The sequence below is a fragment of the Crocuta crocuta genome, unplaced genomic scaffold (genome assembly GCF_008692635.1).
Source record: "Crocuta crocuta isolate KB4526 unplaced genomic scaffold, BGI_CrCroc_1.0 scaffold296, whole genome shotgun sequence".
Lineage (NCBI taxonomy): Eukaryota > Metazoa > Chordata > Mammalia > Carnivora > Hyaenidae > Crocuta > Crocuta crocuta.
This window is the reverse complement of record NW_027530504.1, coordinates 1,222,773-1,285,121: the sequence shown is the minus strand read 5'-3', so window position 1 is coordinate 1,285,121 and position 62,349 is coordinate 1,222,773. Positions and strand designations below refer to the sequence as shown.

At 46.0% G+C, this 62,349-nt stretch overlaps 1 protein-coding gene across 1 annotated transcript; it reads left to right on the top strand.

The window, feature by feature from the left end:
* Window positions 1-7,317: 7,317 nt before the first annotated feature.
* KBTBD12 (kelch repeat and BTB domain containing 12) lies at window positions 7,318-60,337 on the top strand. The gene is made up of 5 exons (XM_077766861.1): window positions 7,318-8,387; window positions 11,481-11,751; window positions 13,774-13,924; window positions 37,150-37,347; window positions 57,784-60,337. The coding sequence occupies exons 1-5, from the start codon at window positions 7,318-7,320 to the stop codon at window positions 57,963-57,965; spliced, it is 1,872 nt and encodes a 623-aa protein (XP_077622987.1). The 3' UTR covers window positions 57,966-60,337.
* The last annotated feature ends 2,012 nt before the right edge of the window (window positions 60,338-62,349 follow it).

The following is a 62,349-nucleotide window of genomic DNA, read 5'->3' as shown; positions in this document are numbered from 1 at the left end:
GGCGCCATCGCTGCGGCCTCTGCGGAGCCAGTGGGGCCGTGCCTCGAGCCGTGGGGCAGCAGCTCGTAAGTAACTAACGGTGACAGAGGAAACCGGGGCCCCACCCCAGGGCCTTGTCTCAGCTCTAAGCGCCAGGCCGGAGGTGGGGGCGGCCTTCTGCGCTTCCCTTCGGAGGCCGTGGGGCCCGCATGTGCCTTCACAGCCCAGCCCAGCATTCGCTTCCGAGGCGACCGGCTCTGCCCAGCCAGGGGTCTCTCCCCGCTTCATGTCCCAGCGCCCCCTGTCTTAGCATTATCCGTCTCCGAATCGTGCGCGTTACCGTTTGCCTCCCTCCCTAGACTGCAGGCTCCGTAGAGGTAGGGACACTTCGGTCTGTCCCGTTTCTGGTGGTCTGCCTAGAGCCACGAACAGTGCCTGGCACTTTAAAAAGCTTCTGCGAGCATCAGAAGTATCCCCAGGCAACTCTCTGAACTTGAAAGCCAGGAATATAATTGCCCTGCATCCCCCCTCCCCCCACGTGATTCTTAAGAGGAACTAATGAGCTACTGTATAATGCATATTAAAGCACTTTGAAAAGTATAAAGTGCCCAGAGAATGCAAAGCAGTGTGAACTCCTCAAAGGAAAGCCAAAGGAAACTTGTCTTCTTTAGCTTTATCACTCTAGGCCTGGCCGTTATTAAACACCCAGTGTGTGGGATGGATTGTTGCTCTTAAGTGAAGCAGGTGCTTTTCCCCACTTGTGGGAGACCGAGTGCGTGTAAGTGGTGCAGGTATTCTGAGCCATTTCCGACCAGCATCTGCGCCTTGTGATGTACGGTGTGGGGATGGAAGGGTGAAAGCGGGGGGTCACAAGTAAGTGGCTGTACGGTGACTAAAAGGGCCGGAGGAGAAAGGCGACAGCGTGAGAAGGATTATAAATGAGGACACTCAGGTCCCAGTGAAAGGATCATGGGGGCTGGGGAAGGAGAGGAGAGGTTCCATCGGAGAGGCGCCAAGGGACTACTCAGGTCCTGCTCGCCATTGTCGCCATGGGAATGAAGGGCCCCTGGTTGCCATGTCTTCCATTGTTTTCCGTAGATGCTCCACTGTGTCAGTTTTGCCTGTTGACAATTAATTTGCAAAAAAAAAAAAAGTGAGCAGCCAATTTGTGATCTCTGGCTTCGGTTCTGTAAAAATTGGGGCCAAATTCCTGAGAGCACGTGGGCACGGAATTCATTCTGAAAGTAGAAACGAGAAGTGGGTGTCACAGTGCATCAAGCTCTAGGCAAGGACATGACGGTAACGATTCTGGGTCATTTGCTTGACTTGGACAATAGGTTAGCAACTTGAAGAATCAAGCACAACTTTTCAATGTAGGGGAAAAAAGCTTCAAGATAGTGGTTTATTAGCAACACCAGAAGGAAAAAAGGTTATCATGAACTTATAATTTAGGACTAAGCAAAACATTCACAAAATTGCAGAGACGTGAACTGAGCAACTCTCATGTACCAGGCATCATCACGGACAGATGTTAAGAATATGGAAATGATTAAAACATGAGCCCCCCCCCAACCTCAATGTGCTTGTCATTGAAAGGGGAGGCAGGCAATTGCATAAATAAATTGCAGTAACACGGTTCAGTTGCAGAATCATTAAGTTCAAGGTACAAGCAAGGAAGGGCAGAGAAGGCCTCACAAAAGAAGTGATATATGAGCTAAGGTTTTTTTTTTAATTTTTTTTTTTAATGTTTTATTTACTTCTGAGATAGAGTGAGCAGGGGAGGGGAAGAGAGAGAGGGAGACAGAGAATCGGAAGCAGGCTCCAGGCTCTGGGCTGTCAGCACAGAGCCCGACGCGGGGCTCGAACCCACAAACCGCGAGATCATGACCTGAACCGGAGTCGGACGCCCAACCGACTGAACCCCCCAGGTGGCCCTGAGCTAAGTTTTGAAGATCTACTTGTGTTTTTCAGGTAGAACAGGGGGAAAGGGGAGAAGGATATTCCAGACAGAACAACGTGTGTGAAGGCGTTTGTGTGCAGCAGAATTGTCAGGGGTTCAGTACTCCTAGAAGATGGCAAAGTATGAGGCAGGAAAGGTTGAGAGAGGCCAGATTGCGAAGGGCCTCATAATGTTTGAAGAGGGGTGGTGGTGGTGGTGGCGAAAATAAGCTCAGGATAAATTTTTTTCATCCTTGTTATGGCAGTATATTTGACATCCAATGTTAGAGTAGTTGCAGGTGTACAGCTGAGTGATCGGACAGTTTCATCCAGTAGGCAGTGCTCACCTCGATAAGTGCAGTTCCACAATTTGTATCCCCTCCCTCTCACTTCCTGAAGGCAGCCCCCTCCCGAATTTGGTGTTTTTTACAATTACCCTTCATGTCTTTATAGCCCACTACAGCGGTATGTATATAACGTTTTTAACGTTTTATTTTGCTGTAACTCCAAGCTCACAGAAAAGTTCTAAGAATGGAAAAAAGCCTCCCATATACCCTTTCCCAGATTTACCAATTGTTTATATTTCTCTTGCAGACTATATCGTCTGTATTTACTCTTTTAAACATGATTTCAGTGGGATGTATTCTATTCTTCTGCAGTCTTTTGTATACACTACAATATTTGGGAGAGTCACTCGTGTTGAAACATGTAGCTCTAATTCATTCTCTGTTTATACGGTGCAGTATTCTGTTGAGTGAATATGCTGCCGTTCTCATATTCCGGTTATTTCCAAATGTTTGCCATTTCAAGCAGTGCTGCTATGAAATTTAAACTAGTTTAGACTTCAGCACATGGAAGCAAGGTCATGTATCACTTGTGATTTAGGAACAGAAAATGTAAAGAGTATAAAATTAAACATTATAAAAGCAAAGCACTGGCAGCTTAAATTAACATTTTTATTTCGCGTTAAAATTTGTAGCAGTCTATCTCTCAAAACTCAAATATACTGGACATGGGTGTAACTGCATTTTGGATTTGCAGAGTAATTAGGCTTTATTCTTGTGATTTGTATTTATCTTTGCTACTCATTTTTTCTCTATTATTATGGGTACTATTAATATAAATGTACCAGTTCTGTCTTCTATAAATTGGAGCAGAGAATAACTTCCCATTGATATCATTGAGAACATTTATACAGTTTTATTTTGCTGATGAAAGGAGAATGCCCTCTCTCCTCATTAAAAGAAAAAGTTGCTGTCAGCTCCCTTTTATTTATGAGCTGTGTCTGTGCCCGCAAGCAGTTTGCGTATGGACCCAAACATCGTTATTATTAGAAATTATTTCTACAGGTGTATCCTGCTTCAGCTTTATCGTACCGATTTTACCAAGCAAATTACGTGTTATACATGCATGACCTTATTTAATTCTCCCAACCATTGTATAATTCTCAACACTAATCTCCAGTTAGAAGACTGAGCGAGGCTCAGAAACTTGCTCATGTTGCTAGATGGTAGAGCAGGCATTCAGACCCAGGCCTCAGTAACCCAGCCACAGCCCACGTTTCCAGCCACACTTGGCTACACTACCGTAAAATAATGGTGATTTCCATTTCTTGAGCCCTTGGATGCCAAGAACTAACCTAACTACCTTATTTGTAGACCTTATACCCATTATACAGATGAACAAACCAAGGTTTTCAAAGGTGAAATAATTTTAGGATTATAGCAAGGAAGTAACTAAACAGATGCAAAGCCAGGACTGGTCTCAGTTCAAAGCCATCTCAGTGCAATGCCAGTATCCTCTCTGCACCATGTACATGCAGGAAACAACACTGAGAACGTCTTTGAAGGCTGGTGGTGAGCTTAACTGCTTGGGTGTTTTTCAGGATTTCCATTAGCAAGTTCATTTGGTCTACAAATCCATAGAAATTTAGAGTATATTTCAGGAGGTGTATAAAAGGCAAGTGGAAGGAGGGGATACTGAAATATTTACATGTATCTAAAAAATCCATAAATGTTTCTTTGTAATGTTTGTAAGAGTTACTTTTGTTTTAAAAGTGTTTGTTGTTGTTGTTGTTGTTGTTGTTGAAGCCAATGTTTGGGGAAGACAGGCCGCACCCAAATAAAGTATTTATACAAGAAATTGATTTCTGTCTGGGAACCTTAGGGGACAAGCAGATGATCATTTTGAAATAGGGATCTGACCATTACGCTTCTTAGAACTGCTCAGCTGGGTTTAAGCAGAGAAGTGGAGATCAGCACCCAGTTGGGGCACTGTCCTACTCATGATCTAGAAAACGGATTTATTTATAACGGTAGAGTGGGGGCCGTTGACCTGTGGCCTGTTTTCTTATAGCCCATAAGCTAAGAATGGGTTTTATAATTTTAAGTAGCTTTTAATTATCAGAAGAACGTTGGGGCGCCTGGGTGGTTCAGTCGGTTGAGCGTCTGACTTCAGCCTAGGTCATGATCTCGTCATTCCCGAGTTGGAGCCCCGCGTCGGGCTCTGTGCTGACAGCTCAGAGCCTGGAGCCTGTTTCTGATTCTGTGTCTCCCTCTCTCTCTCTGTCCCTTCCCCACCCGTGCTCTGTCTCTATCTCTCAAAAATAAATAAGCATTAAAATTTTTTTTTAAAATCAGAAGAATGTTTCATGACACATGAAAATATATGAAATTCAAGTTTCAGTAGCCCTGAAACATTTCACTGGCACACAGCCACGCTCATTTGTTTCTGTATTGTTTGTGGCTGCTTTTGCATTACAATGGCAGAGTTGAGTTGTTAGGCCGGAAGCCCTAGAGCCTATGGGAGCCTGAAATACTTACTTTGCCTGCACTGGCACTTGCACGAGAGGGAAGGGGTAAGAGTGCAGACTTTGGAGTTAGATGGAACTGGGTTCAGGCTTCCATTCCTGCACCCGTAACATGTTGTGGCCATTAATGAGAAGAGGTAAACTCAGAAGAGTGACGTAGTGATAGTTGCCTTCTATCAAGAAGAAATCAAGACAGCTAGAAGTTTCCATGTTTCTTTTACTTGACAGTGTAATCGTAGAACACACTAAGAATCCAACAAAAGTGAAATTTTACAAAATACACAATTGCAAGTACCTTAGACAACCTTTTCTCGATATTTCTGCACCTGCCACTTACACCGTAAGGACCCCTGAGCGTCCGTTCCAGCAGTCCCGATTCCCACTGGCTTCAACGGTAGAGGAAATTGTCAGTGAAACCTGAAAAGTGCAGACGTAAAGCCTGTCGCCAGCCCGTCGCTCTGTATTCTGGGCCCTCTTCCCTGCACCAGTCACAGCGGCCCGGCCCCTTCGGCTCCAGGAGGAGGCGGGCTGGTTGCTGCGCGGAGCCCAGCACCGTCTGCTGTAAACTCGTTTATAAGCTACTACTATGTTTATAAAGAAAACAAACGTACTGTACTAGTTAGTCCGTTTTTTAACCCTCTCTGAAACTAAGGCTGCCTGTGTGTTTATTAAGGTAGCCGCACGCCTCCAAGCTCTACAGGGTGGTTTGGGATACACAACCCTAGGGTTGTCCTCCTAATGTTTGGGTTCCCAGCAGCATCAAGGTCAACACTTTAGGGACTCGCGTCTGAACCGCCCGCATTATACTGGATCTAGCGACCCTATCAGGAAACTGCTCTTGGCTTTGCAGCCCTGGTATCGATTATCCTGTGAGCGATTCTTATGTATCAGTACAAACGGAATAGGAGAAATTTTCTGATACTTATCTCCTCATGAGGAAACTTTTCTGGGTTTCAGCTCAGAGTAACAGCTGTCATCTATAAAGCTGACTGATATGTTTATGTACAAGGAAGCCCACGTAATATGATTTGGGCTCCCCATAATGTGTTGTAGGAGAGCTCAGAAATGGGAGGGCCTCTCGATTACCGAGAATTGGATTCTCTTTGTAAAATGGAAAACAAGTGAAGGTAAAAAGCAAAAGTTCACTTTTAACCTGCAAGCCCTCACGAAGAAAGTCTTAAGCTTTCATGGAAATAAAGCTGAACCATTAATGCTGGGAAATCTGGCAAAGAGGGTTTTATTCCTATTTCAGGTCTGTAAGTCTCTTAGATTGGCTGGTGGTTATAATTCCACACACCCCAGCACGGTGACTTTTCGGTCTTGGAGTTGCGATTATATACTTAAACATTCCTGTCATGCCTAACACTTGTTTCCTGAAATGAACTTTCATTCAACACTGGAAAAAAAGTGCCATTTCTCCTCGAGACACAGCGAGAATGGGGGTGGAGAAATCTCATCGAGATTGGATAGAATTACAGAAATGTAGAAAATTTACAGCCTTTGCAGCTGACAAATTATGCTTTCCCATGATTGAAATAATCACCTCCCTTCCTCTCTCCACTCCTAGCACTGACGTTTCTGCCTCTGTTCGTTCGTATTGCTTACAACGTATATAGAGCCAAGTAAGAGCTCCAGAGGGTGACGGGCCCAGGAGGTCTGCTCTTCACGTGAGGGATGCTGACTCTAGGATGCCCTTCCTTAAAACCAAACAGCTAGTTAACTCCCTCGAAATACCCTGTTCCCATTCCTCTGGGCAAGAAGACAGACGACCAGCTTAAAGACACTTCTAATTAGGCCAGTGCTTTTTAAGGGCAGAGGGGAGCCCATCTATGCCATGATGAAGTAGGTGAGCATGGAGTGGGAACAGAGAAGCAGGCTGGCTTTGGGGTCCTTTCTAAGTTTGGGATGAGTCCGTTGTCCATTTCAAGTGTTGTAAATTCTCAGGTCAGCAGACATTGGGTTGCGCTTTGCAAAGCACTGTTTTGAGCGATCTGCCCCATCGCCAAAGTTTGCACAGAATTTTAATGGTTTTTTTTTTTCTTGGCCATCCTGTATGGCTTTATGGCCAGTAAATGTTGGGGTGCATTTCTTTGGGAGGGTGCACATAACATTTTCGTGACGCATCTCCTTGGAGAGAAGATTACCTCAGGCCCCTGCCTCCTTTGTTGGCCGGCCAACTGTATTTGGTAACTGGAAATGTATTCGAAAACATGCGTCTTATCAGCTCTCTCCATTCACCTTGGAACGGAGGACTTTCCAGCCCTCCTAGAAAAATCTCTGCTGCTGATTACGTTTATGTTGTTAGTAGTTAATAATTCACTGTTTATACAATCCATGGCTTTATTTTTAGATACAAAGGTGGTTGTCTTAAACTACCCCATTTGGAATGGATAATACTGATTTATAAATAATTCTTAGTCCTCATTCTCCATATTTAAATTACAGAGAATTTTTTTCTTACCAGAAAACGGATTCTTCCCTCTCCCTCAGGACATCCCTGTTGCTTTTTGACTCATCAGACACGCAAATAGCCCCCCAAGAATCAAGCTACATTTAAAGAAGACTTACCTAGAAACATTGAAAAGTGCATCATGGAGTGCAAGGCTGAGGGAAGAGAAAAATACCAACATAGCTTGAATTTACTGAATAAAGTTAAGAACATGAAAGAATTAGCGGAAATGATTGACGTAGTACTCATAGCAGAAGGGGAGAAATTTCCTTGCCACAGGCTGGTCCTGGCTGCCTTCAGTCCGTATTTCAAAGCCATGTTCACCTGTGGACTACTCGAATGTTCTCAAAGGGAAGTCATACTTTATGACACCACAGCGGAAAGCGTGTCGGTGATCTTGAACTACATGTACAATGCAGCTTTGGAGATCAGTAATGCCAATGTTCAGACGGTAGCGATGGCTGCCTATTTTATGCAGATGGAAGACATCTTTAGTGTGTGTCAGAAATACATGATGGACCACATGGATGCCTCGAACTGTGTAGGCATCTATTATTTCGCAAAGCAGATTGGAGCTGAAGATTTATCTGATCAATCGAAGAAATATTTATATCAGCACTTTGCCGAGGTGAGCTTACACGAAGAAATATTAGAAGTTGAAGCACACCAATTTCTGACGCTCATTAAGTCAGACGACCTAAACATATCCAGGGAGGAGAGCATTCTGGACTTGGTCCTCAGATGGGTGAACCACGACCAAGAGTCACGCACAGAGCACCTTGTCGAGCTTCTGAAGCAAGTCAGGCTGGAGCTTATAAATCCTGCTTTTCTAAGACAAGCCCTGAAAAGGAACACGATGCTTCTGTGCGATGCAGCTTGCATTGACATAATTCAGAACGCGTTCAAAGCCATCAAGACCCCCCGGCAGCAGTCCCTAAATCTCCGCTACGGCATGGAGACCACCAGTCTCTTGCTCTGCATCGGCAACAATTCTTCAGGAATCAGGTCAAGACACAGGAACTACGGGGATGCCAGTTTTTGTTACGACCCCGCTTCACGGAAGACCTACTTCATCTCGTCTCCCAAGTATGGAGAGGGCTTGGGGACCGTGTGTGCTGGCGTCGTCACAGAGAACAACACTATAATCGTGGCCGGAGAGGCAAGCGCCTCCAAGCTTTCTAGACAAAAGAGCAAGAATGTGGAAATCTACAGGTTTGTGTCTAGCAAACAGTTGTGAATTGGTTTTAATTATCGTGCTTTAATTATCTCGGCTCTAGCAACAGTAGAAGGAAATACTCCCCAAAGAGGGATCCTGTCTTAAATTACGTGTTGTCAAAATTACCCCATAATTACATATTTTACATACATATATATAAAATTCATAACAAAGTCACCCAGTATAAAATTATTTTTCTCCTTTTATTTGTTAAGAGCATGTGGTTGGATTCCCGTAAGGTGAACATGTGTATATTATGATTCCACTGTCTATTTTCATGCTTTGCTTTCATTACTGACCCATAAGAAAGGGTGCAATTGAAGGGCTCCTGGGTGGCTCAGTTGGCTAAGTGTCTGCCTTCAGCTCAGTCATGATCTCGTGGTTTGTGGGTTCTAGCCCCACATCAGGCTCTGTGCTGACAGTTTGGAGTCTGCTTTGGATTCTTTCTTCCTCCCTCTCTGTCTCTCTCTCTCTCTCTCCCTCTCTCAAAAATAAATAACAAACCTAAAAAGAAGAAAGTGTGTGATTGATTAGGTTTTGAAGAGCTTGTTGATATAACTTAACAAGAAGAAAAGTTTATTAATACTGATTCCTTTCAGCTGATCTTTTAGTTCATAATTCAGAGTAATAAGTAATTTTTTTCTGAACCCAAAATTACTAATTCTCTGTCAGTTTTCATTCTGTATCCCTAATTTGTAGATCTTTCCTGTGTCTCCAGTAGTGCAAAATGTTTGTGGCCTAAGAATGCTTCAAATCCTAGAATCATAAGCGGAATGAGTCTCTGTAAGCAGTAGCATATTATCCAGGTCTTGTATGTGAGGAGGATACATCTCTTTACTATTTATTTAGCAAGTATTCAGTGAGCATTGAGGCCTTCAGTTAACTGGGTAAGTGAGAAATGTGCACCTAGAATAAATACTGGGTAGTAAAGCTCTCCTTCGGCGCCCTCCCCCCTCACCTCCCTCTTGCGAGGGTTTGTTCAGACTTTTCCATGAGAAAAGTTCCTCTTGATGGTGAGGTTGGGAGAAAGAATTAAGAGGCCTGTTATTTTTCTGTGATCTGTTAACACTCCACTGTTGCTTTTAAACTGTAGGTCTGTCCCTTTTTCACCATCATCCCCCCTAGCAGTGATAGGGAAGGGAGTGCAGAGCCCTGGGTGAGAGACCTGGCCCTCTGCCCGTGGGGGCCACACACGTCCCTGGGCAGCAAGAACAGTCTTCCTCAAAATCATCAGGTAGAGACTCCCAATCTGGGATGTCCGACCCCTCCGTGCCCCGCGTTTGGTCGGACAGCCGCTGGTACAGGAAGCTCGGGTTCTTCAGACTGCTGCTTTTCTTCCTCATCAGGACAGTCCGCAGTCCCGTTGTTATTTTTTTTTTAAGTATATTTACTTATTTTGAGAGAGACAGAGAACAAGCGGGGAAGGGCAGAGACAGAGAGGGAGAGAGAGAACCCCAAGCAGGCTCTGCACTGTCAGCACAGAGCCCGATTCAGGGCTTGATCTCATGAACCATAAGATCATGAGCTGAGCCAAAATTAAGCATCGGACGTTTAACCGACTGAACTGCCAAGACGCCTCTAGTGGGTCATTTCTTTAAAAAGAAAAGAAAAAGGTCTACCTTTCCATCTCCTTTAACTCTCCCTCATACTTCAGTATATTAGAGCTGAGGATCTAAGTGCCGTGTTCACACTGTCAGCCTCTGAGAATGCTGAACCTCTTCCATCACTATTTTCTTTTTATGTCCTATCCGTTTCTCTGAAGCGTATGTTTTATAGTTTTATCTGTTCCTTTTCTCCTCCCCATTTTCACTTTAAAGTGTTAAAACAAAAAATCAGATTAGCAGGCTTGCCCAGCAAATGTGTACTTCCCTACCCTCATGGGACGTATTTCATTCTTGGCCTATTTTCTTTCTTTCTTTTTTTTTTTTTTTTAAAGTTTTATTTATTTCTGAGAGAGAGAGAGAGAGACAGCATAAGCCGGAGAGGGTCAGAGAGAGAGGGAGACACAGAATCTGAAGCAGCTCCAGGCTCTGAGCTGTCAGCACAGAGCCCGACATGGGGCTCGAACCCACGAACCATGAGATCATGACCTGAGCCAAAGTCGGACGCTGAACCGACTGAGCCACCCAGGCGCCCCTTGGCCTATTTTCTTAAACCATGTCTCAGTACACCCAAACTCCATTTTTTAGTTCTGATATACTCGTAAAGAGGCAAGACAAAGGACACCCATGAGATCGTATATTTAGAGACTGCATAATATGTGTGTGTGTGCGCGCACACACACACACACAATCAAAGTGTTGGACTCTGGGAGGTATTGAGAAACCAATATACCAGTGTCCCTACCTCCCCAAACCCTTTTCAGACTGATACGCTTACTCGTGGAAGAAAAGACGGAAATTACCATACCCAGAGCATTAAAGTAGATGCTAAATGTTATTGGGCACCTGCTCTTGACTCTGTTCTCGGCCAGTCGGAACTAGAAGAACCCTTAAAACTCTCCACTGCACACGTTGTCCCGTTAAAAATCTCTGAATCGAGATATTTCGAGTTTGCCAGAAAGCTGCCTCCTTTGATGTGGAATTAAAGTTGAGACTTCTACTCCACAGACCTTAGCCTTAATGTTTGGGCATCTTTCATTTTTACTTACCCCTCCTTGATAGTAAAATTACAAAGGATTTGCTGCAAGATTTCCTATTCTTGATTTGCTTTCCCAGAACGAGGAAATGAAAGTGAGTCCTGGAGAGCCTATACTTTGTCAGTATATTTTCTAAAATTCTACTCCTGGAGCCAAGACTACACTGTCAACCAGCTTGAATTTAAATTAAATTAATAACTAATAATAGCAACTACAAAAATAATCTGCAGCAGAGAGATATGGTTAATTATTTCTATGCACATTATAGTCAACCTTTGCCAGAAAAAGAAGCCCAAACCGGTGTTACTATCTTAGATGAATGTGATTTCCTCACACCAACCGGAGGGCCCACATCATGTTGTTTGTAGCTGGAAAAGAAGCTCAGGTATGTTTCTGGGATAAGCTGGGTCCCAGCGAGCGCTAATTGTGGGTTCTCTCTCCTAATTGGCAGGTATCACAACAGAGGAAACCAGTTTTGGGAGAAGCTGTGCACAGCTGAATATCGAGAGCTGTACGCTCTGGGCTGTGTTGGCAATGACCTCTATGTCCTGGGGGGACAGATGAAGGTTAAAAACCAGTATCTCATCACAAACTGTGTTGACAAGTACTGCGCAGAGCGGGACAGTTGGAGAAGAGTGTCTCCCCTCCCGCTGCAGCTGGCATGCCACGCCGTAGTCACCGTGAATAATAGCCTTTACGCGATCGGAGGCTGGACCCCTCAGGTTAAGAACTCTCCCACACCCCTAACTGGCATGGCTGCGCTGCCTCTGGCTGCTGTGCTGACTAAGCGAGCTTGACTTACGTTTGGGTAAAAGGCCTTTGATCTTGTAGAATATTAAACTTAAGAGGGTAACGTGTTGAAGCAGTTTGGGAAAATGAATTTGAAAGGGTGTTATTCATAGATATGACTTCATTCCATATTCATGCTCCGCTCTTTATAATCCTGCCCATTCTTGCTAATTATGAAAGATGCTTATGCTGCGGAATTATCTATAGGGAGCATCTAAGCAAGAGGCAGGGAGACCAGAACCTCATGGTGCCTCTGCCTGCTTAGCCATTGTGGGAGCGGAGGCCAGTCACTCTTAGGACTTTTGTGCATTTAAAGTTCTTACTCCGACGGGAAACCAGAATACCCGACCTGTGATGGTACGCTCGCTGCCACTGGAGTGTGCTGTAACTGCAGACACTTCCTGCCTTAGCCGGGCACCAGCTGGTAGAGGAACCAGATAACCACCGTTCGCACCAAAGCCCTGCCCGGGGATGGCAAAGCCGAGACCGCAAAGTCAGTAGAGTGTGACCACAGCAGCCCTTCCTTCTGTCCCTGGCTGGGCCTCCCGGTGCCTCGAGCTCGCACAGCAGTAGCTGCCTTCTGCCCCCGCCTGCCGGTCCTCCTCGTAAAAACCCCTCTCCGCAGCCCGCTGTCCATCCTCGGGACAAAATGTCAACTTCTTTTGGCCTCTCTGATTTCTGGGTTTGGAAATGCGTTTTGTGATCACACTGACGCTTTCTGCATTCATTTCCCGAGCTTGAGTTTTGCCGTGTATCATACCTGTGTTTTTAAAACCCATTTAATGCCTTGTGAGCTGTGTCCTGTGCATCAAGAAGCAGTACAGACTTAATCACAGCTCATAGCTGAGACCTGACTGATTACGTGTAGTTCAGAGTGATCCTTTTGATAGTTCATGGCATAGAAGCTTTCCTTTGGTTTTCTTTCCACTAAAATAAAGATCACATACTTAACAATGAGAAGGAAAATTAACACAGTAAAGTCAGTATGGCTTGCTGTGTAATGTCTTTACAGAGGGCACGTGAACATTTACTGTATAACAAAAGCACTTGCTGGCCCATACCTAATACAGTGCATTAAATTGCAAGCTAACATGCGTTTGTGATTGCATTGCAGTGATCGTAAACCCTGGTGGATTTAAAGTAATTAAATTAATTACAACTTTCATAAGTATGGCAATTATTTCTGTGTCAAACACCTGCATCCAAAACAAAAGCCATCTAAGCATTCTTACACCCAGGCCATAAAAGTTCTTGACACATTGAAGACAAAACCCATCACTTCACCTGAAGTTTATGATTAGGGAAAGCCACATTCTTGTGTCTAAGAATAAACAATTCAATTCTTACTGTTTCTAGTCATTAAAAATGTATGTAAATAAATACATTAAGATAATTGCAAATAACTTCTATGAACCCATAAATCTTAAAAATTGAGTTTAGACCATTCCCATATAGGTCATACTTATAGTGTAAAAATACTCTAATTACCAAAACACTAAAACGTTTTCATATTTTGTTCCATTTGGATTAGACAAACGAAGAAGAATGCCTTATGAATTATTAAAGATCGTCTCTTGCAAATATTATTAAACCCTAGCACAATAAAGTTTGCTGAAGTAAAATTGCACTTTAAATACTGTTCAAGAATATTTGGTTTCAATTTTAAGTCTCTGCATTCCCTTCATTTCTAAAAAGTGCTGTCCTGTCTCATTGCTGAGATCACAGACGGTTTGCTGTAACCCGATGCCCTAGCTCCACTCCTACAGAATAGAAGTTCCTCTGACATTGACGGAGCCCTCTTCACCCCAAGTCACAGGATCCGGTGTGTGTGTGAGTGTGAGTCACAGCTAACTTCTATTCATCTCCTTGGCTGTCTGCTTCGATTAATTGCACTCGTGTGCTCACACAGGTTTCTAAATGGTGTGTTATCTCATTGGCTGGCCTGTTTCACACAGGTGGATCTTCCTGATGAAGAACCGGACCGACTAAGCAACCGACTCCTGCGGTATGACCCCAGCCAAGACCAGTGGACAGAGCGGGCGCCCATGAAGTTCTCGAAGTACCGATTCAGCACGGCCGTCGTCAACAGTGAGATTTATGTTTTGGGTAAGAAGAAGCAGATTGCTGAAAGGGTGTAACTACTTTTATTTCCCTGGGCAGTTCGCCTCTGTAGAAACGACATGGTCTTCCTTCCTCTTGTATCCCAGTTCAGACGTCTCTATAACCAGCCAAAAATGTTGTTTGGTTTCTTGTTTCTCTAGGGCACAGTCAGATAAGACTAACTGAAAGTCCACTGACTTATCGAAAGCAAAGTTGTTTCTACGGAATTTTCCAGTCCCTGGGGATGCAAGAACAATAGTGTACATCTTTATATATGCCATCGACTAAGATATTTTGAAAGGGGAATAAGCCTTTGCCCACCTGTAGTTGGTGAAATGTGGGTTTTTGCAACCAACTGTGGTTATCTGTGCAAATAGAAGATTCGGCCACTGTGGGTAAGACACCAGTTTTGCCAGGCCCTTCGCTTTGGTTCACCCATCAAACTCCTGGAGAGGTGTTCTCAAATAATCCTCATCTGAATGCATTCATTTCTTATTTCCTATGTATGCGTGGCCTTGTCCTGACCAGTACGGATTGGTGACAGACTGGTTCGTATCCAGTAAAGCAGGTAGACATGCTGGCATAGCTCCCGTGTTTCCCCTGTCCCTCTTCACCGCTCGTTCCTCCCTCTCTTATTATGTCCTTGGCTCCTCTAAGCACATTCCCTCCCTCCCCTCCCCTCCCTCCCCCGCTGCCCTGCTCCTGTGCGGGAAAGGGTGAGACAGGGACATGGCAGCCGACCGGGCGGGTAAACCGATAGGTGTGCCGAGATCCTTCACTTCACCCCGTCCACACTGACGACTGACTGGCAGAAACACAGGGAAGGTGACGAGCACCAAAAAGATGGCAAAGAAAAAACATGAGATATGAGCTCAGAGCAGACCATGCATTTGAATAGCTTTTTTTTTTCTTTGCTAAAAGGAAGCCATTATCTCTTGGCTGCCTGCACAGCATGAAGTAAAATAATTAATGCACTCAAATATTAATAGTTTTATAATTTTAAAAACATTATGCAACATAATTTACGACTACCTCAGTTATGAGACTCATAATGATCAAGTTTTTCCTCTGGAAATGTATTTGTTCCTTGGTTATAACCATATGCTGTGTCATCGGCCCAGAAGAGACCATCTCTAAACTAGAATAGATTGCCTAGGATAGATATATAACTCCAGGGAGGGAAGAGCTAATTATGTTAAATTGGGAGGTAGTCAAAAGAGGGATAACAGTGATGTATTAATGGAACAAAAATGAGATTTCCCCCAATGCGCAGCCACGGCTAGGCAAGATGCGGGATAAAAATGTACATTTTTGTTTGTTTTGGGGGTGACTTAGATGGAGGAAAGGAACCTTAGAGACAAACTTCGGAGCTTACGCTTCCTGGCATGAACAAATGTCCACTAGCTGAATGAAAGGAGGTAGATGTTGGGGCGCCTGGGTGGCTTAGTCGGTTAAGCGTCCGACTTTCGCTCAGGTCATGATCTCGCGGTTCGTGGGTTCGGGCCCTGCATCGGGCTCTGTGCTGACTGCCAGCTCAGAGCCTGGAGCCTGTTTCAGTCTGTGACTCCCTCTCTCTCTGACCCTCCCCTGCTCACGCTGTCTCTCTCTCTCTCTCCTAGAAATAAATTAAAATATTAAAAAAAGAAAAAAAAAGAAAGGAGATAGATGTTAAAGGACCCATAAGATTTGGGCAGGTGAGGAGAGAAAAGAGCCCACCCAGGAAGAGAGATCATGCAGAGGGGCAGGAAGAAAACGAGCAGGGAGAAAGCATAAGGAGAGGTTTGGAGGTGAGAATGAAGGTTGAAAGGAGAGAGAATGAAAGGAGCGTGAGTAAATGAGCCCACGAGGGGCAGGGAGCTGTGGGAGCTAGTTTACAGGTAAAATGCCAGCCAGTTACCAAGGCCTGTCGTAGAGAATCAAGAGAATAATAGAAAGTGGTGAGAAACTTTGCAGAAGCAACATGATTAAAGAATGTTTGGGGAACGCTGGTGAGGCAAGGATTAGAGAACAGATCGGTGGTGAGAAGAAACTGGATATGGAAAAGACCAATCAGAAAGACTTTTGTCGTAGCTTAGAATCTAGTTCCTGAATATTCAGAACAGAGGACCGGACTCCTAATCGCTCAAATAAATGTCAGCATCTTGTAAAACTCAAACCAAAAGAGTCAACACCCCCAACATTTGCTACTTAAAACCCAAATGTACTTCTCAGCTTGGAAATGGAATGAAGTTCAGCTGTTTCGGGTCTGTTGCATTAGTTCAGATATCATTGTTCATGGACTGCTAAGTGGAATTTGGGCAAATACCCTGTGGAACCCTAAAGCCTTATCAGTCTCAGTGGTTCACACAGGAGCCTCACAATCATGTGTTACTTGTTTTAGCGAAAGCCCTGTCTGCTTTTGGGAATCTGCGTGTGCCCCACTGTGATGGGGGTCACTGCCAATTATTATTACCTGATACCTGTGATAGATTTAATTACTTACCGTCTCCTGGGTAGTCTAGAGATCACCCCAAAATTACACCCTCTGAAATCGCCTTTCCCATAGAAGCAGTGTAGTAAGGTGGGGAAGGTGCCAGCTTTGGAATTGAGTAGATTGGCATTGAGATCCTGGCCTCACCATTTATTACCTGCATGTCCTTGGCCAAGTAAATATTTTTTTCCTAATATTAAAATCAGAACGCCTGCCTCTTATGAGAGTCGAGAGTAAATAAAACAGGGTGTGTAAAATCCCTACAATGTAAGTGTTCAGACGTTATTATAACTACCGTATTTTTTAGCTCCGTTGTGTTACAGACACTTTGCTGAATTCTTTGCATAAAGAAATTCACTTAATGGTCATAAAAAACTGATAAAGTATTAACTCTTCTGTATGGCAGACTAGATATCTAGACTGATTCTCCCACTGGAAATACCAAAAAAAAAAACCGTTAGAAAACATTTTTTAAATTTTCTGAGAAGCCTCTATGCTCTGTATGGCAGGAAGAACTGAGCAGACCAACAGCAGTGAGGGCAGGAGGCTGCCGGCTGTGGAAGAAGTGAGTGAGTGGACACCCTCTCCCCACAGAGCAATGATAAGACCAGAGTTTTCAAAACAACCATTTCCGGTCTCTGGAAACCAACCAAAGACAAAAAAGTGAGAAGAGCTTAGCTTCTCAAAGCTGCTGAACTTGACGTGAGTCTTCAGGCCGTCCTTGGCATTCTTTCCTGAGCCGCCCCAGTTCCCCACCCCACTTGATTTGGCACAGTATCTCTACTGGACTGGGCTGTCTATGGAAACTAGCATCTTTGTTTGACAGAGGGGGCTGACATGTCTGGGAGTGAAGGGCGGGAAACCCACACTCAAACAGTGACAAACGGGAAAAGCCTGCGTCTCTCCTGAGCTGAACTTTCAGTCTTGGTGGGGACAGCAGCAGACAAGAGAATTAGCCAGAAATTTAATAGGGATCTTCCAGGGAAATCCTGGAAATGAGAGTCATAGAGGGGCTTGATAACTTCTCCACACATCCCTAGAGGCTAGGGACAGACGTGCAGCCCATAAGGGGATGCAAGTTCTTCACACGTTCCTGGGTGACTGGGAGGCCGAGCACGTATGGAGAGGGGAGAAAGCCAGGCAGAAGTAACAGTCGTGGCAGGCCTGGAAACCACCTGAGCTTCGAATGTGCTCCCGACCCACACATAGACCCACCGAGCAAGGCTGGAAGCCTTACTAGTGTTTGACTGCAATTAGCCATTGCCATGCCTAAGCCATGAAGAAACAAGAGAAACCCCAATGCTAAAGAGAGAGAGAATTTTATTTTTTATTTATTTATTTATTTATTTATTTGAGAGAGAGAGAGACTGCGTGAGCAGGGGAGGGTCAGAGAGAGAGGGAGATACAGACTCTGAAACAGGCTCCAGGCTCTGAGCTGGCAGTCAGCACAGAGCCCGACGCGGGGCTCGAACCCACGAACCGCGAGATCATGACCTAAGCCAAAGTCGGATGCTCAACCAACTAAGCCACCCAGGCGCCCCAGAGAGAGAATTTTAAACAATGAAGCAGAGACAGAAGCAAACCATAGTGGAGGCAAATTCAGTCTGAGCAAATCACTTTAAAACAAGAAAGAGCAACAACAACAACAAAAATACCCTAGGGAGGGAAATGAAATTAAAAGTGGCGACAGTATATTATTTTAAATGTCTAGTTACCAACAAAAATTTATAGCACATGCAAAGAAAAATAAACAGGGATGTGTAACCCACACTGGGGCGGGGGCATGGAAATATTCAATAAAATCTGTCTCTGAGGGGATATGGGATGTTGGATATGGGATTTCGTTGATAACATTTTGTTTATAACATTCCAAAAAATAAACTGCCAGGCTTAAAAGCTTTCACTGGTAAATTTAAGAATGAAATAACATCAATCTTTCAACCTCTTTCAGAACAGACATGAGGAGGAGACACTCAGCAACTCATTTTATGAGACAGCTTTACCTTATATGAAATTACATACAGATTATACAGATATACAGATTATACAGAAAAAGAAAATTACAGACCAATATTCCTCATGAACAGAGACACAAAAATCCTCAAGAAAATATCATCAAGTTAAAACCCAGCAATATATAAAAAGAATAACACACCATGACCAGAAATGAATTTTATCCTGGAAAGGCACGGTCAGTTCAGTGTTCAGAAATTAACCAATGGAATCTACCGTATGAAGTCTATAGAAGAAACCTCACAATCCTGTCAACAGATGCAGAAAAATCATTTGAAAAAAATATAACAAGCATTCACGATTAGAAACTCTCATCAGGGGCACCTGGGGGGCTTAGTCGGTTAAGGGTCTGACTTCGGCTCAGGTCATGATCTCACAGTTTGTGAGTTCGAGGCCCACTTGAGGCTCTGTGCTGACAGCTCAGAGCCTGGAGCCTGCTTCAGATTCTGTATCTGCCTCTCTCTCTCTCCTCTACCCTGCTTGCACTCTGTCTCTCTCCCTCAAAAATAAATAAACAATAGATTGAACAAGACCTAAATCTGAAAGGCAGAGCTATAGGTGTGTCACAGTGTGTCTTTTAGACCACATACATTTCACATAATTAGTAACGTAGTTGGATTTAAGTTAACCATCTTGCAGCTTGTTTTTATACAACCTGTTTTTTCTTTGTTTCATTATTCTTCTCCTGCCTCCTTTTGGATTAGTTTCATTCTGTCTTTTAAAATTACACATTCATGTAATTTTCCAGTCGTGGGTCAGGGATTCCAGTATGCGTTCCGGACGTTGGATTCTACCCTCACGCTAATCCTTTTACCACGTCTGTAAGAACTTAGTAACCTCATCCCCTCTACCCGTTGTACTTGTGTGTCAAACGCTCTACATACCCTTATGCTGTGGTAATTTTTGCTGCTGTTGCTGTTTAAACAACCTTTGGTGGCTGTTCACAAAATTGCCATGTCCAGTGCTTGTCATTCCTTCCTTACGTTACACGCTTCCTTCCGACCTGCCAATAAAAAGCAATGATCTTCAGTCTAAAGAATTGTCTTTCGTATTCCTGGTAGTGCAGGTCTGCCGGTAATGAATTCTCTTGGCTTTTGATGGTCTGCAAAGGGCTTTTTGAAGGAAATCTTTTGCTGGTTAGAGAATTCTAGGCTGGCAGATTTTCTTGCAGCACTTTAAATATATCAGCGTCTGCCTTTCTTCGTTTCTGTTTAAAAAGTCAATGGTCTTGGGGCGCCTGGGTGGCTCAGTCGGTTAAGCATCCGACCTCGGCTCAGGTCATGATCTCGCAGTTTGTGGGTTCGAGCCCCGCGTCGGGCTCTGTGCTGACAACTAGCTCAGAGCCTGGAGCCCGTTTCAGATTCTGTGTCTCCCTCTCTCTCTCTGACCCTCCCCTGCTCACGCTGTCTCTCTCTCTCTCTCTCTTTCTCTCTCTCTCTCTCTCTCATCTCTCTCTCTGACCCTCCCCTGGTCACGCTGTCTCTCTCTCTCTCTCTCTTTCTCTTTCTCTCTCTCTCTCTCTCAGAAATAAATAAAACATTGAAAAAAAAAAAAAGCCAATGGTCTTATTGTGGCTCCTTCGAAGGTAACATATACTTTCTGGCTTCCTTTAAGGTTTTCTCTTCATTTTTGTTTTCAGGGATGTCACTGATATCTGCTTGAGTGTGATGTCTTTTTTCATTCTGTTTGGGGTTGACTGAACTTTGGGGATTTATAGATTGATGTTTTCATTAGTTTGGGGGAAATCTTCGGCCATTGTCTTACTAAATATGGCTTCTATTTTATTCTCTCCCTTCTTTCCTTTTGTGAGACTTCAGTTGGCTGTATGTGAGAGCTTTAGATGTGGGCCGTGTGTCTCTTACGATCTTATCTGGATTCTCCTTTCCTACTTTTTTTCTTCCTGTACTTCAGATTGAATACTTTTTATTGAACTATCTTCAAATTCACTTACTCCATCTTCTACTGTATTCAGGCTGCTGTTAACTATCCTATGAATTCTTATTTTCTGATACGATTTTTGGTTTTCTTGCTTCCAGAATGCCCACCTTATGCTTTTTCATAGATTCCAATTTGGTGAACTTCTCCAGTTTTTTTCATTCTCTTTGTCAAAGTTCTTTTCCTCTATCTAATCTCATTAATAATCTGATTGGTCTGCTAATTCCAGTATTTGGATAATTCATGAATCTGCTTCTATTATGTTTCTTCTTCTTTTTCTTTTATCGGTCCTATTTCCCTGCCTACTCACACGTCTGGTAATCATTCATTGTATGCGGAACAATGAGAAAGGATCACAGAGCTTCCCAATGCTGTCCTCCACCGGGCAAGATACTGCCCTTCATTGGCAAGACAGAGCAAAGGACGGGTCACCTCAGTGCGACCAGGTCACAGCCTTAGTGACCCTGAGTTTGTCTCACCTGTTGTTTGTCCCCGTTCCCGGGTCATGGTCCCTCCAGGCTTTGGACTGGGAGCTTCATGGATCTCTGTGTCCTCTCTCCTGAGGGGCTGTGGAGATTCAGCTCTTCCCTTCAGATTGTTCTAGCTTTGCTCATTTGTTGTTGTTGATGTCATTGCCTTCCTGAATAGCTCCGAAGCCCGGCGATATCTCAAAAGAGAGATTTCTGGCTTGTGCCGGGCACCTCGCTTCGGTCAGATTCGGTCTCCTACATCCCGTGCAGCTCCAGGAGATTTCCCTCTGACCATGAAAAGTATTTGGCCCAGAATCCCACATTGCCTTAATAACTCAACAGTTTCAAGTAAAGAAATGGCCACGTGTGGGAAGTTCCTCTCTGCTGATCCTCTAGTTTTCAGTCTGTCACGCTGACCCCGCACGGCTGCCCCTGCCCTGCCCCCAGCCCGGTCTCTCTCTCTCTCACTATGGTCTCTCTGTGTCCAATCCAGTTCTTTGCCTCGGTCCAGAATTAGCAAATACCCCAGGTCTAGAAAATGGCCCAGAAAGGGCTCTTTCCTCTCTGGCATTTTCGTTCATCTAGTCCTTATTGTTTCCACACCTCTCTAACATCCTTAAAAATGTGATTTTTTTTTTCCCAACGGACTCTTTTTTGCTCGTTGCATTAGGATCATTAACCTGCCAGGACCTACTACTACATCTCACCAAGAAATGGAAAAATTATTGCTGTGCTCCTTTTTTTAGACACAGTTCTTCCTGTATGATATGTGTGCATTACAGTTTTGTAAAAGGGGAAAAGGGAAAGAACAAGATCTCGGGGCAAGTTCCTTATTCAGACTTACAGTTCTCAAATGGCGAGGAGAATCAGAGCCAGTCAGCTGACAACAGAGCCTTCCTTTTGGCCTCTGGGCTGCTCCTTCCTTACATCGAGGTTACTGGCTTCCATCCTGCCGTTCGACTAAGACTGCTCCAGTAGCATCATCAGTGGTTACGGAGGCCCTTCGGGAGCGGCCTGGCTTTGTCTGTACCTTGAGTCGGCTGACAGTTGTCCAGCAGGTCATGCATTGGACGGTGCTGGCCCTGCAACTCTCTGCCTTCACGATGAGGGCTGTAGGGTTTCAGTGCTTCTTTATTTCATGCCCAAAATCCTAAGCTAGAGTCTCCCCACAGGGGCTGACCTAGGAAACCTGGTTTACTACTATACGAGCATATAGTTCTGTGATGTTTTTCCATAACTGGAAGAATGCGAAAAATCAGAAACTCACATGCTCTAGCCAAGATCATGACCTCTCATCTGTAAGTCCTCGATGAACAGGACCCGTAGCGCTTCTCACAGAATCCAAGCTGAGAAACAGAATGATTGAATGCTTTTTTTTTTTTAAGAGAGAGAGAAAGAGTGTGTGAGCAGGAGAGGTGCAGAAGGAGGGAAGGGGAGAGAGAGAGAGAGAGAAAATCTCAAGCAGGCTTCATGCTCAGTGTGGAGCCTGACGCGGGCTTGATCCCATGACCCCAGGATCATGACCTGAGCTGAAATTAGGAGTTAGATGTTCAACCAACTGAGCTACGCAGGTGCCCCCAGAATGGTTGAATGTTTCAAGTTAAAGTTCTAACAGGGTCTCTTAAGGAATTCTCAGTCTTTAGAGACTGAAGCCAGTGAGATCTCTGCTTCTTTCCAGCACCTGCAGTTTAGTCAACGCTGTTGATGTCCAAGCCAGACGGTGAGCCAGAGAAAGGAAAGGAGCTGAAAATCAAATTAGCTAATTTTGCCCTCTGACTTAATAACTTTTGTACACGGGTTGCCAGGGCAGTCCCTAAATTACGGCCTGGGTCAAATGTGGATTTTTATTCTCTGTGCTTTCTTTCTTCCCTGTCAGCATGAGAATTTAAGAATTGGGTTTATAGTTTGACCCACTGGGTTCAGATAAGAATATAATGTGATTATTTGTGACCTTTGTAGTGTTTCTGAGCCTGATATAGTCATAGTTGCAAGATGTACAAAACTTAAAATTATAAACCCCTTATAAGACATGTGGTTTGCTGATATTTTCTGCCATTCCACAGGTGCCTTTTCACTGTGTTAATTATTGTCTTTGATGGACGGAAACTTTGAGTTTGGTGTGGTCCCGGTTGTTTATTTTTGTTTTTGTTGCCTGTGCTTCTGGTGTCGCAGCCATGAAGTTGCCGTAAAGCCAGTGTCACAAAGCCTTTCTCCTGAGTATCCTTGTAGGAGTCTTACGGTTGCACATCTTACATTTACGTCTCTAATCCATTTTGGGCTGGGTTTTATGGATGGTGTGAGATAAGGGTTTAATTGCAGTTTCTTGCATGCGGATAAGTGTTGGCAAGAATGTGAAGTCATTGGAACCCTGGCATGCTGTTATTAAGGCAAAACGTGTAGCCACCATGGAAAATAGTACAGGAATTTTTTTCCTCCAAAAATTAAAAATAGAAATACCAGGGGTGCGTGGGGGGCTCAGTCAGTTGGACGTCTGGCTTTGGCTCAGGTCGTGATCTCACAATTCATGAGTAGGAGCCCCGTGTCGGGCTCTGTGCTGACAGCCTGGAGCTTGGAGCCTGCTCTGCTTCAGATTCTGTGTGTCCTTCTCTCTCTTCCTCTCCCCCACTCACATTCTGTTTCTCTCTCTCTCTCCTTCTCTCTCTCTCTCTCTCTCTCTCAAAAATAAATAACCATTTAAAAAATTGTTTTAAATAGAAAGACTATATGATCCATCAATCCCACATCCGAGTATTTATCCAAATATTTGAAATTAGAGTCGCAAAAAGATACTAGCACTCTAATGTTTGAAGCAGTATTCACAATAGCCAAGACACGGAAACAACCTAAGTAGTCACTGAGAGACGAATGGATAAAATGTAGCATGTACGCACAATGGAATACTATGCAGCCTTTAAAAAGAAGGAAATTCTGCAATATGCAGAAACATGGATGAACCCTAAGGATATTATGCTAAGTGAAATAAGCCAGTCACAGAAAGATTTCACTTTTCTGAAGTCTCTTAAATAGTAAAATTCACCGAATCCAAGAGTGGAATGGGTGTAAATTTTCAGTTAAGCAAGATGAATATGGTATAGAGGGCTATACCATATATACACTCAGAGTGACTGATTATAAACCTTCAGGCTGGGAGGGGGTTAGGGATAGCGAAAGTCTCTGAGGAATTTTAGAAGCAAGGTTTCCAGGACCTTGAGGGGCTCACTGTTGCTACGGAAATGCCATTTATTACTGTTCAGTAAAAGCTCAGTCATGACACCCTTCGGATAGATGTATATCAGGGGCCCATAAGCTTGGAGTATGATTGACAATGTATAAGGGGGTGGGTAGAGATAAAGGAAGTTTCCAAAGGAATGTTTATATTTTAAAGTAGACTTACAGGATTCTGGGCGGTCAGGATAATGTTAGGCTAAGGCTGTCTTTTGGCCTGAGCGAAGTGTCATCGTCATCGAGGCAGCTGAGCTCGGAGAGGGAGATCACTCTTCCTGTTTTGAAGACTTGTCAGTGGGCTGCAGGCAGTCAGGGAATTTTTCATTTGCCTCAGTTTCCCACATCCTAAGGATGCTCCAAGGAGCAAATGCTTCTGGGGGTTGTCTGGAGACCCTCACTTTAAGATCCCCACTGGCTGGGTCTCCTGTCCTCGTGATCTTCCCAAAGCTCTTTGAAAATGGTCAGCCCATCTTGGAGATCTTCCAAATTGGCAGTTTTTTTATGCCAGTTTCTTTTTCTGAGACTCCTGTTTCCAGTTTGAGTCCATTCACAAAAAGAGAGGACAAGGCTTACTTTACCTTAACTACTGGGTGTACTTCGGAAAATTGTTTGGAAGTTTCCTAAAAGTTTCTTTTGAAACTCTCCTATTGATTCATCACTATGGTGTTGACAATTTTGCTATTACTTATCCAGCACTATTTAGATAATTACATGGACAATGGCCCTGTCCACAAATATTTTATTACCTTCCTTGTGGTGTAAAATATACCTTTAAATAAGCAGATAATCCCCCTTGACAGCCTATGTTGTGAGTAGTGCCAGAACCGTTTCCCAGGCGTTGGAAAAGGAAAGAATCTACAGTTACATCTTCCAAATAATTGGTGCCGGCACCTTTCAGTGCCAACATCTGATAACATTTTTAACTAGACAGCAAATGTTTTAAGTTATCACACCTTTCTCTGCCTCCTGAAACACACTTCTCTGAAGGAAAGTAATTTGTGTTGAAGAATGAGTACATGCGGGTGGTTTTCCTGCGTTGTCTGAGTTCTCACAATGTCCTGCAAAGGTAACGTCTCTGCTTATTTTTATCATACAAGTCGTCCGATTAAATCTAGGGTTCAAACCCAAATCTGCCCCACGTCAAGGTTAAAATAACTTGTACAGATAATCATTAGGAGCATCGAAAGCCGTACCAGCCTGAACGCGAGGGCCGTACAGGTCGGCCGTGAATTAGGTCGAGCTAGAAGGCCCGCGGTCGCTATGCTGTGAGGGCCCTTCCTTTCCCTCCCAGGCTCGGTGCCGTTTCTCACCCCCTCCTTGCCTTCCGCAAACCATGCACGAAGATTGCAGTCGATGGTGCATTCACACGGATGTGTGGCCCTGCGCCTCTGACAGCGTCTCCGGTTTTCTTCAGAGTAAAATCCAAGGTCCCCGTCACAGCACCGCCACTCACTTGTCTTTACTTTGTTCCGTGTTGGCATTTGTGTTCTGGGCGGTGAAATCCAGCTCCCTGTTAAATGAGGGGTGAGTGTGTCAGGTTGACTGGAGGCCGGGAGGCCTGATAAGCATCTAACCACCGTGGGGAGAGATTTAGGCACGAGGGGGCATCTGGCTCGTTTGGTTAACGGCCCCTGCCTTCACTTTTGTACAGTTTTACAAATCTGAGTTCACGTCGTCTGTACAAAGATTTCCCAGGTTTCTTCTTTGCCTCACGTAAGTCATGTAAAGGCAAGTTCCTTCTGCAGACAAATCCTTCTCTGCAATTTGTTGATGCCATGCCTTTTGGAGCAAGTCGCTTAACTGTTGGTCTGTTTCCTTCATAAAATAAGGGTAATGATGATACACCATCATCTCGTGCAGTTGCGGAGCTTGAGAGTATCATGTCAAATGAGGACTGCCGGGCCTGGCGCGTACATAAGTGCGCAAGAATGAGAGGTACGACGATAATTGTTACTATTACTTGTAATCAGCCACAAGCGGCCCAATGACGCTTCAGTCCCCAAAATGGCCAGCCCAGTCGTTGCCTAACGTCGTAGCCTGGGCCGTCCCAGCTCCTCCCTGACAGGTCCCCGTGGCGGCTGCAGAGCCCAGCTGAGGAGCCATGCTGAGCCGGGGTCGCTCTGGCCTCACGCACTGGGGTCAGAGGTCTGTTTCTGTCCACTCTTCTCACCCCTCCCTTTGTGAACACGCACCAAGGACACTGCATGCCCTCCCAGGCTGCTCTTCCATGTGCGGCAGGTGCACATCTTCACATGAGGCGCTCTTGGAAAATCCTGTCCAGAATATTCTTTCCACGATGAACTACTGCACCTTGTAGCCCAGGCGGACCCCAGGGTTTGATAGGAGCTGTCAGGATTTTAGAATATAGGCTTCAGTTAGCATCTGGGCTGCATTTTTGCTGGAATGTCTTTGGAAAGTGTTGCCACAGATAATGACTTGAATTTAGATGAAAACGGCTCCTGGAATTGGGGCAAACGAGCCAAGAGGCATATTAGTCAGATCCTGGAGAGTTTTTCCTGGAAATCTAGAAATTGCATTCTTAAAATAAAAATACAGGAAAGGATACAGCTAGATTGTTAGCTTAAGAGTCTCCACTGTCCACTTTAGGTACATGTGGGCTCCATCAGTTTTGCACTGTCTTCGGCTCTTCTGTTGAATAACTTCCTGGAGAGCTTAAAATAGTTTAAAGAGTCTATAGAAGCCTTATGAGTGAATGACACCCTACCGAAAGCCCAGGCATTTAAAACTGGCTCGTTTTCATTCTGGCTTTTCCTCTGAGGCCTTTCTCTGGAATGTAACCATTTTTGTGCAGGAAGGTGCAGCCGGCTGTGAGCTCAATGGCAAAACCATCTGAAACCCTCTAGGAAGAGGCCAGAGGGTGCGGTTTAAAGCCATGCGTTTTAAAATGCTTTCTTTTTTACGAACAATCTTTTGTCCTTTGTACTATGAACGCTCATTATAAGAGATAGTTAAGCTTCTTTAATCCCAAATACATCCTAATCTGCCCCAAAAAATTGCTCTTTAAACAGGCAGCCTAAAAAATTTAGGTTAACCTATCTCATCAAGAGTTTCCAAGGTTTAAACTCATATTTTTATGAGCAATCAAGGAGGAGAGGAATTAGATGCAGGTCCTATCAGTAAGGTTTGAGAGAGATGGAACCTTCCAGGCTCCACCTCATTACTCCCTGGCTGAGAGCTCTTGAAATCATCTGAAAAATTATTTTAAATATGGTACCAGGGTTGTCTTTGAAAAAAAGAGATTTTGTGAAATAAACCAGCACGCGTTTTCGCTCTCCTACTATCAGTTAGGCTTTTGCATAAATTATGCTTGATTCTGAAATGACCGAGGATGCTCATGAATATGGATTTCTGGCAAATGTTTTTAAAAAGTCACATTGCATCCAGAAGTTGCTTGATGGGTCGGGAAAATCAAATATAGAAAGCGAGCTGCCGGCATGTATTTGGGGAAAGGTTTAGACCTTACCGACCTGCCCCCCAGCCTGCCATGCGGCCTCATCCCCTCGGGCCTCTCCCCTTCCAACCCCGCCAAACCTAAGTCCCAGGCACAGGCCATTTCCTGACACACCTCCTTTCTGGTCCCCCCTCCTCCTCTGTTTCCCTAACTCTGGCAAGAAGTGCGCTTCCCCTTGGCGGCTGGCTGTGTGGCCGCCAGGTCAGGGTTGATCGCACCCCCCCACCCCCCCACCCCCCGCTCTGTGCCTGTCATTGCCCTCATCAGGCCCACACTCTGACCGACTAGGGCTCTCGTTCGTGTCCACGTCCCTCCCAAGAGCCAGCCCGGGGCCTGGCTTCTGTGATGACGGCCTGGCAGAGAGGAGCTTACTGACCCGACTTCCCCCACCTCTGTCGCCTCTCCTTGTCTTCCGTCCCATAAAAAGCCACACAACTTGTTGTGCAGAATTGTTTCAGGTCAGATTCTTCACGTCCCCATCCGGGGAGCCGGCCAACAGGAAGCCTTCCCCCAGGGCTGAGGTCCCGGACCCTCCGTGTCACTTTCTCCAGGAGGCCGCTCTGTGCCTCACCGGCTTACTGAGGCGGCCACACTGTGCAGTCCCTCAGCCAAGTGCCGCTGAGGGTGACGCAGGGAAGTGACACAGAAGGTTCCGGTCCCTGAAGGAAACGCACTTCAAAGACCCCGCTAGACGTGAATGATTTTAGGAGGTGAAAGAACAAAGTTTGATTATGGTGAGATTTTGATTTTCTCTCTCTTGAGATAAAATCCAAAGCACCTTTTTAAAAGATCGAAGTGTTTCTCAAGTTACCCTCGTTGGCTGTTAAAATGGCAGATCCCTGGCCCTGGCCCCCGGCGCATCCTGAGTTAGTGGGTCTGAGGTGGGACTTGGGAGTCGGAGTCTCCAGAAGCATCCAGGCAGCTCTGGAACGACTCATCCACTCATCCGAGAAATACAGACGCGGTGAGGGCGGCAAAGAGGCGGCGCCGCGTTGGTGGGGGCGCCACATGCCCAGAATATTCACTGAGCTCTTCGGAGAGCTGCAGACAAGAACGGAGGCACTCCTCTCCCCTGGGCAGCACCGTCTAGTCAGGTGCCCCAGGGGGATGTCAGGGTTATTTGGTCACAGCACCCTGGCTTTCACATTCCCGAGCAGGCTGTCGGTGTGTTCTGATCCGATTCCAGAGTGTTCTGGACCTGGGAATTTCTGAAGCGCACACTGGACCAAGAAGGCTCTGTGCTTTTACAAGGGCCACAGACATCAGGCAAGGCCTTCTCAGGGCCGTCTTCCTCCGGGAAAAGGCGGGCCTTGGACAGCCGCCAGCTGAGGTGGCCCTGCCCTGGGGCGAACGGCTCATTATCTCTCTGTTGTGGGCATCCATGAAATGTCTTTCCAGTCAATCATGTGAAGGATTTTAACCCGGATTGTCCGGCACCCTCAACGGGGATCCCCGGAATGAGTACTCTAAGAGACCAAAGTGTGCCTGGGGCTCCCAAATTACAACTTCGCTATAGTAATTTTTATCCCTGACATCCTAAAAGTTCACAGAAAGTTGACAGTCCCTCATTTCCTTATGACTGTTAGTTAGAAATTATATTTTTAATTTATTTTATTTTATTTATATGCTTGTAATATATATTTATTTATATATTTACTTTATTTACTCAACATATAATTATAACGCTAGAGTCCTTATGATTTCATATTTGCCTTTGGTTTCCCAGTAGACTGTGTTTTAAGGACCAAAAAAAAAAGAATCGTAAACGTATTACTGTCTGGTACCTGCATAAATGCAAGGTGGCTCTCCAGAATATTCTTAAAGATTGCTTAAAAGTAACTAGAAACTTAAAGTGCTTTTTTAATTCTGAGGTCGAAGCTGGAAGCCTCTCCCATTTGAAAGCCCCTGATGAGCAGTGATGATAATGTTCTTGGAAGTGAATGAGAACGATCTCTGGGAAATGTTGTCTTGGCCCTTGACTTAGCTGCGGATGTTTGCAGAGAAGGACGGTGTTTCACAACCAAAGGACTGTGCAGCTAGGCGTTCTCTGCTTTGTTTCTCTGAAAAGAGGTCAATTGCTAAAACCCACACTGATAGCCAGGATTTGGTCATGAAAGCAGATCTTGGGTCTGTTTTCACGCAGCCTAATGAATGAGTAGTCATCTTACATCTATGGCATATTATGACAAGTCGCATTGTTACCTCTAAATCCTTGAGAAAATGCTTGATTACATTTGGTGTTTTCAATTCACTAAGGCAGAGAATCACATATGTTTTAAAACATCATAGAAAAGTAGCGTGCGTTATCTTCAGCTACTTATCGTGATTTGTAGATGTGATCATTTTCTTATCACTCTGATTCTCTACTAGTTCTTGGGTGAATATGGCAACAAGCACAAGTTATGGTTTTCTGCAAATTGTTTTATTTACACGCGAGATAAACATGCCACAGACTTATTAGGACCTTTTTTCTGTAATAGTTATTCAACAAATATTGTCAAGATCCTTTAGGAAAGAGCCATTATACTTAGCACCTCGGAGAGTGTAGCAATATGCATACCTTGCCTTCAAGGATTTACATCCTGCGTGTCTACATTTTTCAGCTGGGGAATATACCTGATGAATAGTCCTCGGCCCTGAGAAGTGTTAGCAGAGTGTGGGCCGTGTCGGGTCAGGTTAGGTCCAGCCCAGGTGAAGAGAAGTTAGCTGATGTAGGCGGGCTGACCCAGGGGTAGGGCTGAGCCCAGCAACAGACTCACACCCACGGCCTGGGCGGACCTTCCCGTATCCTTAAGAAGATGACTTTTGTAAACCGGCAGGAAGTGAATTTTCAGCTCTTTGCACTCAGGGCTTGCCACACTCTGGGAAGCCAGTCATCGCTTTTCATTTTGACAAAAATGTGTAAGAAAAAAGATAGCTGGGGTGAGGGTGAGGAGCTGATCCATTTCTGCATTTGGGTAAATTTTTATTTCTTAACTATCTGTAAAAAGCGTTGAGGAAACAGATGTGAATTAGACGCTCCTCTGCCCTCAAGTGACGTACGATGTGATCTAATAGGGAGACATATGTAAAGATAAAGAGCGATATATCTTATATGTAGATTCCGATTTCTGTTCAAAGGACAGTGGAAGCCCAAAGAAAGGAATGGCTGAGTTTATGTAGAGAGACATGAAAGATTTCTTTTCTTTTCAAGATTTTTATTTTTAAGTAATCTCTACACCCAACATGGGGCTCAAACTCACAACCCCGACATCGAGAGTTGTGTGCTCTACCCATGGGGCCAGCCAGGTGCCCCTAGACCTGAAAGATTTGTTGATGGTGACTATTGAGCTGAGCCTAAAAAGAGAAGTAGAGGTTTTTGAAGTGGAAGGGGAGAGGGAGGAGGCAGAGGAGGAAGAGATGCCATTCTAGGCAGAGATCCGCCTGAGCACAGACCAGGAGCTACAGAGCCTCACCCGTTGGGGGAGCTGAGCAGCCCAGCACGCCTGGAGCCTGAGCGGAAGGCCGAGCACCAGGCAGCGGCTGGGTCGTCGAAGCTTGTGGACCTTACAGGGAAGGGGTAGCCAGGAGACGTGTTAAGGAGGTACGCCCAGCGGACCTGGGTGACGGATGAGATACAGAGGCCGCTGAATCAAGGACAGTGGTGCTGTTCATCTGAGGCTGAGCCCTGTCACCTCTGACCTGGCGTGACACCCCTAGGTCGTCTGCCGAGCTTGCTCCTACCCAGCGTTCCCAGGCTCTCCCTGGTTCTCCCCGTACGGGCTCAGACCTGCCAGGCTGACGGAACCACCTGGTGAAGATGTGCGGGGAAGGAAAGGGGGCCCCGGGGCTTGAAAGAGCTTCCCCGGGTTTGGCCAGACTTGGCCCATACATTGAAATCCACTGACACCTAATATTGGGTCTGGCAAAGCCCAGGGCTTATCAGATGGGGTGGGATGGCAATTTTGTAATTGCGGCTTATCTGGCACCCACAGGCCCAGTGCTGGAACTTACTAGTCAGCTGCCCACATTTCCACTGGGAGATGTATTTCTCTCTCTCTCTCTTTTGGAAATGTATTTATTGGTTTTTTTTTTATTTTTTTAAGTTTATTTATTTATTTTAAAAGAGACAGACACAGCACAAGTAGGGGAGGGGCAGAGAGAGAGAAGAGAGAGAGTCCCAAGCAGGCTCCGCGCTGGCAGCACAGAGCCCAGTGCTGGACTTGAACCCACGAAACCCTGACATCATGGCCTGAGCTGAAACCAAGAGTTGGATGCTTAACTGAGCTGCGCAGGCGGCCCTGGAGATGTATTTCCAGTTCCAAGGGAAATGTAAGACATTTCAAGCAAAATCAAGCTTTAACAAATGAACTTGGTCTTCCTCCTCAGCTCCTTGATTTGATTTTCGAGCTAGTATGTTTTGAGGAGCAAATAAAATGCAGACAGATGATTGTTTTCTTAGCCTGGTGAGTAAAGAACTGGCAAAGGGCAGTGAAGCATCAGCCGGTGAAGAGAAGGGCCTCCCTCTACACGTGAGGACTGTCAGACCTGGGGGCCAAGACGTTGGCACCACCCGGAATTTTGTCAGCGGCGGATAAGTCTGCTTTCAACCTGGTCCTCGAGGACTGTTTTCTGAAAATACCCAAGATGCCTGTGTTAGACCAAGAAAGGAGCAAGATCGTGTCTCCCAGGGTCTCGGGCGCCGAATCGGGAACGCTAAAATGAGCGCAGAAGAAACCCCAGAGAGCAGACAACCCCAGTGGGGACGAAATTGTCACGGGCGGTATATCAGCAGTGAATAGACTCGACATGCAGGTCAGAAAGCAGCCCATCCGCTCAGGTGTGTGGGTGGCTTCGCTCTGGGACTCCTGCTGGCCTGGCCGCAGAATCCTTCCTCTGGTGTTTAGGATGCCAGCCGCCCGCCCCTCCCTCTGTCCGCTGTTCGTGACCCAGCGCGTTCCTCTGAACCTTGGAGAGCTTTCCTCCTCATGACAGCTCAGCCTACTCGGCGGCCCTTTGACCTTCTGAAGACGAGACTTTTAAGAGCGATTTGACCACACAGTCCAGTCACCCACAGACCTAGCTAATAGTTAACTTGAGAATAAGCAAACATGAGATTTCAGCCACTTTGGGGGCCTCTGGCTTACTGACCCATATCAGCCCAATGAGTACCCACCACCTGCTATCCGCACAGCCAATGCGACTCCCTCCTTACCCGGCCCCCTTTCCAGAGTTATATGATTACTTAATCTTTGTCCCCAACTTATGAAATTGGTATTATTATCCTTAGTTTACGGATGGGAAAACTGAGGCTTGGGGAACTTACATGGACCCAAGTCACCCAGCGCATAAGTGGCGACACAGCCATGTCTGTGGGTGTGTTTCCAGAAGCCTACGTGCTTCGCCTGCATCACAAGGGAGCTTATGGCGCTCAAGGTACTTAGTAAAGCTGCTTTCTAAAGAGTCTTTAGCAATGCAGGTGACCCTGGGAGCTCGTCCGAGCCATTACACAATCCCCTTCCTCTTCTCAGTCCAGCCCAGGGAAGAATAGAGGAAGCCTGACCCCTGAAAGCTACCCAGCAGGGCAGACGCGGGGAGCCAGCGCTATTGCAGGCAGGGAGCACCGACAGGGAGTCCTTGGAGGGAGTCAGAGAGGCGCCACTGCCCTCTGCCCTCAGCCACCTCCCTGCCAGGACTGTGTGCACGCACCCACAGAAGGGAAGGCGTCTATAGCAGCCAAACCCAGGAAGAACGGGTCTTCATGGAAACAATAACGAGGAGGGCGGCTGGGGGCTCAGCCGGTTAAGCGGCCGACTTCGGCTCAGGTCATGATCTCCCGGCTCGTGGGTCCGAGCCCTGCGTCGGGCTCTGTGCTGACAGCTCAGAGCCTGGAGCTCCTTCAGATTGTGTCTCCCTGTCTCTCTGCACCTCCCCTGCTCATGCTGCCTCTCTCTCTCCCTTAAGAATAAACAAACATAAAGAAAAAAAAAAGAAACCATAACGAGGAGAGGCAGGCACTGTCCTCATCTATAACTTCCGCCCTCCCACCTCCCCCCCAAAAACCCTAAGGTATATAGTTTGCACTTGAAGTCGATTTGTGTATGACTTACAAAGGTGATTTCTATTCATTTGCCTGTTTTGAGCCAAGAAAAGTCAGGCCGAGAGGCTCTGATAGCATATAAGTTAAAGACATGGAGGATCTCATTGAAATTCTCAAGATGTGCTGATCCTACCCTAGATTCCTCTCATCAGAAGGGTTCTCGTGTGGTGCTGCCGCTGACTTATTAATAAAGATTACACTTTCATTTGATTATTTATCTAATCAGGATCCACCTTCGGTTTAAGCTCATTAAGTCCGCTGTTACCAAGTGCGGCTGTAAGTGCACTTGATGGCGGGGTAACATCCAAGTGGGACGGAGGACACGTTGACGCGCCGACGCTCAGGGCGAAGACCGCGCCCTGTGAGCCGCGGCGCCCGCGAGCGGGGCATGCATGCGCCATCTGCCAGCCACACAAAGAGGGTACCTATGTCAAAGAGGAGACTCAGGGTCGAACAGGATGGGAAGTACACTTAGGACCAGAACAACAAAAATGGCAAGCGCCCTGACTGTTCCCAGAACACAAGTGGGTGCTCCCCGTCCTTCCCACGCATTGTGTTGCGGGAGCCTTTCTAACGGGCTCTCGTTGAAAGCTCTGAGTTACGTTCAGGATGCTGGGTTCCCCGCGTGCCCCCAGCCCGACTCCCAGGGCCTCGCACTTAACCTGTTTGCTTCCACTTGTTCATAGGTTTTCCAGAGTGTTTGTAACGTAAACCAGCCTGACTATCTACCCCAGGCCTTGCGGGGCGGCTCACTGCGTCGTCTGGCTCTTACCTGGTGAGCAGTCGCCAGCTCCAGCTGCTGGGGATGAATCCTCTCGGTGAAGGCCGGCTTGCCCGCACGCAGGAAATTCCACTTGCTGTTGGACGAGACACCTCCAGCTACCGCAGTGCCACACTGGGAGGGCCCCCTCATGGGAAACGCTGCGGCGCAGACTTGGCACTGGGAAGGGCTAAATTAGTTATCTGGTCGGATACAAGGGAAAGCAACTAGGAGCTTCCTGAGCTGATAGCCTCCGTCCCTGGATTCATACTGAGACAGGAAACAGGCCAGGCTCCATCAGCAAAGTGGGGGAGGGGGGGAAGGCGGAAAGCCTTCCTCCAGACTCGTCTGCCATCACCTCTCCTGCCTGGCGTGGGTCCTGTCCAGGGTGGAAACAAGCTGTCCCCATCAATCTTGAATTAATTCATTGAGCACCGTGCGTGAGACACTGTGAGAGAAGAGGTGCAAAGAGTAACCTTTGCCCTCAGGGAGCTTATAATACATCCACTTGGACAGAGAAAGCAGGGGAAGAGTTAAATTTCTCATTCATTCATTCATTCATTCATTTCAGGCACACATGTGTCAGACACTGCTAGGTATGAAGAGAGACTGGGAAAAAAACAGGCGGTGATGAAAACACCATCTGACTAGCGCAACGATGGGCACGAGGTGTTAAATAGCAGTGAAGGAAGAAATGCTATGAACTGGTATCTCATTAAATTCTCCATGAGCGGTACCTGCGGTAAATGCCGGGAGATCAGAGCAGCTTAGTTTAGGGTTTTGATGGTAGAGGGTTTTAGTTTAGCCACGCCCCCATCACCTTGACCCCTCTGGGACCCTCTCAACTGGAAGGAGGTTGGCCATGCAGGGCTGGGCTGTCAGATTGGCTCAGCATGGAAGGAGGTCACCCATGAGAGGAGCATCTTTCCGTCCAGGAAATTCACCTCTGCCTCCGGAGCCGTCCTTCAGGTCAGGAAATATGGCCGGGACGGCAAAGACCTTTCACTGTGGGACCTTGGAGGCGAGAACAAAAACGATTGCCTACAAACGTGTGTTTCTTACTACAGCGGATCAGAGATTCTTATACAATTACCGTTCCCGTGAAGGGCTGTGCTTAAAATCATGCTTACATAAGTGATGTTTTGGTTAGTTGTCACCGTCTCTGGGCTTCTGAGTCTAATTTATATCTAAGTCACCTGTCACGATGTTGTCTACCGATTTATTTGCATGCATGACCCTTCCTGCCTCATTAATATCTTTTTAAAAATTTTTAAGGTTTATTTTATTTTTTAAGAGAGAGAGCATCAGCAGGGGAGGGGCAGAGAGAGAGGGAGACACAGAATCTGAAGGAGGCTCCAGGCTCCGAGCTGTCAGCACAGAGCCCAACATGGGGCTCGAACCCACAAACCACGAGATCATGACCTGAGCCAAAGTCAGATACTTAACTGGCTGAGCCACCCAGGTGCCCCTCGACCTCATTAATTTCTTAAGAGTAAGAAACATGCCTTATTCATTTTCCTAAACTTCTTACCATTTAGCACATTGCCTTGATAAAATAGGCAGCCAGTGAATAGCTACTGAATGAACTGTATCATCCAAAACTGGAAGATGCACTGGGCATTTGGGTTTGGAGCCTTTCTTCGACCTCAAACTTGAAATTTATCAAAGAATGGCCCTTCCGTCATGGGGAAAAGTTGATGAAACTTAAGAAGAAAGGAAGAGGGGCACCTGGGTGGCTCAGTCGGTTAAGCGTCCGACTTCGGCTGAGGTCATGATCTCACAGTTCGTGGGTTCGAGCCCCGCATCAGGCTCTGTGCTGACAGCTAGCTCAGAGTCTGGAGCCTGTTTCGCATTCTGTCTCCCTCTCTCTGACCTTCCCCTGCTCACGCTGTCTGTCTCTCTCAGAAATAAATAAAACATAAAAAAATAAAATCAAAAGAAGAGGAAGAGACAGGCTTACAATGATGAGGAAGGGAAAGGATGCATCCCTACTAGCAGACTAGTGAAATCATTGCTATCAACAGAAAGACAGATGTCAGGGTGGAGTTACGGTCACCTTCAAACCTGAAATTCTTGTTCTAAGGGCGACGTTCATTGTGGGAACCAGCGTTGGATGCTCTAGAACACAAAGCCTGCAATGACATCAGCCTCCTACGTCGTACAAACAGACACAATACTGAATAAAAAGTGGCATTCAAATTGGGTATGGAGTACAGAGCAGACATCACTATTGCTTAGAAATTATCTGAGGGGCACCTGGGTGACTCAGTTCAGTTGAGCATCAGACTTCAGCCCAGGTCACGATCTCATGGGTTCGAGCCCCCCAAGTCAGGCTCTGCGCTGACACCTCAGAGCCTGGAGCCTGCTGTGGATTCTGTGTCTCCCTCTCTCTCTGCCCCACCCCTGCTTGCACTCTGTCTCTCCGTCAAAAATAAACATTAAAAAAATTAATTAAAAAAAAAAGATGGGGCGCCTGGGTGGCTCAGTCAGTTAAGTGTCTGACTTTGGCTCAAGTCATGATCTCATGGTTCGTGGGTTCGAGCCCCATGTCAGGCTCTGTGCTGACAGCTCAGGGCCTGGAGCCTGGTTCTGATTCTGTGTCTCCCTCTCTCTCCGCCCCTCCCTCTTTCTCTAAAAAAATAAACATTAAAAAAATAGAGGAAAGGAAAGAAATTATCTGAGGAGCACTAGGCAAGCACACGTCAGAGGCCTGTGATGTGTGATAGAATCCGTAGCAGGAACGGGGTGCTACCCACGATGAAGGCGCAGTTCTTGCTCACCTCATTTCTGTGTACCATTCTCTGTAGGTGGGATTGGCTGTGTAGGTCGAGACAAAGGCCAGGTTCGAAAGTGCCTCGATGTGGTGGAGATCTATAACCCCGATGGGGACTTCTGGAGAGATGGCCCACCTATGCCAAGCCCCCTGCTCTCCCTCCGAACCAATTCTACCAGCGCAGGAGCAGTGAATGGGAAGCTCTACGTCTGCGGAGGATTCCACGGAGCAGGTACCGATCCAGTTTTTAATGTTTTATCACCTCCGCCGGTACTGACTTTAAACTCCCTTCACTGACCCAGCCACCAAAGGATGAGCTGGACAGCAAGGTCAGCCCCGGGCAAAGGCCTGGCCTTCAGAATTCAGTGGCCTGGAGCAGCTCACCGAGGCTCTGAACTTGGGGTTTTCACGTCTGCAAAATGGAGCTATTTGCCACGACCACAAGCTATTTTAAGACTTAAATGAGATCCAGTTATGATGTGTACGGCCTGTAGCTGTCACTCAATAAATATGAGTTGAAATGGGAGAAGCGCGTCTAAGGCCTGACTGCGGGCTAACGAGAGATTCGAGAACGCGAAGAACACGTAGACCTAGAGCAGTAGGCAGACTGTCGGGTTTCCTCACCATCTGTAGTGACCGAGAGGTCCCGCACCCGGAGAACATTCTTACTCTGCCTCCACTGCTACCTCTTGAAATCAATTGCCTGAAAGCATTTCTAACATAACACCTAACGCATATATTTATTACCACACTTAGTTCCCATGTACCAAGTTTCACCATCACTGCAATGCCCGGTATGGATTTATGATTTTTAGCGTAACAGAATTTTTAAAAACACGCACAAATCTAATAAGCAGCTGTCTCCAAAGTTATTCCGTTGCACCAGTAGAGAAGCAGAATGCAGTCATATTGAAATGACTAGCTATTCAAGTCTAAGGTCAGTGGTGGAAAAACGAGGCCAGTATATCTCCATGAAAAGCAGCCTCAAGAGCCCTTAACACTTGGGAAGCCTTTTGTAAGCCCACCCTCATTTTTTTTTTTAATGTTTTATTTATTTCTAGGAGAGAGAGAGACAGCGTGAGCAGGGGAGGGTCAGAGAGAGAGGGAGTCACAGACTCTGAAACAGGCTCCAGGCTCTGAGCTGGCAGTCAGCACAGAGCCTGACGCGGGGCTCGAACCCACGAACCGCGAGATCATGACCTAAGCGAAAGTCGGACGCTTAACCGACTAAGCCACCCAGGCGCCCCAAGCCCACCTTCATTTTTTAATGCACCTAATTGTCTGTGCGTTAAGAATAAAGTTTTCATTCCGAGCTAAAAAAGGAGATGAATGAACCAAATACAGTGAGGGGGCCTTAGTTGGCTCTTGATTCAAACAAGTCTCCTGTAAAAAGATATTTTTCGGATAATCGGGGGAATCTTAATATGGACTAGAGTATCAGATGGTATTAGGGAATTGTTAATTGTTAGGTTATGATAATAATGGCTTTGTGGTTTTATATAAAGGAGAAAGAAAACAAAGGAAAAGCGTTAACAATTAGAGATCATCTAGAAGTATTTATGGGGGACAATGATATGCTGTCTGCAATTGGCTTTCATCTACTCCAGCAAATACTTTTTAAAAGGCGAATGGGGTGAAGGGGGCAAGAACAGATTTTATAGCATCGGTAAACCGTTGGTAATGGTTAAAGCTGGATAATGGATACACTGGGGAATTATTTTACTGCTTTTGTGTATGCATTCCCATGACAAAAAGCTTTAATTTTCCTTTCTCTGGACTTGCCATTCAGAGGCCTTTCCAAAGGGTTTTTTAAAAAACCATTTTAATATCTTTTATATTAAACATCACATGCTTATGTACTCTATCATGGTAGCCAAGAACCCCGGCTCAGCAAGGAAATGGAATAAGTGGCCCTGGGTTCAAGCTCTGTGTGTGAGGAAGGGTACGAGGAGTCAGGAGCGAGACCCCAGCCGCTGGGCCCACGCCCCCACCAGGGTCTCCTCCAGCTGACATCACAGCCTCCTCTCCATCCTGTGGCTTTTGGCTTTCTCTTGACCAGGAGAGCACAAAGGGCGGCCTCAGGACACCAGAGGGATGGGTGGCAATTAGTGTCGAAGGACCTAGAAGATAATTCTGTTTTTCCTTTCTTTATTTTATCATTCCTTGTATAATATTGAGTTGGAGAACTGATAACCCTCAACTTTTTAAAATGTCTACCTCCATACTATGAGCCAACCTCTTTTCTTGTACTGCAGGGGACTAATAATGCTTTCGGCCAGAGGGAAAGGGATTCGCCATAGGAGCTCTCTAAGTCCATTTTAATTATTTGGTCCTAATATGGTGGACCGTCTGGGGTTAGCAGAATGCATCATTCCCGGGGTGTTATGAAAAAGAGAGCAATTGTATAATAGCATGCCCGTCACGAACCAGACGCTTCAGCATCAGATCTAGAAAGAGGCACTGAATTTTCTCTCCTTTTGTGACACAAACCTAGTCATCCCATTTGTTTATTCGGAGAACCACAGTCAAGAAAATGAAAGGCTCGTAATCTATTTCGTTAATTCAAGAAAGAGGAGACTGAAACATAACTGTTGATAGGCATTTGGGACGCAGTTGAGAGGTCCAGCGTGTGATGGGAGGGACAGACACAGAAACGTGCGATAAATACAGGGATTTGTCATTGCTTAACAGACTAGCTTGAACACCTCCGTTTTCTCCCCAAGCCCCACTAAAAGGACAGTCAGAGGAATAAGCCCAGGCAGACGAGGGAAAGAAGAGGGAGGATGTGGGCAACACAATTTTGGAGGCTGGAGGGCAGAAGAGTGAGCGGTGACCGACCAGACCGGAGACAGTTTAATCCAAAAGCGGGCCACAGGAAAAGCAAAGAAACCAACAAACCCCGCAGAGCCCCAGGCGGCCTCGGGGACTGGCAAGAGCAGTTGCCTCTGAGGAGGAAGGGACGGTGAAGCAGAGAACATGAAGACGGGCTGGAGGGAAGGAGGCGCCCAGTCTCCTGCCCCGTTCGCGTGCTCGGTACAGACACAGAACCCCTCCCACCCCAGAGGAGATGGAAGCTAGGGCCCGAGAGGAGGGCAGGCACTAATGAACACATGAAGGAAATATGCTACTACATCCGTGTGATGGAATATCATTGGCAATAGAAAGGAATGGAGTCCTAACTATACTACAACATAAATGAACCTTGAAAACATTATGTGAAGTAAAAGAAAGCCGTCACAGATGAGCCCGTATGGTTCCATTCATAGGAAATGTGCAGAGAAGGCAAATGCATAAGGATGGAAAGATCTGTGGTCGTGGGGGGGAATCAGGAACAAGAACTGACTGCCAGTGGGCACAGGGCACAAGGTTTCTTTCTGAGGTGACAGAAAATGCTTTAAAATTAGATGGTGGTGACGGTCGCACAGCTCTGTGAATATGCTAAAATACATTGAATTATATACTTTTAAAGATGAATTGTAGGGCGTGTAGATTAGATCTCGGTAAAGCTGTTATTAAGGAAAAAGGAGCTCTCCCCCCCTTCGCCCCCCAAAGTAGTTGGCTTTTGTGTTTGACACTAATAAGGAGAATTAGCTGAATTGCCCACAGGGAGAGTGCAGTGGAGGGGAGTTCCTTGCGTGGAAGAGGCAGCCGCGGCGCTCTGCGGGGACAGAAATGTCAGTTTCCAGAGACGGAGAGACAGCGGTGGCAGGTGACACCTAGTGGCGGGAGCCGACTCCCTGCTCCCAAAAGCCTCCAGGAGGAGATCACAACACCGTGGCCTGAGGACCTTGCGAAAGGTCCTGAGCTGATGCTTGACATACCGAAATCCTGCCTTTTCGAGACGGCACCAGCGGGAGGGGGGCAGAGGATCCGAAGCGGGCTCTGCGCCGACATCAGCGCGTCCGAAGCGGGGCGCGGATCACGAACCCCGAGATCACGGCCCGAGCCCAAGTGGGACTCTCAACTCACTGAGCCACCCAGCCGCCCCCGGGAGTCCTACCTTTTGAGGGACCAAGTGACCTTGGGGAGCAGGCACCCCGTGCTTTCTAGCTCCAGGGAGCCCCCAGGACTCCTGAATATCCCAGGAGGAGGGGCTGCTCCCGGCCTCAGCCGGCTTCCTGCAGACAGAGCCCCCACCCTGGCTCTTTGAGACTCGGCCGCATCTTCCTTCCAGCCTCTGGTTTAGTGTGTTTCCCCCCAAGTCTCTGGCGCAGGGGCCCCTCCCCTTTTACCATGACGACAGCCAGAGGGCCCACGCACCGCGGTCTGTAGCTACTCTTCCATTCCTTCCAAGGTCGCACCGGCACCCCCTGGGCTAGCTGAGCGAGCCCGCCTCGTCTCTACTTCGGCTCCACACTGGCTACCATGGGGACGGGGCTCTGGGCAGAGACGTTCCGCCAGAGTCCAGCACAAGGCCCTTCTGCTTCCAGCCCCCCTTCACGCCCCTGACACATTTGCACCATCTTCCCTGGATAATTCTAGGGGAGCCAGGAATCGGCCCCTCCTCCACCCAGGACCAGAGAAGCCCTCTGCCTTTTCTCGGTCCCCGGCAAGAATTTCCCTCAAACCACCCCCCTGACTTCCCTCCTTCAGCCCGGGGCCCAGCCCCCAAGGTAGAAAGGCTGCCAGGGGAAACCTGAATAATCAAAAAGAGGAAACGCATTGGGAAGTATTTCAAAAAAGTAAATACCTCGCTTAACAAATGCAGAATAAGACGGGCTCTCTGTCACCTGGTGTTGCCTTTGTGAGGAGCTGTTCTGAGCCCCTGGCGTATGTTGGTTCACACAGTCCTCACTACCGGCCTGCAAGGTAGGCATTGACATTACCCTTACAGACGACTGGGGAAACAAGCCACCGAAAGAGGTCCCGAAGAGGGGACACGGTGATTCCAGGATTCCAAACTCGGAGAGTCTGGCCCCAGAGTTTGTATTGTATTTTTTTAAATATTTTATTTATTTTTGAGAGAGAGAGAGACAGTGTGAGCAGGGGAGGGTCAGAGAGAGAGGGAGACAGAATCTGAAGCAGCCTCCACCTGCTCAAATGCACAGACGCGGGGCTCGAACCCATGGACCGTGTGATCATGACCTGAGCCAAAGCTGGACGCTTAACCGACTGAGCCTCCCAGGCGCCCCTGTGTTGCATTTTTTTAACCAGGAGACTAAATTGTCTCTCCATGCCAGACACGTCCAGTCAGAATATTTGGGGATGGGGCCCGGACATCACTATTTTTTAAAAGCTCTCCCGATTGCTCTAATACGCAGTCTGCCTTGAGAACCACCAGCCTGGCCGGTGTCCATTGTTCATTCATTCAACAAAACTTTATTGAATGGCTACCCCTGAAGGAGTAAGCGAGGGCCAACTAGGAAGTTGCCACATCAGAACCATGCTTCCAGCCGGAGGCTTGGAATGTAGCTGTGCCCCTTGCAGAAATAGCTGATTCCAGACGTGGGCACTAAACCTGTGAGCTGAGCTGAGGATATTCCATTATACCAGGAAGCCAGTGAGCTGTCAACGACTTAAGGGAGTCCCATCAAAAGACAGAGAAGCCGGCACAAAAGGGCAGTCCACGGCCAAATTTGACATAACTTAAACATCAAAAATCATAATTGACTATAATTGATTGAATAAATAAGAAACGTAGAAGGAATGACAGAAGAATACATAGAATGATCATGTTGCAACCCCCAATAAGATCATTGGTTCCGGCAAATCATCAGTGGGTGCAACAGCATCGATTGAAAGGTGATGAAAAACAGCATATGCACGTGGCACCAAAGCATTACCCAGTACTAAGCACAACACTGATTAATACTAATTACAACGAGGAAAAATACATACTTTTACAGTGCTGAAATTGGATGGCCACCATTGTAACCAAATAATCGTCATTAAAAATAGGATAAATTTGGGGGCCGCCTGGGTGGCTCAGTCGGTTAAGCATCTAATTTGGGCTCAGGTCATGATCTCATGACTCGCTGAGTTCAAGCCCCGCGTCAGGCTCTGTGCTGACAGCTCAGAGCCTGGAGCCTGCTTCGGATTCTATGTCTCCCTCTCTCTCTGACCCTCCCCTGCTCACACTCTGTCTCTCCATCAAAAATTTTTTTAAAAAATTAAAAAATTGGACAATTTTATAGTAAGTTGACCCTTAATGCAGGGTTAAGGTGCTGACCCCCATGCCATTAAAAATCCCCATATAACTTCTGACTCTCCAAAAACTTAATAGCCCACTCTTGACCAGAAGCCTTACTGATAACATAAACAGCCAATTAACTCATATTTTCTATTTTCTAACATATATGTATTATATGCTAAAATAATTGTATTAAAGTGTGCTACAGGAAAGAAAATGTTAAGAAAATCATAAGAAGGAGAAGATACATTTTCAGTACTTGCTATACTTACTGAAACAAGTCTGCATACAAGCAGGGACCCATGCAAGTCAAACCCAGGTTGCTCCAGAATAAGTGTATTTTCCTTCTGTGTAATACAGTAGGAAGGATTCTTCCCCACCTACTACCACCACAGTGATTAACTCCTGTCTAATCAAGCCTCTAAACCTCCAGTCTATAGGGCATACAAGGGAGAGGGACCCGTTAAATGACCCTATGAGGAAACAGACAAATTCAGAATGTAGACCTTCAACAAGGAAACTGGCCCAGATACTCAAAAAAGTTAATGTGTTGGGGAAAAAAAGATGGTGCTATCCTAAATGAAGAGAGTTCAGAGGGACATAAAAACCAAATATAAAGTGTGAGCATTTATTGGATTCTGATCAAAGAGAACGACAGTGAAGACATTTTGGGGACAACTGGGGAATATCAGAACAGGGTATTATTTAACATGATAGAATTGATGTTTTCTCGTAGGTATGGTAATGGTATTGTAATCATGCAAAGAAATATCTTTATTCTTAGAAGAAGCCCGCTGAGTATTTAGGGGTGAAGTGTCATGTCCGCAACTAATTTTTAAGACTTTCAGAAAAAGAAAGTGCGTGTTCATGTGTACACATGAGGAAGGCAGTAAACATATGGAAATAATGTTAACTATTATTGAATCCTAACGTAAAGTCTGCAGGTATTCATTGTACTCTTCTTCCAACTGTTTCAAATTTCTCAAAATAAAAAGTTGAGAAAGGAACGAACAGCTTTGGTGGCAACTACAGGATCAACCTCTGTTTTATCCCAGGACTATCAACCACAGAGATACAGTGTGATTCAATTTGTCTGTTTTACTATTGCTATTTCAGTCCCCCCTGGAGAAGTTGTACTGAATATATACCGCATATTCATACTGTGTATGTCATATATGCCATTTGTATTTCCAAAAAGAATGGAGACAATTTAAAGAATAAGCGTAGGTGCGATGAAACTAAAAACATGCTTAGTAATAAGTAGAAGGGGTAATTTTATCAGAAAACCGAAGTTATGAAAAAATTTCCAGAATGTAGCCCAGCTTCCTGGTCTCCAAGGCAAAGAAGGAAAAATGATGGTTTCTGAAGCTCCTATTGAGAGAAGCACACAAGTGCCTCCTTCTATTGCCTCTCATCCCAAGTCTGCCTGAATCTTGAATCTAATGGGAGTTCTCTGTGCTTCTTGGATTTTGATGTCTGTGCCCTTCCCCGGATTAGGGAAGTTTTCAGCTCTAATTTGCTCACATTAACCTTTTGCCCCCTTTTCTCTCTCTTCATCTTCTAGGACTCCTATGATATAAATGTTACCCTCTTTAAGTTGCTGAGTTCTCAAGTCTTGTATCATGATCTTTTGCCTTTGTTTCCCTCTTTTTTCTGCGTCATTATTTTCCATAATTTTATCTTCTGTATCACTGACTCACTGCTCTGCTCCATCCATTCTTGCTGTTACGGCAGCCATTTGAGATTGCATCTTGGTTATAGCATTTTTAATTTTGGCCAGACTAGATTTTAGTTCTTTTATCTCTGCAGAAAGGGATTCTCTTTTGTCTTCTATGGTGTTTTCAACCTCAGCTAGTATTTTTATAATCGTGGTTTAAATTCTAGTTCAGACATCTTACATATATCTGTGTTGATTAAATCCCTGGCTGTCATTTCTTCTTGTTCTTTTGGTGTGAATTCCTGTGTCATGTCATTTTGGAGGAAGAAAAAAAATTAATAAAATAAAAATTTTTAATTAAAAACAAAAAGAATCCAAATAAAGGAAGCTAGATCCTAGGTGTATTTCGGTTTGCTTGTTGACGGAAGTGTGCCATGACTGACGGAGTCCTTGGTCTCTGACTAAGAAGGTTTCATGTCTTCTGCCAGAATCCTTCTTCTCCTCCTAGAGTTATGAGATAATAAACTGCCTGCCTGATGAAATCAAGCCAGGTGAATGACTCAGGCTCTGTCCTGACTTATTTTCTTTCTCTTCCACTTGTGCCCTTCCCAGAGACCTTCCATGATACAGGGCAAGATGGCACAACAGCCATCAATTTCACCCTACTCTGCCTCTCCAGTCATCCAGCACTCTTCTCTCGGTGCCAGAGCAGTGGAACGGGCCTCAGTTCGTGTGCAGGCCACCAGAAAGGTAATACCCTCCAACTGGTGGGGCCTCCTGGGACTAGCGAGTGAGAGGCTGACGTGCCATCCTGAAATCCTGGGGCCGCACCCCGTCAGCTTCTGTCCTGACTCCCTGTTCCACACCAGCTTTTCCTTCCACACCATTTGGCTTCATTTTCCAAGTAAGTTTCCAATAAATAAAAGTAATCATCTGCCTTAGGTTGAGCTCCTCCAAAAATAGATGCTGAGACAGGACTTGAGTGTACATAGTTCTGGGAGGCATTAAGAGAGGAGAAAGATGGGAAAGCAGGAGGCCACAAGGGAGAATTAACTGACAGGTTACTGCCTTGGGCCACTGGCATTCAATCCCAGTCGAAAACTCAGAGACAGTGTGGAACAGCCTCTGGGCTGTTCCCTACCAGAGGGTGTGGAATCTGAGGTATTTGTCCTCAGATTGGCTTCTTGGCACTCCCAACTTGCCCCACTTGAGCTGAGAGAAGATCCTGAGGCAAAGAGTAGCAGATGGATGTCATCAGCATATTCTGGAACAATGATCACAGAAGGGGTGTGGCTGACAGCTGATATGTCAGTGATATCACTGACGGAGTCTTCTACACCATCCTAACCACCAACCTTGAAACAAAGAGGGCTTATTACTTTCAACTAAAAAGATGTATCTGAGCAGATTCAGCTTCTGGTGGTTTTAGCCAACTGTCAGTGTTTTCATCTTGCACCAGCTTCCTCTTACCATGTAATCACTGGGTTTGCTTTCTTTTTTCTAGAACGCGTCCAGGAATAGGAATGCAGCCTCTAGGCTCTGTGCTGAGCTGGCATACAGATCTATATATGTTTTATAAGCTTTTGCAAACTCGGAAGATTGACATTGATTTGTAGGCATGACAGACAATTCTCTCTCAAATCCCCAGCAAGCTGGGAAAGGCTGGGGAAGTCTGCTATCAGCTGGAATGCAGACAGCAGAAAAGGCCCAGGATCGGTTACTGCCATCTGCAACATAAATCTCACAATTATTATGACAGAACATAATTTAGGGAACTCTTTTTTTCCCAAACTTTTAGTTAAATTCAAGTTAGTTAACATACAGTGTAATATTGGTTTCAGGAGGGGCGCCTGGGTGGCTCAGTCGGTTAAGCGTCCAACTTTGGCTCAGGTCAGATCTCACGGTTCATGGGTTCAAGCCCCGCGTCGGGCTCTGTGCTGACAGCTAGCTCAGAACCTGGAGCCTGTTTCAGATTCTGTGTCTCCCTCTCTCTGTACCCCTCCCCCACTCATGCTCTGTCTCTCTCTGTCTCAAAAATAAATAAACTATAAAAAAATTTTTTTAAAAATATTGGTTTCAGGAGAAGAATTTAGTGATTCACCACTTACATATAACACCCAGTGCTTACCCCAACAATTGCCCAGCGCCCATTTAGCCCATCCCCCGCCCACCTCCCTCCATCAACCCTCAGTTTGTTCTCTATAGTTAAGAACTGAGGACTGATGGGTGTTGGGGGGGAGGGGGTGGGATGGGCATGGAGGAGGGCACTTGGTGGGATGAGCACTGGGTGTTGTTGGAAACCAACTTGACGATAAACTTTATTTAAAAAAAAAAAAGAATCTCTTATGGTTTGTTTCCCTCTCTCTTTTCTTTTTCCCTTCCCATACGTTCATCTGTTTTGTTTCTTAAATTGTACATATCTGATAAAGGATTAGTATCCAAAACCTATAAAGAACTTGTCAAACCCAATACCCAAAAAACAAATAATCCAGTTAATAAATGGGCAGAAGACATGAATAGACATTTTTCCAAAGACGGGAACTCTGTTCTTTTTAAAACTCCCTCGGATATAACTTCAAACTTACGGAAAAGTTGCAAAAATAAAAATAGCATACTGAGTACACAGATTCACCTGTCACTAACACATTGCCCCTTTTGCTTTATTTAGCATTTGGTTAGTCATTGAATCCATCTGGCCATAGGTATGTATATATCCACACATGCAGACAGATACATAGCTTTGTTCTAATCACATGCAAGTAAGTTGCATACATCATGCCCTTTAGCCCTAAATACTGGAGTGTGTGGAATAAGAACAGTCTCTTACACAACCACAGTACAACTAACAATTTTAGGGATTTTAACGTTGATTCTACCCTCTTATTTACTCTCTTCTTAGTATTCTAATTTTTATCAATTGACATAATAATGTCCTTCGCAGCATTTTTTCCTCTCAACGCTCATCTATAAGCAGGTATTGCATTTTGCTTGTGTGTCTCTTCAGTTTCCTTAAATCTGAAATGCTTCCACATACATTTTTTGCCTCTTACAACATTGGTGTTTTAAAATGATGCAATCTTCCCCCTTTTTAAATAAAACATTCTTCTTCTGAGAACCAGCAGATGTTTCGTTGGTGCTCAAACTCAGGTTATGCATTTCTGGCTAGAATATTGCATACCTGCTATGTCTTTCTCAGTGCACGACATCTAGAGGCAAATCAACTTCATTACCCCTCCGTGGCAATGTAACTTTTATTCACTTGTTCAAGATATTGTCTCATTTCTCCTCCGTATAATTCCTATTTTTCCCTCGCAACTAATAGGCAATGTCTGAGGAGATGCTTTAAAACCACGCATTTATATTTTTTCACTTAACAGCATCTCCCTGAAATCATTCCATATCAGGTAGTAGAGATCGTCCTTGCTCATTTTTCACTGGATAGTGTTCTATTGTGTATATATCATAGAAACTCTGTTCTTTATTCTTTGCTAAGGCAGCTCCCCAACATCTCTTTGGACCAAAAGCTAGGGCCACCTCCCTGATTTTCACAAGATTGTAAACTGGGGTCCAGTCAAGGTGGAGTGAGCGCCTTTCACCCGGTCTCCCCCGCTGAATGTGAGCAATACCCCTGGGCAGAATGCATGGAGCTGCGACCTGAGAACTCTTGAAACTAAATGGTCATGATCAGACTGGGGAAGTAAACCAGAACTTGCAATACCACCAAATTAATAAGTTCCCCATTGGTTTCTCTTGGTACCCACTGGTTAAGACTCAAAAGCAACCTGAAACCTGGAACTTGGCACGAACTGTGGACAGAAAGAGCTCTAAGAGAAGCCGTTTATTTCTGTTTCAAGGAACAAGAAAGAGGACCCTATGGGTTAGAGAAGGGGGGGGGGCTCTTCTTCATTTTCCATTCTCTCCAATATTTTTTTGAAATATTTTTCTGAGCTTATTTATTTATTGAGAGAGGGAGGGAGAGAGAGAGAATCCCAAGCAGACTCCATGCTGTCAGCAAAGAGCCCAGTTGTGGGCCCACAAACTGTGAGATCATGACCTGAGCCAAATCCAAGGTCAGATGCTTAACCAACTGAGCCACCCAGGCGCCCCAAGATTTTGAAGTAACCAGGCAGATGCTTTAAAGCAGTTATTATAATGGGACTCCAAGAAGTAAGAATGACTACTTTTGAAAGGTTTGTAAAGATAGAAAGTCTCAGTAAGGAAATAGAAGCTATTTTTTTTTCATAATTTTAATGTTTATTTATTTTTTGAGAGACAGAGGGAGACAGAGCATGAACAGGGGAGGGATAGAGAGAGAGGGAAACACAGAATCAGAAGCAGGTTCCGGGCTCTGAGCTGTCAGCACAGAGCCTGACACAGGGCTCGAACCCACAAACTGTGAGATCATGACCTGAGCTGAAGTCGGAAGCTTAACTGACTGAGCCACCCAGGCACCCTTAGAAGTTATTTTTTAAAAAAGAACCAAATGGAAATTTTAGGACTGAAAAATAAAATAGCAAGATTACTGAATGGGCTCAGTAGCACAAGGGAAATGAAAGGAAAAAGTGAGAAGTGAGTGCATTTGAAGGTAGTAAATAAAACTTACCCAATCGGAGTAACAAAGAGAAAAACTTGAATAAGAAAAGTGACTAGAGCTCTGGGGACCCATGAGACAATATTAAAAGATCTAACACTCATGTCATGATCCCAGAAGGAAAGGATGGGTGAAGAAAAAATATTTAAAGGAATAATGGCTGAAAACTTGACAAATTTGGCCAACTCAGCAAACTGAAAACAAGATAAACATGAAAAATCTCACATCCAGATACATCATAACCAAATTTGCAAAACCTAAAGATAGAGAAAAGATCTTGAAGAAGCTAGAGAAGAACAAAAGGTAACATATGAGGGGAAAGTATTAGAATGGGTGTGAATTTCTCAACCCAGTCAGAAGGCAGCAGAACAAAATTTTTAAGCTCTGGAAAAAAAAAAAAAAAGAATCACCTGGAATTGTATATGCAGCAAAAATATTCTTCAGGAATGAGGACAAAACTAAGGTAAGACATTCTCTGATGGAGAAGAACTAAGAATTTATTGCCAACAGTCAATAAAAAAGAAAGTGCCTCAAATCAAAGGCACATGATACAAAGTTGGAACTTCAGGAATCAAGGAAGAGAAACAGAAATGGTAAATACCTGGATAAATATAATAGACTTCTTTTCTCCCCTTCAGGTCTTTAGAATATGCTTGACAGTTGGCAGCAAAAATTTTAACATTGTCTGACAGCGTTTTCTTTTTTTAAAGGTTTTTATTTTAATTCCAGTTAGTCAACATAGTGTTATATTACTTTCGAGTGTACAATATAGTGATCCAACAATTCTATACATCACTCGATGCTCATCACAAGCACACTCCTGAATCCCCATCAACCATTTAACCCATCCCCCCACCCACCTCCCCTCTGGTACCCATCAGTTTGTTCTCTATAGTTAAGAGACTGGTTCTTCATTTCTCTCTCTCTCTCTCTCTCTCTCTCTCTCTCTCTCTATATATATATATATATATATACACACACACACACACAAAGGGAGAAATATATATTTTTTATATATAAATTATAAATTTATATATAAATTTTAAATTTATAAATTCGTATATTAACTATACATATATACATTTCTTCAATTCCACATATGAACAAAATCATATGGTATTTGTCTTTCTCTGATTGACTTATTTCCCTTAGCATGAGACTTTCTAGCTCCATCCATGTTATTGCAAATGGCAAGATTTCATTGTTTTTTATGGCTGAATAATATTCTTTGTGTATACACACAAAGAAATGTTATATATATAATAATATCCATTCATCAATTGATGGACACTTGGGCTGCTTCCATATCTTGGCTATTGTAAATAATGCTGCTATAAACATAAGGGCTCATGTATCCCTTTGACTTAGTGCTCTTGTATTTTGGGGGCAAATACCCAGTAGTGTGGTTGCTGGATCATAAGGTAGTTCTATTTTAAAAAAAATTTTTAATGTTTAGTTTTGAGAGACACAGAGAGACAGAGAAAGGGGAGAGACAAGAGAGGGAGACAAAGAATCTGAAGCAGGCTCCAGGCTCTGAGCTAACAGCAGCTAACAGCCAATGCAGGGCTCAGACTCACAAACCGCGAGATCATGACTGGAGTCAGACACCCAACCGACTGAGCCACCCAAGCACCCCCAAGGCAGTTAGATTTTTAACACTTTGAAGAGCCACCATACTGTTTTCCACAGCAGCGGCCCCGCTTTGCACTCCCACTAGCAGTGCGTGAGCGTTCCTTTTTCTCCACGTCACAGCCAACACATATTGGTTCCTGTGTGTTTGATTTTAGCCATTCTGGCGGGTGTGAGATGATAGGCATCCCACTGTAGTTTTGACTTGCATTCCCTGATAAGCGATGATGAGCATTTTTTCCTGTGTCTGTTGGCCGTCTAGATGTCTTCTTTGGAGACATGTCTGTTCATGTCTTCTGCTCATTTTTTAGTTGGATTGTTTGTTTTTTGGGTGTTGAGTTTTAGAAGTTCTTTATATGTTTTGGATACTAACCCTTTATTGGATATGTCATTTGCAAATATCGTCTCCCATTCCACAGGTTGCCTTTTAGTTTTGTTGATTGTTTCCTTCACTGAACAGAAGCTTTTTGTTTTGATGTAGTCCTAATAGTTTATTTTTTGCTTTTGTTTCCCTTGCCTCTGGAGATGTGTCTGATAGTGTTTTCAATGTATGTTAATGTTATACAGAGACGATCATCTCCCCACGGGTGGGGAGAGGAACTGCATGGTGGTAAGTTTCCTGTATTCCCTTTGAAATGATAATACGTTAATTAATCTATTAAAAGTTAAGTATATATATTGCAATCCTTAGGACAACTACTCAAAAAGCTATTTAAAAAGGTGTGTCTAAAAACTCAAGATAAATTAAAATGGGTATTAAAAACGTTCAAAGAATTAAAAAAGAAGGAAAGTGGAAATCAAGGCACAAAAATAAAAGGAATAATAAAATAGAGACCTAAATCTAAACATACCAATACTTATATTAAATATAATGGTCTTTATCAGATAATTTTATCTCATAAACCTTCCACTTGTGCTTAAAGAAAGTGTAATCTCATTTTTTTAAAAGTATCTTCCTCTTGAGAAAATGAAACTCAAAAACTTTTCTTGAAAGAATCATTTCCTTTAAAAAAATTGTTTTGGGGGGGCACCTGGGTGGCTTAGTCGGTTAAGCGTCTGACTTTCGCTTAGGTCATGATCTCGCGGTTCGTGGGTTCGAGCCCCGCGTTGGGCTCATTTTTTTTTAAGGTTTTAAATGTTTTATTTATTTCTAGGAGAGAGAGAGAGACAGCATGAGCAGGGGAGGGTCAGAGAGAGAGGGAGTCACAGACTGAAACAGGCTCCAGGCTCTGAGCTGGCTGTCAGCACAGAGCCCGACACAGGGCTCGAACCCACGAACCGTGAGATCGTGCCCTGAGCTGAAGTCGGACACTTAACCGACTGAGCCCCCCCAGGCGTCCCTGAAAGAATCATTTCCTATTTTAACTCCTCCATGTAACTTTAGCCATAAAATGAATTCTATATTTCTTATACATAAACCCAGAGTACTTCGTAGGAGTTCATTTACAAACCATTACATAGAATGCCAGTTATCCCTTGATCAGAGGGGTTTTACATATCCATTCCTTCAACCTGGTGGAAAATATAAAATCTTTGATTGACTAATTGAATTTATACACAGAGAAAGAACGTGACTATGCAACGTGATTTTATAATTACACTGATAGCTCTAGAGGGCTATGTCCTTTGCAGACAGGCAACTACATACCCTCAGCCGTTCCTTTGTTTCTGTTCTGCCCGTTTGAATGGACTCTTGGCCTCCTCTGCTAGCGGAAGCCTGCTGGTCATGCCTATTTGTGACGTTCATGACTCTCTTCTTTCTGCCTGAGTCAGGGGCAGTTAAATGGCCCGTTTCACTGATGTGAAGGGAGGCTAGGTAACACCCCTCAGCCGAGGACAAGCCAAGTTAGCCTGGGGTCCATTACTCATTTTCTGATTTATCATTTATTCACACACCCCTTCGTTCAAAATGAAACAGAATTGGAGGAGGCTTCTAAGATGCATACAACGCACTAAGATAGAAATTAAAATAAATCAGGAAATTGAATGGACGCACAATAAAGAGAGAGAAAGACAATCAAGCAAGACGTGCTGAAGTCAGTACCTAAAGGTGCCCGAAGTTCTGCCCTGGCTACGTCTGGACTCATTTGTCTCTGATCTCACGAGAGGCCGAGCAGAAAGGAAAGTACGCCCTATCGGATGTGCAGCGCCCTCCAGGGAAGAGGAAGCCACTGCGTAGAACGTACACATCTTGTCAACATGCAAGAAACTTCTCCCCATAGCCTCACGTAGAGAAGAGGGAACTGTCCCCAGTGGTGCTTCCATAATGACAAAATATGTGAATCTTCTATTTTCTTCATGTAAAATAATGTTTCAAACTCATGGAGGTGTCAGGATGCAGGGAGAGTTTATTGCCTCCTTTAATAATTAAGTGTGTCTATTTTTGGAAAATTAGCTGAACTGAAAAGGGCCAGCACTGAGTTGAACCTCAGTTGCTGCCTCCTTGTTAGTGTGATGACATTTCCAGAACCCAAACTCGCGCGAATAGGTAAGCACAAATGCCAACCCCTGATTGCTCGCTTTCCGAGCTCCGTTGGTAGAAATTTAGGACAGCATCCAGCATGGCCCCACCAGGATGTGCGCGTCTGGGGGGCAGCTGTGGCGGGTGTCTGTGCTCCTCCTGAGGGTTCCCGCCCCCACGAGCATGCCTGTGTTCTAGAACACTAGTTCAGAGCTTTCATACTCAAGAGAGCTCACTGGCTGTCTTCTTCACTTCCTTGCCGCTGATGCAGTAATCTTCATCCTTCACAAATAAAGAGATTTCTAGAAAAGCTGTTATAGGCATACATGGTTTTTTAAAAAATGGCTCCCCAGTAAACACTGAAATGAGCAGAAGGAAGCAAAATTAGTGAAGAAAACTACCTACTTCGACATAATAAAAGGCCCCAGTCTGCATTAAGTTGAAGAAGAACGCCAGAAGTCTTCACCCAGTTAAAACAAAGCAAACCAAGAAACAGTAAGCCCGATGTGGCCATGGTAAAAGACCATTCCACGACAATGGCAGTAAGTAAGGTGGAAAAGGCCGTTTCATCTCAGTAGGAGTAACAAGCAAGAAGATGGAACATTCTGGACAGATAGGACACCTGTCGTGTTTTAGCCACTGAGCATTTCCAGCAGCCATGCCCACAGCCACGGCGGCCAGCCGTGTGAAGGGGCAGTGGTAGTGCTCTGCCCCGACAGGGCCTCCCGCCACGCCTCCACAGCTCCTCAATCTGTTGAGCTGCCTTCCTTCCAGTGAATCCCCATTTTGCAAAAGCCAGCCCAGTTTGGTTTCTGCTGTTGCTACCCAGAACCTGAAATGAGGAGCCTGAACCTTTTGTATTTAACATCTTTGAAATACACAAAACAGAAACGTATACAAATCATAAGACAAATGGAGAAATCCACAAAATTTGCATGGACTTTATGATACCATTCTCAGAAATTGACAGATCAGATATATATATTTTTTAAAAGTAAGGAAAACCAAAGCAAAAAGAGATTTAGAGCTTTGTGTTAATTTAAGCTAAGTACAATTAAATAAGAATTCAAAATCAGTTCCTCATTCCCACTAGCTATATTTCAAATTATTCAATACCACGTGTCTAAAGGTCACTGTATGGGGCGCCTGGGTGGCTTAGTCGGTTGAGCGTCCGACTTTCGCTTAGGTCATGATCTCGCGGTTCGTGGGTTCGAGCCCCGCGTCGGGCTCTGTGCTGACAGCCAGCTCAGAGCCTGGAGCCTATTTCAGAGTCTGTGACTCCCTCTCTCTCTGACCCTCCCCTGCTCACGCTGTCTCTCTCTCCTAGATATAAATAAAACATTAAAAAAAAATTTTTTTTAAATAAAAAAAATAAAGGTCACTGTATTAGACACCATGGATTATAGAACATTTCCTTCATCATAGTAAGTTCTACTGGACAGAGTTGGTATAAAGAAAATGTGATACACACACACATAACACACATACACAGTAGAATGTTATTCAACCATGAAAAAGAAGGAAATCCTGCCATTTGCTGCAACAAGGATGAACCAGGAAGACAATGTGCTAAATGAAATAATCTGGACAGACACACACACAAAAAAATACTATGCCATCTCACTTATATGCGGAATCTAAAATAGTGATGTTCACAGATGCAGAGTGTGGAATGGTGGTTGCCAGGAACTTGGGGTAGGGAGACTGAGGGTGTGGGTCAAAGGCTTTCGGTTATAAGATGAGTAAATTCTGAGAATCTATCGTACAGCATGGTGACTGTAGTTAGCAATACTGTACTGTATACTTGAAATGTGCTTTAGAGTTCTCACTACACACGCACGCACACACAGAGGTACCTATGTGGGGTGTGTGGGGTGATGGATGTGTTAATTGATTGTGGTATTCATCTCACAATGTATACCTTAAACATATTTTTGTCAATTAGCCTCAGTAAAGCTGGAAAAAACATTCACCTTCATACCTAATTTTGTGTTTGTAATTTTGTAATATTTTCCTTAAAGAGGATCACCAAGTTTGTATACGCTTTAGGTCCCACTCATTGGCCTTATCCATTTACTGTGGAAAATGCAGTGATACCATCATGTCCCCCTTCATTCAATAGAGCTTAGTAGCTACAAGCTCAGGTTTTGAGAACCGCATATCTGGGTGCATATTCTGGGTCTGCCACTTCTAACTGTATGCCTGTAGCCTCAGCATTTAATTGCTCTAAGTTCTTCTTAATCTGTGAAACTGAAATAACAACAGTACTGGCTCATAGGCTTACGATGAGGATGATACAACATAGTGCCTCGTTGCCGCCAGCACACAGTAAGTACAGTACACAGCATGGATCCAGTGAGTATCAGCTCTCACTGTTTTTTTGGTGTTTGGGGAGTGAAGAGTCTTGCAGGAAATGCAGGTGAATAAAGACATTTTCAGGGAAACAAAAGCTGACCTCCTCTAAAGTATATACTTCAGGAAAATTATCATTAATGAAAAGTCTAACATGCAAAAAATAATGAAGAGCAATGAAAGTGTAAAGACGTGGATTAATTCTAAATGAGCAGTTACTGTATAAAACAATAACGGTAATGTCCTTCACAGTTAAAAGATATATAGAATTTAAATGCACACTCACAGTAGCTAATAAATTGGGAGGGCAGCAAATATAATTAAATTATTCTAAAATCCTTCAAGAAGAAGGTCAAGCATTGATTGTCTTTAGGTCTTGAAAAGTTGAATATACATCTTTTACTTTCTAGGATAAACAAAATAAAAGTAGAAACAGGCTTTATAAATTCTAAATCAGTAGAGGGAAGGAAATGGAATAATAAAAAATACTCAGCCAATCCAAAGGATGGCATTAAAAGAGAAAAGAAAGAGTAAGTGAGACAAGGACAATCCACAAATGAGGTGGTAGATTTAAACCAAAAGAGATCAGTAATTACATTAAATATAAATGGACCAAATGCTCCAGTTAAAAGACACAGATCATTGGAATGGTTCTTGAAATCTGACTGTTTAGTATTTATAATATCAGTCAAATAAATGCTGACGGAACTTATTCTAGAGTAAGAAGATCACTCATAACAATAAATTTATAAATGTTAAATTTATATGTACTTAATAACACACTCAAAATGTGTATACTAAAAATTGACGGAACTAAAAGGAGAAACAGACAAATCCACAATCTTAGTGGGATATTTTAACACAGCTCTCTTGGTACCTGGAAGAACAAGCCCACAAAAATCAGAAAATACGTGGAAGTGTGGCTAACAAGACCCCATGAGTGCATATGGAACAGTGCACCAACAACTACAAAATACAGGCACACGTGGGCCATTTTCAAAACTTGACTTTAGCGTCGCCTGGATGGCTCGGTTAAGCCTCTGACTTTGGCTCAGGTCATGATCTCACGGTCCGTGGGTTTGAGCCCCGCGTCGGGCTCTGTGCTGACAGCTCAGAGCCTGGAGCTGCTTTGGATTCTGTGTCTCCTTCTTTCTCTAACCCTCCCCTGCTCACGCTGTCTCTCTCTCAAAAATAAATTTAAAAAACATTTTAAAAATTGACTTTAATACACCAGGACTGGGCACTTTTGCATATATGATCTCCTCTGATCATCATAAAATTATAAAATAGTCATCTCAACTGGACATCTTCCATCTGCCCCTCCAGACTCACCCTGCCCTGTTCTCTGTCATGCTCTATGTCCTATGAAGTTGATGTATACTGGGTGCATTCACAGATACCTTTCTCCTCTGGTTTCTGGTTGGATTCAGCCAGTGGGAGGCGAGAGCAGAGGTTGTTGGGTGGGAGGAAGGTTTCCTGCAAGGACCCTGGCTTAGCGTTAGCATCCCCGTCTGCCTTTAGGGAAAACATAAGCTCAGGGAGGTCAGCCACTCATCTAAGGTCACAAGCTGTATCTCCCCTCCAGGTGTAGAAATAAGGACAGTTTCATCTGTAGCTCCCAATATTCATAAATTATTAAATGTAGATAGTGGTATACCCTGTTAATATGTCAAATAACTTTGAATGTGAGTTTTAACATGGCCTTTTTTCGTTTCTTAAATGCCAGGGACACCATGTCTTCCATTTAAAGTATGTGTATTCCGTTGTTGTCTCGTTTTGGTGCCTGATGCCTCTTAGAGGAAGTTGTTTAATAGAATGAAGACGACCTCCTACCTTGCTATCTTTCAGATCGACATGAGGTTATCTCCAAAGAAATACTGGAGCTAGACCCATGGGAAAACCAGTGGAATGTTGTGGCCGTTGATGTCCTCATGCACGACAGTTACGACGTCTGCCTGGTGGCCAGGATGAACCCCCGAGACCTCATCCCCCCGCCTTCAGATCTGGTGCAAGAAGGTGGTGAGCACTGAAGTCGGTGTTTGCTGGAGGCTCCTGCTGTGTGTGCGCAGGAGCCGCTAGGAATGGAGAGAGCCCACGGGCACCAGCCAGTCCCCCTGGACATGTGTGTTGCATGCATAGTGGCCCGTGTGCCAAGCAGTGCGTGCTGGGTGCTGTGATAGGGAGGGAGCAGAGTCCTCGCTCAGGGATGGGTGGTCGGCTCGGATGGACAAGACGTTCCAAGGCCACGTGTGGCGATGGCACGGAGGACACAGGTGAGCGCCGTAGGGACCCGGGAGGGAGGACAGCACTGCCCAGGAGCAGGCCTTTCACCAGGGCCTCGGAGGATGAGGAGGCAGCAGGCCCGTGGGTGCAGCTGACGGGGCCCTCACAGCAACGGCTGAGCAGAGGCCCAGGGCTGGGCCAGGCCGCCGGGGCCACAGGCCCTGCCGCTGAGGCTGGAGAAGGAGGTGGCAGAGGAGTGACCGACGCCTGGACGAGCAGGGACTGTGGGCCTGGTCTCTGAGCAGGGGACGTGCCTCAGCACCCTGTCGTGTTAAAGGGGACGTCCCCCTCTGCTCTGTTCTGGTTTCGGTCTTACGAAGGCTTTCTATTCTTGCGTACGATACGCTTCTACCGCGACAACATCGCCCAAAACGGGGCTCGCGACGGACCACAAGTTCCAACAGCCCAGGCCCTGAAGCCCGACCACAGTGAGCAGAGGGGAGCCCCACCCTGGGCCAGGTCGGCGTCAGGGACGGGGGGGGGCCCTGCCGCCCTGGCCCACTCACGCTGGCGCACAGTGTCCGGGACGAGCCTCACCAAGCTGCCCTTGGCCGGCTCTCAGGCGCACATGACCTGCGGGACATGGGCCCTGGCTGCATGCACCTGGCGGAGGCCACCCATAGACCAGGCTCCGGAGCGGAGGGGGCAGGAAGCACGTGCTCTTGGCTCCCTGCCGCCTGCCCTCTTACTCAGCCTTTGCAACGTCTCCCCCGAGACTGGAAGGTAGGGATGGAGCTGCCTGCCTCGGCCCACGTTGAGCATAATCAGCAAACAGGCGCTTCCAGAATGTACTTGAGGGCTGACATTTAAACGACGCATGGGAAATGCATCTGTCTTACTCGCCATCCATACTCCCGGCAGCACAGTGGATTCAGAGTGCATCTCGGTAGCAGTTCTTCAATAACTTCTTCAGGTTGTCCCCCAGCAGGCCAGACTCCGGGGGGACAGGGGCCGTGTCTGTCCCTTGCACCTCAAAACTGTGCTACTTGGAGCCCGCAGTGAGCAAAGTGTGCTTTCAGGCAGCGAGGCCCGTGCCCTTCCCTAGCGTTTATGCAGAGGGCTCTAAGGAGACCTCCCACGTGCGTCCCAGTGAGCTGATCCTTCTCCCTACTCTGTGGGGTCTTTTTCTTGCTGCAAAGGCAGAGCAGTTCCTGTGAGTGGGCTGGGCTGGCCGTGGCAGCCATGGTCGCAGAGAGCCCCCCAGGTCTGCTTCCCCAGCTTCCCCTTAGCAGAACCACGGCGCCTGCTCCACACACGCACCGGAAGCCGCCACGTTTGCCTGCGTCAAGGAGCCTTGTCGGCGCGTCACCATCCATCCTCTGGAGGCCCTGGGGTCAAGATCTCGGCCCTGGCGCCAGCCTTGCTCCTTAGCCAGCTGTGTGGTCCTGGCCAACATAACCCTTCCAAAGCCTTATTTTCCCCAAATGAAGAACGGGAAGAAAAAGTCTTTCCTAGGGTTGGTGTGAGGACTGAGTGAGAAAGTGCTGCGCACAGTCGCTGTTCGATACCAAAACAACAAGCATCCTTCACCTGCCGTTCTTTGTAGTGGCACTGCCGTTGTAACCCGCGCTTCCCGAAGCCTGGCGCCCACAACAACCAGTCCCTGGGTGGGGGGACTCGTGAGGTTGGAGGGGAGCCGTGCACATGTGTGAGGGGTTCCCAGCGCCCCAGCCCCAGGCCCTCCGCGGGGCGTGCAGACACACACGCAAGCTTTCGCTTCAGCGTCTGTTTTAAGCCCAGGGTGCTTTTAGTCTGACTTTCGTATTTGTCATTAAAAACGAGACGCCTCGGCCCTCCTGTTGGCGGATTTTGCCGGAGACTCAGCTTTGAATTCCTACCGCCCTTCCTTCCTCTCAGCTGAAGGCTGTCCCCGTATCTCAGTGGAGGACTCCGGAAACCTCGACTCTTTGCCAGCTCTTCTCTTGTGGGACAGGATTCCTGGACGCTGAGCCGCAGAACATAGCGGGGGGAACCTGGATGCTGAGGCCCGCGAGAGACGGCCGCCGCCAGCTCGCCGCCGTCCGGTGTCCACCGGGAAAGCCCCCTGTCCTCACTGATCGACTTTATGATGAGCGAACACTTGAAATTGGAACTTACAAATAAAAACGTGCTAATGGCAGATCGCTGTTATTGTTTTTCGTATTGCAATTTCATGTCGATTTCTCTTGGAGAAGGGGCTCTGTGCCCGGGGAGCACGGAGCATCCCAGGGCGGGCAGGGACGGATGTCCGCCAGAAGATGGGGGGAGCAAGCAAACCCCAGAGGCCAGGGCGGGTGAGGTGGGCACGGGGGCAAGAGGTGACCCCACTTCCAGGACGGTCGAAGCACAGGAGGATGTCAGGGAAAGGAGCTGAGGCCGATCACGAAAGACCTCAAATGCCACACCCAGGAGTCGGTCGCTGCCTCGGCACCTCGGTCTCGGGCGGAGGTTCTGTGGGAATGGCCCTCCGGGGTGCAGTGTGGACGGGCGGGGTGAGAGCAGACACGGGCGGGAGTCCCTGTCGCCGAAGCTGAACTAACCTGGTGACCGTGAGGTGGGACGGCAACCTCGCACAGAAACGCAGGCCGTCTGTGCTTTGCCGGCGGACTCGGAGGGGGAGGGGCTGGGGGCTCTGCCACGGGAGGAAGGCCAGTCAGCCGGAACCGAAGCCCAGAAAATCTTTTAGGGGTCCTGCCCCCTCCTCCGGTGACCCTTAAAGGCAGCCAGCACCCAGATGGCTCCAGCCGTTCACACCGGGCCCAGCTGGGAGTCACCAAGAGAGAAAAGAGGGTTTGGGGTGTGGTCGAGTCACCCCACTTCTCTGCCAACCCTAAAGCCCCAGCCGGCCCCCGGCCTTGTCTGCAGCAATGGGGAGGCCGTCCCGGGTCTTCGGAAAATCCTGCGCCAACAGTCAGGGGAGCCACTGCTCGTACCATAGCTAATGTAACAGCCACGTGGCACAGTCCCGGCCCAGGGATCCACAGGGAAATCTCTGGAAGGGCTTTCTCTGCCACGTGTTCTCAAGTCTGCGTGCCAGCGGGCCCGCGGTGACGAGGAGGCAGAGACAGCGGCAGCTGATCCACGGGTGGGGGCGAGTGGGCGCGTGGAGGGACCCAGGCCCCGGGTAACCCCCGCGAGCCACCAAACGAACCAGCCGGGGAGCCTGTGGCGACCAGCCACGCGTCCCGATAGCTTGTTCCCTAATGTTCAGGCTTCCTGAGTTCCCTGCAGCCCAGGGTCTCCTGACACTCCATCCCTGCCCCACCACTCGATACCCCTGCCCCAGGGGGGACTCAGTCCGGACGCCGGGATGCCTGGTGAGTATCTTCATTCACCGTGAAATGCCGTGATTTCAACACATTAAGAAATATGTTAATGGGATATTTTACTTTTGTGTTTTACTAAGTCTCTGAAATGCACACCTCAGGCCAGGCCACGCCGCAAGCGCTCAATTCCCCCCCCCTCCCCTACCGACGGCTACTTGCACTGTCCCCAGGGGCCCCAGAGAATAATGCAGCAGCCACATGCCCACCTGCTTGTATTTGAGGGCCAGTGTGAGCANTTTCTCATACTCCCCAGTGCGGTGAGACCATGCCCCCTCGTTACTTTGATCTTCATTTCTCTCATTACTAACGGGTTTCGGCCGAGCTACTTTTAAAAGCATCTCTCCCACCTAAGGGGCACCAATAACAGATTAGCTAAATAAACTACGTTGTCTCTTCCAACGGCCGGCAGTGGGGTTGTTACAGAGAACGAAGTGTTCATGCACCGACCAGGACAGGTCGTGAGGCAGGGAACCAGGGCGCGGAGCAGGGGAGAGGGTGTGAGGGCCTGACGCGGCCGTAAGCAGACAGCTGTGCGTGTGCGGAACCCCTCGCCAGTAACCGTCTTCTCAGGGGCTTTCGGCATCGCTCTGCCCCAGTGCTTTCCCATCATTAAGGGCACAGCTTTCCCTGCAGCCTCAGTGGGTGGAGCACGTGACTCTTGATCCCAGGGTTGTGAGTTCTAGCCCCGCGCTGGGCATGGAGACGACTTAAAATACCAGCACACATGCCCGCCGAGCCCTACTGAAAACAGTTTTCCGGCTCAAAAGCATATGCACCCAGGCACCGCCCTCCTGGCCTCTCTCAGTGTCTAGAACCCCAGGTGCGG

Excerpts from the sequence above, each read along its gene's own strand:
- KBTBD12 (XM_077766861.1), top strand. The coding sequence starts at position 7,318 with ATGGAGTGCAAGGCTGAGGGAAGAGAAAAATACCAACATAGCTTGAAT. Across the intron at positions 8,388-11,480 it reads AAGAATGTGGAAATCTACAG|GTATCACAACAGAGGAAACC; the intron begins GTTTGTGTCTAG and ends CCTAATTGGCAG. Across the intron at positions 13,925-37,149 it reads CAGTGAGATTTATGTTTTGG|GTGGGATTGGCTGTGTAGGT; the intron begins GTAAGAAGAAGC and ends CATTCTCTGTAG.